Here is a 72,089-nt window from a genome sequence, read left to right as displayed (position 1 = left end):
TCGAGTAGAAATCAAACAAAGTATACAAATATCGCATGGTAATACATAAATAAATCCAGTCATCTTTAAAAGTAGTGGCCCGTTCGTTCAGGTTGACAACTAGTTAGAAAACTTTATTTAATATTACCCATATTCAATGACGAATATAAGTTTTAAACATGGCACCCAACATTTTGTTAACAAACTGCATATGCCAATTTCTGCTTACAACTCTCATTTTGATTGATATAAAACGTGCGCGTTTTTGCCATTCTATGCACATTTTAAAAGTCTGTTATCAGTTAGCACAAGAGATGCATAGAATAAACAATACAGTTATGTCAATAGAGTAGGCAAGGTGTTGGATTAATTATTGTCAAATCAAATTCTGCATAGGTATGTCTCTAAGAAATGCCTTTTGGTTTAGTGTACTTATTTTGACTCAACGGCCCTCAATATCTAATATTACATGTAATATGTAATAAATAATGCAGGAGTTTTCACATTTTCTTTTCTGTACCCTATCTATTTACTGCGTGTACTACCAGCTACCACGCCGACGCTTGCCAGGCTAGAAACGGACTACATTCGCTCGAGGAAGCTGATACTTTGAAGAAAGACCAGTTAATATTGAAAATCCATCATTTTGAAGTACGCCAAGGACAATCGAAATGCAGCTTTCAATAGTGACACCGTTTGTATATTTTAAATGAGCCCCACAAAATTACGCTACTTTTTTGGACAGATTTCAGCTGAAACGTTTTATTTCTGTTCAACCTGGGACATTGCTTTGGGACTCATTACTGAAAATAATGTATGTATTTAAAATCGAAAAATAGTTTTCTGTTCTGTTAGTACAATTATGTAGGTACAATCGGTAAAACACATTTTGTAAACCGAGCGTTACAATCTGGACCTGCTCAACGAGTATTATTCATCAACTTTGCATATTTATTGCAAATGTAATTTGGAGGGGGGCTCCTGAATCTAGATCAATTGATTATTAGTAAATTTATTTTGGAGTTATTTTTATTCATATGTGTGTGATAGTTGATTTGTTATGATCATGTATCATTACAAACGGAAAGTCCACGGCATGGATTACAGTGTACGACAATAGGGTGGTTCTCGTCACGCGTACACCGCAACCAAAAGATTACTTTTTATCACAGATCTTTAGTCCATAGAACGGCCGCTTTAGATATTGATGTTCAACAACGCTGCCGGCCTGTAGGAGGAGGTGTGAAATACTAATTTTATCAAAAAAAAACGGATGTGCTTACAGCTCACTTGTCATGTTCATACTTAGCTATTTTATTTATTTTATCTTTGTATCGAATTTTGTAACACCTCCAAAGTATCCGCCGAACTGAAACAAATTTCCATTCCTACCATCTCCCGGCACCACAGTATATTGTGTATGTTCGATCCTAGCGTTCAATGATCTGTAGAAAACATTTGCACGACTCTCCAATAGCCCTGTGCACGTTACCACTGAGTAAGATTCTTGTCCACAGGGGCCAAATTGAAAAAAAAGATCTGCACATGCATCAGCCAATTACTTGATTTAAACATCAACATAATGTTAGCTGTCACCACTAAACACAAAAGACAGTGTATTGGCTCAAAATATGTTTTAGATCGTTTTATAACACAAATCCCCCTTCGAAGTGTTGTAAGCAGAAATGTTCATATATGTTATTCACAAATGCGACTCGCGAGGTTTGCAATTCGGGAAACCCGACCATACAATGTCTTTCAAACATTGATGTTCCGGTTGGACCAGCACATGTCAATCAATTGATATGGTTAAATAACAAAGAAATGTGTACCAAAGTATGCTTGTTTTTAGTTACATTGTATTAGTAAGCCCTATCCCGGTTTTTATAACATGTAGCTTTAATAAATTGTTTTAGTATATGTATAATGAATATATACTATAACATAATGAAACACGTTATTGCACAACTAAAAATATCATAAAATGTAGCCCATGTATAACTATTATTATAATAAAAACAAACTCCCAATTGAACATTGAAGTTACACTATAATAAAATAATGAAAACTCTAATCAAATTGTACAAGTTACACCAAAATTCAATGAATACTCGCCATTGTATAATGAAGTTCTGTCGTTATGCAATAAACATTCGCCATTGTATAATGACGTTACTTCATAATTTAATGCACATTTTCGCTGGAATATCCTGTATATTCTCTATATTAAGTCACTCCATACGCTATTGTGAAGTTAGTGAAGTTACGTCATAATGTAATGAAATCAACACAGAATAATTTTCCCAAAACCAAAAACTGTTTTTGAAAGATGACAAAAATTACACATATTTTCCAAATACTGTCTTGAATTTCAATTTATTTCAGAGGATTTCTTACTGGGCAGCATCAGTACTGTCATTTGCTCAACCATGGTTACCGCCATTGCGCTGGACATGCATTTCCAGGGCCCCTCGTGTAAACCAGTACCGCCTTGGCTACATTACCTAGCTTTCAAAATACTCGCTCGGATTGCTTGTGTGCGTCTTTCGACTAAGAAGAAACGTAGCCGCCGTATCCAACGTTACATACACGAAAGGTCTGAACAGGGAGATGATTTGAGTTGCCAAGGATCTCTCCACAATTCTAACATGAACTACCAGGCGGCAAAGCGACCAGATGTCATGCAGGTCGCTCGAAGAAGCACGTTGCGCCGATTAACAGAAGAAGAAAATGGGAATGTCAATGTTCATAAGATCTTGGCAGAAGAGGCGACAAAGTTACAAGAATGGCGTGAAGTCGCAAGAATAATTGATCGTTGTTTTCTTCTTATTTACCTCGTAGTCATCTCCAGCTTATGCACCCTGTTCATGACAACGCTGATAACTAGTAGTTCAATTGACACGAATCACCTGACTACCAATGAAAGCACCCAGGCAAGTGATTAGGAGTTATTTATATTATATTGCCTTATGCCACTCAAAATAAGACCCCGGTTGAGGCTGGTTTCATTCTAACCCCCAAACGCACAATGTCGCATTTTGCAAAACCTGGGAAAATGGGAATTTGCATAGATTTTCGTTTGAACAGTTAATATATGGATGAGTGGGTTGTCGGCAATCACTGCCCTTAATTCCGGCGTTCAAATAGCTACTAAAGATTGTGTGGAAAATAAAAATGCTGACAATCACCTATGGTATGGTTAATGTACCGCTTGAAGCACTCCGGAATTTTAAGTATTTAGTCCCCCCCCCAAAAAAAAGAAAACACATAGGTCCATAAGTTCTCACAATATTTGTACAACTTTACACATTGTGCAGAGATTGTATTGACGCAGCTACACGACAACTCAATATGTGAAATGATGCACCCATTAGAGGGTGACTTTGGACTTACATTGACTCAGCCACACCCCAACAAAATATAATTTTAATGCTGTTTTGTACTGTGTTGTGCAATGGTCGGTAGCAATCTCATTCATTTTACTCCAACTCATAGAGTATGGTTTATTAACATTGCAATGTCAGATGATAGTAGTATGTCTATATATGAGTTTAAATGAATGTTATATCATGTAGAATACTGGTAGTATGAATATGTGGAAATTGTGATAAATATGTGCATTGACTTTTCTATAAATAGAAATTTACATATTTGTTGTGTTATTTTTTTCTCCCTGCATATACATCAAGCAGATGTATTCTATACATTGTGTCTCGTATTGTATGTGTGACTGATTGGAGTGTGAAAGGTTTAGACAGTATCTTGTAATTTGTTATTTGTTATTTAAGTGATATTTTTGTTAAATGATTGAGATTCAGAATTTGGTGGAAAAACTCATATTAGATTTGTTATATAGTTAAATAAATAAATGTATGTATGTAACGTATGTATGTAATTTTTTGCCCAAGATTGACTTGGCGTTATCATTATTTATTTCTTTAGAAGACTATAACAGCCAGATTATGGACTTTTATGGTAGATAGAACATGACCTTGCCCATGAAATTAATTCCTTTACGTTCAATCATGATCATTTGGCGAAATCCTAGATTTGTTTTAACCTAATCCTCCGTTCATACACACACTTCTATCATATAACAAAGCAGCTCAATATTGGTATCCCGTGGTTCCCATGTGTTATAATAAAATGTATTATGTATGTCATACTAGTAAAAAAACATATTTTCAGGCGTTATAAGAAAAGTTCTTCTGATTTTGTCGAGATTTAATCGTGCAAATAGTTTCTTTTTGTACTTGCAAGTTTGGATGTAATTTTATCATTTAATAAATATTACAATAAAACACAGCAATTATAGCCTGTTTTAAATATGAAAAGAAAAAGTTGAATAGTTTGAAGAATGTCGAACTCCGCACAATCGATAATGTCCAGATATGTCACGATTGTTATATGTTGACGACGGATAAATATTATTATTAAACATCTGTCACCCTAATTCTGTTCTAAACAGCATTTAGACATTCTTATGATGGAAGAACAAAATGTATTACAATAAGGTTATAAGTTACCAGGATACCTCGAAGTATGCACTCATACTGCGCGTCGGTCGATACTGTCGCTGCACTGTCTTCGTGCATACTTTGAGAAATTATTATTTGAGGAGTATTGAACCCCGTATATTTATTACGGAAAGATAAAACAGGGCTATCGAGTAGAAATCAAACAAAGTATACAAATATCGCATGGTAATACATAAATAAATCCAGTCATCTTTAAAAGTAGTGGCCCGTTCGTTCAGGTTGACAACTAGTTAGAAAACTTTATTTAATATTACCCATATTCAATGACGAATATAAGTTTTAAACATGGCACCCAACATTTTGTTAACAAACTGCATATGCCAATTTCTGCTTACAACTCTCATTTTGATTGATATAAAACGTGCGCGTTTTTGCCATTCTATGCACATTTTAAAAGTCTGTTATCAGTTAGCACAAGAGATGCATAGAATAAACAATACAGTTATGTCAATAGAGTAGGCAAGGTGTTGGATTAATTATTGTCAAATCAAATTCTGCATAGGTATGTCTCTAAGAAATGCCTTTTGGTTTAGTGTACTTATTTTGACTCAACGGCCCTCAATATCTAATATTACATGTAATATGTAATAAATAATGCAGGAGTTTTCACATTTTCTTTTCTGTACCCTATCTATTTACTGCGTGTACTACCAGCTACCACGCCGACGCTTGCCAGGCTAGAAACGGACTACATTCGCTCGAGGAAGCTGATACTTTGAAGAAAGACCAGTTAATATTGAAAATCCATCATTTTGAAGTACGCCAAGGACAATCGAAATGCAGCTTTCAATAGTGACACCGTTTGTATATTTTAAATGAGCCCCACAAAATTACGCTACTTTTTTGGACAGATTTCAGCTGAAACGTTTTATTTCTGTTCAACCTGGGACATTGCTTTGGGACTCATTACTGAAAATAATGTATGTATTTAAAATCGAAAAATAGTTTTCTGTTCTGTTAGTACAATTATGTAGGTACAATCGGTAAAACACATTTTGTAAACCGAGCGTTACAATCTGGACCTGCTCAACGAGTATTATTCATCAACTTTGCATATTTATTGCAAATGTAATTTGGAGGGGGGCTCCTGAATCTAGATCAATTGATTATTAGTAAATTTATTTTGGAGTTATTTTTATTCATATGTGTGTGATAGTTGATTTGTTATGATCATGTATCATTACAAACGGAAAGTCCACGGCATGGATTACAGTGTACGACAATAGGGTGGTTCTCGTCACGCGTACACCGCAACCAAAAGATTACTTTTTATCACAGATCTTTAGTCCATAGAACGGCCGCTTTAGATATTGATGTTCAACAACGCTGCCGGCCTGTAGGAGGAGGTGTGAAATACTAATTTTATCAAAAAAAAACGGATGTGCTTACAGCTCACTTGTCATGTTCATACTTAGCTATTTTATTTATTTTATCTTTGTATCGAATTTTGTAACACCTCCAAAGTATCCGCCGAACTGAAACAAATTTCCATTCCTACCATCTCCCGGCACCACAGTATATTGTGTATGTTCGATCCTAGCGTTCAATGATCTGTAGAAAACATTTGCACGACTCTCCAATAGCCCTGTGCACGTTACCACTGAGTAAGATTCTTGTCCACAGGGGCCAAATTGAAAAAAAAGATCTGCACATGCATCAGCCAATTACTTGATTTAAACATCAACATAATGTTAGCTGTCACCACTAAACACAAAAGACAGTGTATTGGCTCAAAATATGTTTTAGATCGTTTTATAACACAAATCCCCCTTCGAAGTGTTGTAAGCAGAAATGTTCATATATGTTATTCACAAATGCGACTCGCGAGGTTTGCAATTCGGGAAACCCGACCATACAATGTCTTTCAAACATTGATGTTCCGGTTGGACCAGCACATGTCAATCAATTGATATGGTTAAATAACAAAGAAATGTGTACCAAAGTATGCTTGTTTTTAGTTACATTGTATTAGTAAGCCCTATCCCGGTTTTTATAACATGTAGCTTTAATAAATTGTTTTAGTATATGTATAATGAATATATACTATAACATAATGAAACACGTTATTGCACAACTAAAAATATCATAAAATGTAGCCCATGTATAACTATTATTATAATAAAAACAAACTCCCAATTGAACATTGAAGTTACACTATAATAAAATAATGAAAACTCTAATCAAATTGTACAAGTTACACCAAAATTCAATGAATACTCGCCATTGTATAATGAAGTTCTGTCGTTATGCAATAAACATTCGCCATTGTATAATGACGTTACTTCATAATTTAATGCACATTTTCGCTGGAATATCCTGTATATTCTCTATATTAAGTCACTCCATACGCTATTGTGAAGTTAGTGAAGTTACGTCATAATGTAATGAAATCAACACAGAATAATTTTCCCAAAACCAAAAACTGTTTTTGAAAGATGACAAAAATTACACATATTTTCCAAATACTGTCTTGAATTTCAATTTATTTCAGAGGATTTCTTACTGGGCAGCATCAGTACTGTCATTTGCTCAACCATGGTTACCGCCATTGCGCTGGACATGCATTTCCAGGGCCCCTCGTGTAAACCAGTACCGCCTTGGCTACATTACCTAGCTTTCAAAATACTCGCTCGGATTGCTTGTGTGCGTCTTTCGACTAAGAAGAAACGTAGCCGCCGTATCCAACGTTACATACACGAAAGGTCTGAACAGGGAGATGATTTGAGTTGCCAAGGATCTCTCCACAATTCTAACATGAACTACCAGGCGGCAAAGCGACCAGATGTCATGCAGGTCGCTCGAAGAAGCACGTTGCGCCGATTAACAGAAGAAGAAAATGGGAATGTCAATGTTCATAAGATCTTGGCAGAAGAGGCGACAAAGTTACAAGAATGGCGTGAAGTCGCAAGAATAATTGATCGTTGTTTTCTTCTTATTTACCTCGTAGTCATCTCCAGCTTATGCACCCTGTTCATGACAACGCTGATAACTAGTAGTTCAATTGACACGAATCACCTGACTACCAATGAAAGCACCCAGGCAAGTGATTAGGAGTTATTTATATTATATTGCCTTATGCCACTCAAAATAAGACCCCGGTTGAGGCTGGTTTCATTCTAACCCCCAAACGCACAATGTCGCATTTTGCAAAACCTGGGAAAATGGGAATTTGCATAGATTTTCGTTTGAACAGTTAATATATGGATGAGTGGGTTGTCGGCAATCACTGCCCTTAATTCCGGCGTTCAAATAGCTACTAAAGATTGTGTGGAAAATAAAAATGCTGACAATCACCTATGGTATGGTTAATGTACCGCTTGAAGCACTCCGGAATTTTAAGTATTTAGTCCCCCCCCCAAAAAAAAGAAAACACATAGGTCCATAAGTTCTCACAATATTTGTACAACTTTACACATTGTGCAGAGATTGTATTGACGCAGCTACACGACAACTCAATATGTGAAATGATGCACCCATTAGAGGGTGACTTTGGACTTACATTGACTCAGCCACACCCCAACAAAATATAATTTTAATGCTGTTTTGTACTGTGTTGTGCAATGGTCGGTAGCAATCTCATTCATTTTACTCCAACTCATAGAGTATGGTTTATTAACATTGCAATGTCAGATGATAGTAGTATGTCTATATATGAGTTTAAATGAATGTTATATCATGTAGAATACTGGTAGTATGAATATGTGGAAATTGTGATAAATATGTGCATTGACTTTTCTATAAATAGAAATTTACATATTTGTTGTGTTATTTTTTTCTCCCTGCATATACATCAAGCAGATGTATTCTATACATTGTGTCTCGTATTGTATGTGTGACTGATTGGAGTGTGAAAGGTTTAGACAGTATCTTGTAATTTGTTATTTGTTATTTAAGTGATATTTTTGTTAAATGATTGAGATTCAGAATTTGGTGGAAAAACTCATATTAGATTTGTTATATAGTTAAATAAATAAATGTATGTATGTAACGTATGTATGTAATTTTTTGCCCAAGATTGACTTGGCGTTATCATTATTTATTTCTTTAGAAGACTATAACAGCCAGATTATGGACTTTTATGGTAGATAGAACATGACCTTGCCCATGAAATTAATTCCTTTACGTTCAATCATGATCATTTGGCGAAATCCTAGATTTGTTTTAACCTAATCCTCCGTTCATACACACACTTCTATCATATAACAAAGCAGCTCAATATTGGTATCCCGTGGTTCCCATGTGTTATAATAAAATGTATTATGTATGTCATACTAGTAAAAAAACATATTTTCAGGCGTTATAAGAAAAGTTCTTCTGATTTTGTCGAGATTTAATCGTGCAAATAGTTTCTTTTTGTACTTGCAAGTTTGGATGTAATTTTATCATTTAATAAATATTACAATAAAACACAGCAATTATAGCCTGTTTTAAATATGAAAAGAAAAAGTTGAATGTCTAGTATATGTGAAATATGTGTTATATGTATCTTCTATGTGATATAGGTGAAATATTGCTTACGATAGTTTTTTCTTAGGGTTAGAATAATTGTACATTTTAAATCGTATCGATCACAACAAATTGGCTATCAAATTGTACTGTGACTAACAGTGTTTTTTAATCATAATGACAGCATATAGTCATTGTGTGTCCTCATCGTCATTATCAGTGACTTTGCTAGAAGATTTTGTTGGTCGCATCAAACTCTACAAGACGCTTGTCGTGACTTACCTGGAATTTAATGATGCTGCAAGTATCAGCAAATTACGAGCAGACAAACATTTTGCATTAATGTATATTTAACTAGACCACAATATAGCTACCTTGCGTGGATTTGTTCATTTCGTAATGAAATTCCTAATTCTTTAATTAGGGCAAATATTTGTCATTTTTGTTCATGAAAGCTATTAGCGTGATTACCATGATAGTTATGTATTTATAGTTCGGTGGAACGCGATGGCTTGTTTACATGATTACGATGACATCAATGTATTGTTTTGAGCAACCACTATTTTGGGGACAAGTGCAAAAATACGAAAGGTCAAACTCATTATTTTAATTTTTGTAATATTTTTCTGTGATTCTTATAAATTTCATATTTCAAACAGAAGACCATTAACAGGCTACTTATTTAAAAGAAAAGTGTATATTAAATTAGAAATTGAAATAGAAATGACGAGAATGGTAATATCACCATACTGAATAAATCATTTGCTGATATTTATGCCTGAGCTGTCACAGTAACACAATTATGTAGAGCAGGAATGCATAAATGCAAACAAATACATTTTACGCTCGTTGTATGTGTCACATGAGATTGTTACAAGAAACAACATCAACTGGGCAGAGTTCAAATCAGTTAATAAATTATTCTCGACTGTATTGAGACTGTCATACTCACACGTAAGGCGCAATTCGATCGGTCCCTGCTCAGTATTCAATACAGAATTTACTGATCAACCACTGCGCTACTAGCGATCACGTTGATGTCCCTTTTTCATGATTCTGAGCGTTGGTGATCAAATAACAATATATCATTAATAAATGCATTAATTATCACAGGCAAGTGTTAGTTTGATCACTAAGTTTAAACAGGGATGTCTAGCTTGGCAAAATGTTATGCTGTGTAAGTATCTTCATTCCGAGAAAATTAATAAGAATATTCATCATCATCATTGTGTCGTTGCGTACTATCGATTTACTCAATGTACAGTGAAAATGTTGTAAATCAATCAATTTCATGTGCGTGTTCTGATCTTTTGTGTCGCCAATGCGCACTCTTTATTGCCTGTATAAATGATTTTTGTCGACACGTGCAGCCCTTATTCGGGTGACCACACTCAAGTAGCTACTAAAATTTGTGTTATTCCCTTTTTAATTAAACTGGAAAACAAAAATGCACATATGGACATATAAACACAAAGTGAATTTCATTTTCTACCATGCTAAATTCGAACGTATCACTGCAAAAACTAAAAAAATATTGATCTAACTGTATCTTTTTGTGGCCAAAACAGCGTAAACTCGTCAGTATATATTTTAGTCTATAATTGCTTGCCAATAAATCTCACAGGTTATAATACTACTTTGATTTTTCCAAAAGTACACAGCTTGGATGATTGTGAAATCGAGGCATGCCACTTTTTTTTTATTCTTTGAGTAAATATACCTAAGAAATTTGCAGTATCTCCAACTTGTTTTTCAAACCAGACAATGCCGAAACCATATTTGAACAGAAGATGTGGGTTTCCCAAGCAAGTCTGCCGGTCTTGTCTAATCGTTTAAGCATGATATAACATGTTTTGGGGTTTCAGTAATTTTAACCAATATGAGATACAACGCTTGAAATAACCACAGCACAATGGCAGCCTTCCACATTCGTCTAACATCGCAACATTGTTTGTACAACTATTAATGCTAAGTACCGGGTAGATATCTGCAAAATGTTATCTGTACCATCTCGATTTCCGAATTTACGTACCCCCATATCGCTACCATAAGAAATAGTTGGCACAATGCTTGCATCAAACAAATTAAATGCACTAACCAAGCAATGGCATACTACCAAGTTTCTTACAGTATGTAAATATATTTGGTTCACTGTAAATCTGATTTTAGAGGGCGGTAATATAATATGCATACAGTGGCAGTTTAGCAGGGGTGTCAATAGACTTCAATGACTACAACTCCTTTTATGAACCCATTAAAAATATAGTAAATTTTCTGAGACATAAAAAAAACGTGTAAAAAAAATATGTTTGCAATTTATGATTCATCGCATAGTTTCGGTGCTGAAGCAAAACTGTAGAGTAAATTGTTGGCTACAAGAAGCTCTTCGACCTATACAACTCGTGATGATAAATCTTCGGCATTCTTTTAATGATATGTCCAACCCGTAGCTGTACACTATTGTCCAATAACAGAGGCTACACATACTAATACAATAAGTTGAATACATTTGGCTGATACACTAGGAACAAAACAGTATATATGCCATCATTAACTTGAAGAATACAAAACTAATGAACCAAACTAGGAAAGTACAGTGTCGTGTTGTCGTGTCAATCCCGTTCGATCCCCACATTGTACTAACTGAGCAAACATTAGCACAAGACAAACTGCCCTATTCAGGACCACCACATCATTCAGATAGTGACTACCATTACATTATTGTTTCAATGTTGTTTTAATATTTAACATCAGGTGCTTGAACGCGATCTTCATTACACCATCGCGGAAAACCGAAAAAAGATGCCTATTTATAACAACCTGTTTTGGTTGGCTGCTGTTGAGCTGAGACAGCATAACTTCAAGATTGACATTTAAAGCTCGTTGCCACCTAAATGTTCATTACTATGCATTACTCATTACATTACTCTGATAGTTACATCACGGAGTCAAGTGATTTAAACAACGATAATCATTTTAATTAATACTGTTTGTTTTATTATGTTCTAATCTACGATCATAAATCTATTCACTTCCAAAATTTAGGGGAACCCCCCCCCCCAAACTACGGGCCTGCTTATATAGTGTTGCGTTTTAATTCAAGTTTAATTAAATTCCATTACAATGCAATATAACACAATCGGGTGAACGCGGTGCTTTTCAGCGCTCCCCGATTTTCTGCCTGTTTTGCGTTTTTGCGTTCGTTGTGCGCCCGTGTTTCTGCACAGTTGTATATATAGTGTGTCTACCTTTTACGTGAGTAATTTATAGTTGTTGTTTTTGTTATTATTGTGTTTGTTTTTTTTTGGAGTGTTTTTGCCTTTGCCTTGGCAAGGTGGTCGGCAACCAAGATGGCTGCCGCTCACACAAGGCCACTGTCAACACCAACAGGTCACCTTACTAGAAACCATGCGGTACGGTGTGAAAACATTGATGGCATTCCTGTTGAAACTTATGTGGAGTCGGTTGCAGATTTAGTCGGGGCCAGTAATATTGTGGCTGCATCTAGTATGAACCGATCGGTGATTGTCTTTTTAAATAAGGTTACATGGGTCGACATGGTTTCTGCCGCTGGCCTTGACTTTGGAGACCTCCATGTTTCTGTTGAACCTCTTGTCCGCGCCTCTACAGAAATTGTGCTATCAAATGTTCCCCCTTTTTTACCTGACAATTTTATTACAGATGCCTCAGTAAAATACGGGCGTGTCATAAGCGCGGTGCGAGCTATCCCACTCGGGTGCAAAGGACCAGCACTGAAACACGTAAAGTCTTTTCGCCGCCAAGTTTATGTATATTTAAAAGATCTCAATATCAACGGTTTATTACCTATTACTTTTCGAGATCAGACATATAATATTTACGTTTCGTCTGACGAATTGACTTGCTTTTCATGTAACATGAAGGGACATACACGTAAAACTTGCCTAAACTCTCAAACAACGAATATGCAAATGATGAATGATGAAAACAATAGTGTACAAAATAGCACTCCAACAGACTCTCAACAGGTGAATGTAGTAACTAATTTAAATTCCCCTGACACATTGCACGACAAAGACGATGACGTAACTGATATAATTAACACCCAAGCACCAGATACTGAGATAAACAATCATGAGACCGATGGTACAACAGATAACATTGAAATTGAAACTGAAATGGATACAAATTCATCCAAATATATGAGCAAAAAGCGCACGCGCTCTAAATCACCAGTTCATAGAGAAGAACAAAACAATGACCAGTTGAATAACGAAAATAAATGTGAACCAAGTTCTAAAAAGCGTAATGATGAAAAGGTAATCGAAATTGTTAAACAAAATTGTCCGATTGATGAAGAGAGGGTACGAACCCCTCCTTCCCCTTCCATTGCATCGCCATCGCCTCCCCTACCCCCTACCCCCTCCACCCCACAAACCCTTTCCCCAGGTCTATGCCAATGTAACAGTGTGCACTCCAAAGCCACAGCCCGAGCTTACGGAGTCGGCATCATTTCCATCATCTCCGTCACTTGATTTCACAGTTGAATCCCCGCGATATTCGCCGCTATCCGAACTCCCCATTGATTTAAGTGGTTTAACTGATCAATCACAAGACCTTTTCAGCACACCTATGTCACAAAATAAAACCGCTGATGATATGGAGGAAACTGCCAGCGAATGTAGTGAGAATGAGGGGTCTATCATTTTAAATGTTTCAACATGTACTGATAACAGCGAATCAACAATATCAAACGCTAATATCAAAACCTTTTTAGTGTCTACACTTCACTCACGTAGATTTATAGACAAGTGTTTTGAATTTTGCCCCAATCTTAAAATATTGGTCTGATAAACTACCGTAATACCACGCAGTTGAACACATCTGATAAATCGCGCATACACAGACTCATTAAAAAAATTAAACAGCAAATCAAAACGAGTAACTTTATCGCTGATTTTTAATTTCCTTTTTTATGATGGCAAACACATTAACATGCGCAACATACAATGTCAAGGGTTGCCGGGACGCCCTCAAACGGTACAGTGTTTTCAATTATCTCAAGCGTGACCATCCCTGTAATATTTATATGCTACAAGAAACACACTGTCTTGTCTCCGATGAAAATATTTGGAAACTTGTGTGGCGTGGCCTTGGTATTTTTTCTCATGGCACTCTTAATAGTGCGGGTGTGGCTATTTTGTTTTCGCCAGGAGCAGCTGTGAATATTTTATCACAACCTGAGATCATGCCTGGATACGTGTTGCACGCTCATGTTCAAATTAATGAAAATCTTGTTCACATAATTAATGTCTATGCACCTATTAATGGCGCTGAGCGTGTGGAATGCTTCACTAAAATTAAACAATTCATCAGTTCTCTAAATAATTACCTAGTAATCATGGGAGGCGATTTTAATTGTACTACTGAACCCGACATTGACCGTAATAGAGGGACTGAACCGGACATGCGCACTGCAAAGCTCCTCAAATCTGTCCTGAATCATCACAAACTGTTTGATGCATGGCACCAATACCACGGGAACACATTAAACTTTACTTTGGGCGTGGTGGTACGCTTGTGCGCCTTAATAGGTTTTATGTCAGCAAATGTATGCGTGGGAAAATTAAGAATATTGAAATAAGCAATGGCGCATTAGCTTTTTCTGACCATTCCCTTGTCCACATCAACATCGCCATTGGTGACAGTAAAAACAAAAGTTCAGTGTGATGTATGAATACAGAAATTCTGCGCGATGAAGTGTATGTGACACTCTTAACTGATTTTTGGGCGAAGTGGCAAACACTTCGAAATAATTATGTAAATATACTGACATGGTGGGATATTGGCAAAATATAATAAAGTTACTCACACAACAGTATTGCACACTCAAACAAAATAAATACAAAACCGAAAAACAAGCATTGGAAATGGAAATTAAAACCATCGAACGTTGTACTGCACACGATGCACCGCTCTTAAACAGTTACACTGAAAGGAAAAAAAAACTTCTCGCACGCCTTGTTCAACGTGAACACAAAGGCAGTGCTACTCGTGCGCGACATCAGTTTTTAAATGAAAGTGATGTTTGCAATTCCTTTTTCTTCCAGTTAGAGAAAAAGAAGGGGGCCAAAAAAGCGATCTTTCAGTTGCGGCACCAGGATAACACTCTTACTGAACATCAAACTGAAATACGGAAAATCATACACGCCTTTTACAATAACGTGTATACACCTGATAGCATTGACATTGAAGCACAAAATGAAACAGATCGTGATGACCTTGACAAACCAATCACGTTTGACGAACTGAATGCCACGGTCAAACTACTTCCCCATGGGCGTACTCCCGGTATCGACGGAATACCAAACGAATTTTACCAAATTTGTTGGCATATCATTGGTAGTGATCTGTGCGATGTATTTACTGCTGCCACACAGGAAAATGTGCTCCCCCTATCCCGCACAAGGGCCGTGGTCACTCTTCTCCCTAAAAAAGTTGACGTTACCAACGTAAAACACTGGCGACTTGTGAGTCTGTTATGTAGCGATTACAAAATGTTCACTAAATCGCTGGCTTTGCGTTTGCGCGGTGTTTTAGGCAGCATTATTCATCCAGACCAAATTTGCAGCATACCAAACAAGCATATTCACGACAATATAAATCTACTTCGTGACAGTATTGACTATGCTAACTTAATTAACTCACCCCTAGCTATTGTTGCCATTGACCAGGAAAAGGCATTTGATAGGATACATCATGGATACCTCTTTAATATGCTTCGTGCCTTTGGTTTTGGTGACCGTTTCCCTTCTTACAGTCCAGTCCCTGGTCCGCGTTAACTGCGCCCTTACTACACCCATCAACATTATAAACCCACCGCTTACGCTGACGACGTGGAATTTTTCATAACTCGCAAGCAGGATTTCAACTTACTAAGTCGCTGGTTACATGTCTATGAGCTTGCGTCAAACTCTAAAATCAATCTCCAAAAATCAGAAGGGTTATGGGTGGGTAGCTGGCGCAACATCACCTACTCCCCTCTCAATATCAATTGGAACAGCGATGGGTTGAAACTGTTGGGTGTTTATCTTGGGAATAATCTAACATATACGAATCAGAACCGGGCTGAACTTGTTGCAAAAGTAAATAATAAGATCAACTTCTGTAATCACTTTGTTCACAGCATGTCTTACAGAGCGCGTGCACTTATTATTAATAATCATATTTCATCGCAGTTAATGTATCGCTTTAATAGCCTTGTGCCGCCATCGGACGTAGTTCTGAAGGTACAGAAAATGCTGCTCGACTTCTTTTGGCAAGGGCGACATTGGGTATCTGCCGCAACACTATACCTCCCCTTGGAAAGAGGTGGACAAAACGTTACACACATTCCAACACGCATAAGTACCATGCGACTTTCCGATATTCAAAGATATCTATATAATAATCATGACCACCCCTGTTTTAAGTTCACAGACTACTTTTTGTATGCAAGCGAGCAATATGTCATATGCAAGTCAACTTCTATGCACCACTGTCAAAGCTCCTTTACATAGATTGCCATTATTTTATTGTGAGCTCCTCCAGTGTTGGAAATCTGTAGATAAAGTGCGTAAGTTCAATGATAATAACGTAACTGATATTCTTAATGAGCCACTGTTTAACAACCCACTCATCATACATCCCATAAGAATTGAGCCTTTTGCGCTCAGACACTTTGTTGACGCGGGAATAACTGAAGTATGTGATTTGGTATCAGAAACGAATAAAACTTGGTTGGAGGCCGCTGATATGTCGGATAAAATTAAAATCCATTCGGAGTATCAAGGTCATTCACGATTCTATTCCTACCAAATGGAAAGATACTATCAACACCTACTTCAAAGGGAACGGGAAGTGTAATCAGCCTCTTTCACATCATAGCTTTGAACTGCACTTTTCTGATGAACTAAATTTGCCACTATATAAGTTTGAAAAAGGCGCAATCTATAAATATCTAATACGTGTCCAGTCAATAACACAACACTTACAAAAACTTTACACTGTTTGGCGTGTCATCCTTAGTCTGCCTGAAAGTGCTAAACCCAACTTCAAGGATTGCTATGAAACACCAGTCATTAACAAATATGGGGATCTGCAGTGGCGTGTTGTCCATGGTGCCTTTCCAACGGGGAGATTTCTGTTCAAAGCTCGTTTGAACAATTCTAATAAATGTCCGTTTTGTGATGATGTTGACACACTTCAACACATTTTTTATGATTGTCCATCAAATAGCGCCTTACTCCATTATTTTAATAACATCACGTCGCGACTGCTTCAACCAGACTTTCGCATGCCTATTTGGTGGTGCACCATTTTACCACCCCATCGCTCAAAACACTTTATGTCTAGCAAAGCACAAGGTTTATTTTGTTTCTTAGCGTGCATTGCTAAGGTTGTAATTCATGTCAGCCGTCGTAATAAAAGGCAAAACAAAGACTCGAGTGAGCCTCTGGAAATTTGTATTCAAAGCATTAAGTCGAGGCTTGAAACAGAATATGAATGTTCCCGGATCACGAACCAACTGCCTGAATTTGAAATTATGTGGACGGCAGAGGATGCACTATGTAAAATCGAGGATAACACACTTCGCATTCTACTGTAATTGTGGCAGGCACGATCTATTTAAAACAGGAAGTTGCCTTGTCTTGTTGTTAAACATCGATACAAACGAACATCATTGTATTAGCAAACTTAGCACACGCACAGGAGCCAAGAGTTTTGTCCTCCTGCAACAGCGCATATATGTTTTATGTTACTTGCTCAGTTTTTTAAATGTTTTGATTTTCCCTTGGAATTTGCCAGGGTGGTTGGAACCCCCTTAAGTGCGAACCGGTGTCACCGGCCTGCCTACGGGGTTCCAAGGTGTTTTTGTAGTGTTACGTGATCGTCTTTTATTTTATTTTACCCGCGAACCAAAAAGCAATTCAACACAATTGCGTTTTAATTAAAGTTAATTTAAATAAAAGTTCTTAGATTCAGTAAACGGGGTCTATATGGGACAATTATATCAATTTACTCCAAGAAACGTAAACTACGATTAACTATTAATATAAATGTGTAGGTCTGTCGTCACTTACTTGATATGATTATGTTACAAAACAGGCATATCTTGAACAAAAGAAATCCAAGGTTTCTCGAATATAGGAAATGATAAACAACATGAATTTCTCAAAAAACAGCGGAATGATTTGTCAAAAAAATAAAGCAAATTACGTAAAAATATAACTGAAAAAAACTAAACTGAGAAAACAATAAAAAAAAATGCTTCTAATTTAAAATAAAAATATTTGTGGTGAATTTAAAACAATCATTGTTGTTATAAAGTAACTCACACGTAATGTGAAAACGAATAAAGTATTACCACACACCATTAACACGAATTGAACTACATTTCCTGTTAATTTTCATAGTTTTATTAAGTAACTCAGATCATGTCTGGGGATGTCGACAAAGAAGTTATGCAGTACAGAATTCACATGTCCTGTAAACAGTATAATTGCTCCATAAATTTAAGCAGTAGTTACTATATAAAAAGATTACATTTCACATGTTCCGAACACTTCCCAAAGTTATGATTTGAACTTGCATAAATTGGTCTGAGTTGTCTACGCATGTCTCCAGCATCATCTCCAGAGGCTGACACCATGTATTCAAGGTATTTTATATCACCAACAAATTGTAATGGTTTGTTATACAATTATAAAGAAGGAACTCTGGCTTGTTTCCAATATTTTGGGGAAAAGGCTATACATTTTGTTTTTGTTGGATGAAATATAATATAATGGCGTAAACCATACTTATCACATATTTCATCCAATTTACGAAGTGCCTTCACCGACGGAGACATTAACATCAAGTCATCGGCGTAAAGTAAATGATTTATAGGCACGCCTGCTAAATGAAATCCTACTTTTGCCAAACGAAGCTTATCACTTAGCTCGTCTACACACAATGCAAATAATTTTGGTGACAGTATACTTCCCTGGCGGACACCGTTAGTCACATTAAACCTACTCGTAATCAACTTAGGCCAGCGTACACAGAAAAGCTGGCTGCTATTATATCAAACCATTAGAAAACGCATAATAAACAATGGAACACCTCTATTAATTAACTTACTAAGCAATGCCCAGTGATTCACCCGATCGGCGACTAGTGGCACTTATAAAATTCTATAATTTAAGTACAAAAGTACACATATCTGTCGAGTGCCTGTCTTGAAGCCAAATTTTCATTGGTATAAATATACTTGTCATGGCGCGTAAGTAAACACGATTCTAAAACAACACAATTGCCACTGGTCTATAATTTTCTTTTGAGGATAGATCTTTGTCTTTGACGATAGGAATAAGTGCATTCTTCAAACTACCAGGCAGTTTCCCGTGAACAAGCAATGCAGTAAAATAAAGGCTTAAACTGGCATATATCACGTGTTCAGAGACCAGATTCTCCATACCCATGGTTATACCTGTTCCCTCACCTGTTCACCGCTTGCGCGATTTCTTATGACGTGACTATCATGTTCTTGTCAAATTCAATGTCTTGTAATAATGCACAATCTTTTACACAGTTGAGCAGGCATGAATAGTGCCGTTTCCTCATGTACTATATGCACAAATCGCCATTACATCCGTCTACAGTGGTAGGTAATGGGCAGAATTCCCAGCATTTACGTGTGTCATGATATAATTTTCTAGACATTCTGTTTGCTTTAATTTGATCATCATTCCTCCTACACATCCTAAATGCTTATTTAAACTGCGCACGTGTTTTACGCATGAGTTCATAAATTACACCAGTGCGTGGTTTGCCATTCGACGCAATGTGGTTGCAATCGCGAACTTGGTTATTCCACTCAGGAACTACTTTAACCTTCCTAGTTTAGATTTTAGTATACTGTGAGGGGGAAATTCTCGTCTGGTCTCTATGTCACGTCTGCTTGAGGTATCGGACCGGGAAAGTCACTTAAGCTTCACAATCAAATAGAGCACACAACGAAATACGTGTCAATACTAGTCTTCAGCCACATCGAGAACGCCTCAAGGTAAACTGCCTTGTCGGAGACTCTGCCCAGGACTGACCAAGACTCTCTCGCCTCGTGGAGCGCTCGCTCTGGGACCAAGGACTTAGACCGTTAATTACGTATCAAAACTTAACCAAGTTTAAAGACATAAAGCGTAACACTAAGTACTGGACATGTCATATCTTTTGATTAATCGTTCACTATATTAATAACTGCAAAATTAATACAGTTTGGCGACGGTTATATCGTAATTATATCAAATTACTGAGTCAAGTTCCGTCCAGGACCTCGCATGAGCCTACATAATGACAGATATAACACATCCATTCACTAGTAACCAGTTAAATAAGTCGGTCAACAGATACGCGAAAACTAATTCATGACAATACAATGTTGGGCCGATTGCTCCAACGATGTCAGTATATTATTATATAATTTACACAACTTCTCAGTATGGTTGTCATTAATACAGTTCGGATTACAACAGCTTAGTGCATCTTCAGGGAAGTCGAGATTACTCAATAGATACCTAATTTTAAACGATATTCGTTCAGACCCTTTGTAGTTTCTTTTTTTCACGTATTCACTGATAACGCTCATCGGAAAATGGTCAGAAGACAAAATATTGTGCGTAATATTAATACTTGATATAGCATTGTGCTATATAGCATTATGTGCTAACACAATGGTCTTTGCCAAGCAAACTAAAATTTGAAATAAATGAGCTGTTTTCAGTGGGAAATCGCTCAAGCTCCAGTCCAAATTATGTTACTATTCCAGCATTGAAATCTCCCAGAACAATGAAATTCGCCGAATCAATTTCTTGAATGATTCAATCATTTTTTCTAAATATATAAGGAAGCTGTCATAATTGTCATTCGCACACGTAGGCAAGTAAAAACATACAATAATAAGCTTTGTTGCACCATTGCAAAGCTCCACTGGAATTAGTCTACAGTCATTTAAATATCAGATTCTAACCATATTACCCAAAGATGTTCGCCACATTATTGCTACTCAAGCATATGGCCTCCCCATACAGATACCTAATTCGTTGTTCATTGCGGAAACTCCACATGTATTTTTGACATTAATGGGAGTTCATTTTTACACAACAAATGCTCCTGGATTAAAACAATGTCATGGGAGTCACACAGTGTTCGAATATCATTAATAGATGATTTTACAGTTATATGTGACCAGGCTGACTGCCATGTTCATAATTAGTACTATCTTTGAATTAATACCCTACTGAGCCACGTAGCAAGACTTAATAGTCGATGAGACACTTCCCGATTAGATTCGAGGAATATGTATCAAACTTCGATTTAAGTTATTCACATTTTACTTCCAGATTGAATATACGAATAATTTGAAGGAAGGATTAGAGCAAACCGCGGTGTTACATTCCTACTTACATCTTCGCGACTTCACTTTTGTTGCATAAGTGGTCCTATTGCTCATCAGAGAGTGTTTTTCCACAGACCCAGTATAAGTGTCTCAATACTGATTATCGCCCTTGTCCTGCTTCCGTCTTCCAATACCGTCTCACGCAATCCTCACAATCCTCAGACTGTACACTTCCAGGCCCGGCCCGTATATCCTGATTTTCGAAACAACTTCTCATGAAATTCATTTCCTTGCGTGGGTTTTTAACTTTTTGAGTCAATTCGTCATTTACCTTTGATTGAAGTTGTATAAATGATTCCTTCAGCTGAAATACTACAGTTCTAACTGATTTCATTTCCCTAGTCATTACGGAGACATCCACATGAGTAAGAACAATTGGTGGTAATTTACCCAAATCCTTGGCAACAAAATACGGCAGATTTTCGTCATCCGTTTCGTGAATCAATTTCAACATATCCTGTATATTATTGGATCGCTTCTGTTGGCTCTGTCGACGTTCAATGTATCGCGATGTAGAATCATTACAGCATAAATCAAACAATAATTTCTTGGGACCTTCAACATCCTCATCATCGAAGTGGTCAGTGAACAGCTTGACGATAATATCGATCTTATTGACCGAGAAACACAACAATTCATTAATTACTGCGCCATCTGCGGATAGACATTTAGGACCGCCTCCTGTCGTGTGAAAACCATCACTTTTAGAATCACCGGATCCAAAGCGTTTTTTATTACAGTTAGGGCAAAGATGAATATTACCCTGGGAGCAAACTACCCGTTGAGACACCTCTCCACAGTCACATCGAAGAGAACTCATCGCAATCCACAGCCACTTACTTGACACAACGTACGTGCACCTTTCAGCAACTTTAAATTCACAATCATTGAATAATATTTCCAACACCAACTCTTTCTAAGATGTTCATATTACATTCATAAAACCATATACTCACTTCTACATACGATGACTCGCGAATTTTAAAGAAATATTCATCTTTTTTTTCCACAGCGACACGTAGAAGGTAGAAGTCTGTATAAGCGTACATACAATTAATTCTTCCACAACGTGGTGCTTGACATAACATTATTTTCTGAAGATAATGTCATGACTCATCTCATTGTGCGTTGAATTACGTCACTTTCGGTGATTGTCTAGTTGATATATATACCATGATCTTTACTTACGAGTCCCCAGACTTTTCACTCAATTTTGTTAATACTGCTTGCATAATGTTGGATGCATGAGCCCATACATTTCATATCAATAAACACTTCAATGACACATTTACGCCCCTTAAAAAACTAAGTGTTTTATTTCGAAATGGGGTATTTTTGTGTGTTTACAATGTGATTATTTGTCAGCAAACAATGTTTTAATAACTCCCAAAAACACTTTTTCTAAAAATACTAAAATACTATTGTGATTTATTATGTAATACACATGTTTTTCATTACAATAGTGTGCTTTCACTTTAAACGGTGTGTTTTAATGAAAAACATGAAAGTGCTTTCAAAGTTTACAGTGTACTCCTATTAACGTATAAGCAATTTAACCACGAAACGTTGCAGAAAGGCCGTATATCTAATACCAGCTACCTTGTGTGGCTCTATTTAAGATTTGTTCATTTAGTAATGATATTCCTAATTCTTCATTTTTAGCAAATATTTTTGTAATTTTTGTTCGTGAAAACTCTTAGCGTGAATATTATGATAATTATGTATTTATGGTTCGTAACAAAAATACGGATAAATTAGGGAGCAAATTACAGGTCAAATTTATTCTTTTAGTTTTCGTAATAATTTTCGGCGAGTCCTATAAATTTCATACATACATCATCAAAAAAGGTTAATATTCAATTGGAATTTTAAATATTCATTATTTTATATATCACCCCAATACTTATTATTACAAAATAGGCTGTTAACTGGTCTATAATGTGGATGTATGTAGATTTTGTGCACTTAAGTATATCCAGTCGATATAGTACTCAATGTTGAAAATCGAAAATAATAGCTTTTATGACATTTGGTGATTATTAAAACATATTCTGACTAGGTTAGCTTGACCTGTGCCAATTGTCAACAATTGTGATTTATGTTCGACGATTTTATCCGCAAAATACTACAAAGTTTAGAAAAACACGATGAAAAATGACAAATCACGCAATGAAGATAATGATAAAGATTACCATACTGATTAAACCATCAGCTGATATTTGTACTTGAGCTGTCAGAGTGATTAAATTATGGAGAGCGAAACTCATAAGACTCGCTGTATCTGCCTAATTGGCATGACAAGCAGCCTTTTTGATTTCCATAAATGCAAACGCTATATTATACATGCGTTATATGTATCGCATGAGATCCTTACAAGGACATAAATATCAGTTAACAAGTTCATATCAGTTAGCAAATTATGCTCGACTATTTTGAGACTGTCACACTTTCGCGTATGGTAAACTTCGATCGGTAACTGCTCAGTATTCTACACGGAATTTACTGACTAACCACTACGTCTCTCGTCGTTAATGATTCTGACAGTTAGTAATATACCGCTGATAAATGCATCAATTATCTCAGACAAATGATGTATGACTGATTGGTTTGATCACTATCAGTTTAATCGGGGTATGCTGTGTAAGTATCTTCATTCCGATAAAATTTATAAAAATATTCATCCTCATTTTGTCCTTGCGAACGATCGATTTACTCAGTGAACAGTGACGATGATGTAAATCAATCATTGTCATGTGCGTGTTCTGTTTTTTTTGTGTGTCACCAATCCACTTTCTGTTTTACCTATCAAATCATTTTTGTGTAGGAGAAAATGTATCGCGCACATGAGTTTACGCTTCATGCATACACGTCGCAATGCTTCTCTGTAAACATTACGTGTGTTAAAGAGTATGGCAACCAATCCAGCTAACAGTTCTGTACGATTGTATTACTTTTCGGATGGATGGAATTTACATCACAGTATATTATTTATATCAGTTGATGTGTTCACTAGCCAATACTGTATGATAAACAGTTTAACATTTGCTGGTGTTGGTAATTTATCGGCGGCCATTATTCATCCTGACCTATTCCCTTTTAGAGAGGATGTTTAAACAGAGGTTTAGAATTTGAATTTTGAATTTATTAAAAAGATTATATTGGTGATTTTGTGCAATATGCGTGCCGACAATATAGTCAATAAATGTAATGTGAACTTTGTTCATCGTCCGTGAAAAAACTGACAGCAGTAATAATGAGTAAAACCTACTACCATTATTATGTGAGTACATACACAATGTCTCTACAATGTACCTCGACTTCTCCAGTTTTTGGGTGTGTCACACAGCAATCCGTTAACTTCTAATCGTATGAAAATAATTTCATATGTGGTGGGTTGACGTTGTACGATAAAATTGTCTATGTGTTTAATGGATTACGTAATACAGTTTCATTGTTTGAGTGTGGAATGTGGGAACTACTTCTCAGCTCCATAATATCATATACAACATATAGCTAGTTCTTGCTGTCCCATTTAATGCTAAATATAATACTCACAAAACACAACCAAAAAGCCAAATGCGTTAACATGTTACAGTCATGCATAGTGTATATTTTAGATTTAGTAAAAATAGCACGTGTAGTGTTTCCACACACTTACGCCATCTAGTGGTGGAAAACTATGCTGTACTTGATCATGTTTACATTTATTAGATCAATTATTAGAAATAACATTGACACTCCATATTTGCAAATAACGTGGCTGGAGCACTGCTTCAGAAGTCGACACATAGAGGGCGATAGTAATGTTATTAGACGGGACGACAACGCAGTAATGACGTCTCTGCTCAATGTCATGTATGCTAACAACAGTTAGCGTTTTTGGAACAGAATAGACGGTTATATTTGTTAGGGATTTTATTAGCATCATGGAATATAGTGATGATAGATTGGTTAATTGAAATTTTGCAATGAGCATTACGTTTGTGATATTATTTCCCGTTCATAAAATTATATTAGTTAATTAATCACATTTGTTTTAATAAATGAATGCTGACAGAAATTTTCGCGGTAGGTCAAATAATGTCAGACATTGAGGTGCCAGCAAATTAGTTGTTGTGAAAATTACACTAATACATAGGCCAGGCCTAATTTGAATGAAAACGAATTACGACGGTTCAATACACCGTGCATAAATTACACTGTAAACCATACAGCCAGTATTAATAGGTTGTCCTAAAATAACCTTGTTGTCACAAGGTTCGTTATGATATATGTGTTAAATGTATCATCTAGTAAAATATACAGTCACATGATACAGCAGCCAGCAGCCAGCAATTGACACACTTATACACGTTGGCACACGCATGCTAGATTAGCAATATTGCACAATACCAGGCTCATTTATACAAAATGCATACATAGAGAAGAACAGGTATGAACCACGTTATTTGCGTAAATTAATATTCCCAAGTGTCTTCACTGAAATTCAACTATGCTCGGTTGTCATGGAAACGATGCCATGAGTGAGGTTGTAAATAGTAGACAGAGATGCACCCTGGGGGATGACACTTGTTTTAATATTATTTTTGGTAATTATTTGTGTAATTAATTGGCGAAATTATTGTACTCATTAAACTATTTTTGAGGCTCTGAAATTGTAATTGAATTATTTTCTTTGTATGTAATAAAAGCCTGTTGAAGGTTTTGCCCACCTGTCGGCGCAGTTTGTTGGCCGCCACTGTTTGCGCCACTGCTTTATTCTGCGCTGACATGTGTGGTTTATTTTTACACGGTACGATGAATTCATCATCTGTCTGTGTAGTATATATATTGTAAAACATGTGTACAATTACATGTGTATTCCATTGTGGGCAATCGTGTCCTAACTTGCCACCAAATCAACAGATGTGTGCTGAATAACCCATAATACGAGGCAAATAATATGTGCCACTTATCACGACTGTGATCGTACGCTAGTCTACCTCGTGACATGTGTATCAAATACTGTTAATGCTGATTATATCAGTGTTGATGTTATCAATAAAAATCGTATATATTTATCTATGTCACATCACATGAAATGAATGACTAATAATGCGGGAGTAAAATAATTACTAATTCATAAATCCAACATCTGTGCTATTTACAACATCAGTATCGTTAGTGTTACAACATTCGATTGACATAAGTGACTTAGGGGAGCAACATCGAGACGAGTTTGAAGTCTTGCATCCATCTTGCATTTTATTCGATTTATAGATAGATGTTGTAAAACGCCATATCATCTTACGTTTATAATTGCACAATGTTAAGTACCAAATGCAAATCCATCTTTCATATCTAGAAGTAGTATAGTATTGCATAAGTCGGTAATTTATTTATTGTTTTGGCGATTGTATTTAAGTTTTTTCACATACAATTAAATAGGCAGGACACTTTATCAACAGTACAGTACAGTACACGTTTATCAACATTGTGCATTTATGTTATTACAGACCAAATATGTTACCCGACCTTCTAATTCATTGTTTTATTGGTCGAAAAAATAATCAAAATCCAGCTTAGAAAATATTGACAAACCAAACAAACGTTAAGCCAGGAGTGAAGTTTTGTCTGATTGTGCATGTTAAATGAATTATGTACTAAGCAATTCGGTTACTCAAAATGCCCACAAATGTTTCCCGTCTTTATCACAAACTAATTTTCATTGGGTAATCTGTAATTAAAAAAGATGATGTGTCATAAATAAGGTTTGAACAATGAGATGCAAATAACAATTTATTGAAGAGGCGAGATAAAACGAGTCTACTAATTTAGTTCATATTCTCAAAACCTTTTGAAAGTCGCACGTGGTGTAACTCGTGGTGGTAACTTAATGGCGGCCAGAGCGGTAAACATGTTCCATGCTTTGACCTATGGCTGAAGTTCATTACAAACACATCATAGAAATATCATGATTTACATGTAAATAACAGGGATACACTTAACCAAAAACATGTTGGTTTCGAACTAGTGTTATCAGACCAAACATTGACAGTGTTGTCCATGGGAATTGTATTATGTTTTTTTCTAGTGATATTTCATCACTAGTGTAGTGTAATCTGTATGTATCAATCCCACTGCACACTGCGACATATATTACAGGAAAACACGTTGTGATTTACAAAGTAATCAACAAACCAAATGTTACACAACAATAAATCACACTACTGGGAGTTCACGGCATTATGTAATGCATAAATCACATGGCTGCTATATCGTATTGCATTACAATTCATTGCCGTCGCCAATCACACAAAACTGTTCATCAAACTGGCTTTAATCAACGCCAAACAAATTCGTACAACAATGGTTTAAGTCTAGAGTGGAAGCTACTGTACCCCGATTAGCTTTTTCTATTGTGTTAACTAATTTAACTCATTTTTGTCAATCTGTATTGTTTTAATTTGCAAATTCAAACACATGGAAGTGTGTTGGTTCAGGTGGTATTCAGCAATATTTCTCGAGCACACTAATGTGAGTATATTGCATTATTTAAAACTTAAATTATATTATTATACACCTGTCACCGTAACGTCATAAGATACAGCGTGCGTAATTGTGCGGTATTTTAAGGGGTATTTTCATCCTACCATATAAGGATATGCGATTTCCGAATATGGAATGATTACGCGCGTAAACGTCCTCTAATACTAAAAACAAACATCGCTGCCACCAGCGTTTCACCGGACCCCACACAAGGAAGTTCGCTGATACTGTTATAAACTTTTTGGATTTCGGCATTCCCATGATGTATCCTTGGAAGACAAAAATGGATAATAATAAGGTTAGTACGAGGATACCTCAAAGTATGCACTCAAACAGTATGCTTTCGCACCTCATATCATTACAATCATGGCAATCGCTGATCACACACAATAATTTATCTCAAACAGGCACGTAAACAAACATATACATGCAAACTGGCAACTCAACAAATGCACCTCGTCAGTGTAAGCAGTCGTGCTTCCCGTTACTTCACAACGCAATGTGGACACAAGAGCTTGAAATAGCAGTCGCTGATCACACAAACATATATAAACGAACATATTAATGAAATATTCACCAAACAAACAGTGAGAGTTAACATCCGCACAGATAACAGAGGTACTGTACTCTGATGAGAATATTTTGGATACATGAACTCTGTTTCTACTATCACAATAACTATTATCAGTCAATCTAACTCTTTGTTATAGATTGACAATAGTCCAATATCGTCCACTAACAAACAGTCTTACAAAATTACATAATATGGAATCGAACAACATAGAAAATCTAGTTAGATATTCAAATGCCTAGGACAACTTCATCTATATCAGTATCCAACAATTCACCAATTTGTTATATTGCTCGTACGGACACCTATCATGAGAGATGTCAGACTTTCCACGAGTGACCCTTGTATTAAAACAATATCAAGCGTATCATCACACTGCAATCAACAAGCATGGTTTCTAAAATATTAGTATCGCTTTTAGCAAGTATGTGGTATATAGGCAGCTGACAGTGTATGGCACCACGTGTGCTAATCAGCCTGGTTAGGTGGGGTGTTAAAATTGTTTATATTGTTATTCAATGTATTTTTGGGAAACCTATGCGGGTGCATTGAATCACTGTCCTATCATCAAAGGTGTTTTGAGAAATGTGATGGATCACTTGATTTACCTTATAAAAGGACATGTAACTTTATACTCAGTTACACATATAGACCTGAATTCACTTGTTTGCTCTCTTGCCTTGGCCGTTTGGCCAACGCCCATGGACAACCATTGTGCTATATCTATGCTTCGTCTTCCCGATGTCACTATACGAATAAAGATCACCACTCATAGAATTCTCCGTCTACAGTCTACATCCTTCACTGACAACGCCCATTATAGGTGTCCGTACGAGCGATATGACACATTCTGGAGATCAGTAGATCTGCGTCCTTTTGCTCAGAAGTATAACTCACTGTATCCCTAATATTTTGGTTTACAGACTCCTATACCATGACCTCAAGGTGCGCTACAGTGCTGCTCCGGTAGGCAATGTTATTATATACACGCCAGCTCCTCTGTTTCAATTTTCCCCAATTTGAAAGTACTTTGATTTTTCCCTTCTGCTTTATTGATGCTCTTGCTAAGATCATTCGCTGCTGCTTCACAATAGGCTGATGATTAGCTTCCTGATCCATGGTTTTCCAGTTTTCTTGATTATTACGTGATCTACCATGTAGGTCCAAACTGTCGTCAGACTTGGAAGGCTGGCGGTACTCTAGCTGACACGGATTATTTGTATAACGAATAATGTCACATACTCTCTCGTAAGGCATTACATCCAATGCTTTTTTGCTGGTTGAACCTTTAACCAAGCAGCACAAATTACACTCTAAAACTCTATGCATTTCAATGTTAGTAGTAGTTTGTTCCGTTTTCAGCACAGGATATAATCAAAAAGACAAAAATACGATTTTTTTACCTCTTATATTTCACGAAAAAGCCTGATATCTAGGGTGGCGTAAGTTATATTTATATTGCATTCATCTCATGTGCCTGTTCCATAAAAACAATTAATGGCTAGAGTATTCCTGGCTCATCAACAGAATTGATGGAAATAAACCAATATATTTCACAGTTAACACTCAGAAATCGATCACACTGTATTACTGAATATATTCTCAGCAACCTAAGCCGTAACGAAAAGTGTGTTCACGTGTATTCAATTGCGCTTTATTGTATGTAATAGCAATATTGTTCGGATTTTTTTTAAAAAAGTGATGCTTTCTCAGCGACGTAAATGTATGCGTTTACATTTGACAGTGTCACCGTAGACTCATTAATGTGCTCATTTCGTCTATCTGATATACAAAAGTTCTACAACAAAGACAAATAAATGTGTAACCGTGTAATGCACGGATAATGATGGATCTTGTTGTCTTCAGTGAGCTAAATATTTCATTCAACGTTAAAGATTTAAGATAAAATGTATTATCATTAATTATCATTAGCATAGATGAAACTCGTAAGACTGATTTACGATTCTAACATCGTAAGATACATCTTAATGTTTGTGAGTGGTAGAAAGCTGACGACACGCACTTGCGTGTTTAATAAAGCACGTTTATTTTGAAAATAATTGTTATTGTTCATACCATCATCCGCTGGTACAAGTATGATACTTCTCTGGTATCAAATCTCACTGTTGGACAACAATGAAAAGCGAACACCTCCAATATATGCAATAAGTTATTTTTGTATTTATGTTTTTTTGCTTGTACTATATGACGTGTCTCATAATGAATCTGGTTGAAAGATCATGTTAAACTTCGTTTTCGTTCTGTTGGTTCTGTTTATATTAGCAAGTGATTTTGCACCTAATGTGTATAGCTACGAATCACATGGCATTCTGCCAAATGGCATTAGTACCCTCAATTTGAGAATGTTGCATTATTTATAACCATTCCTTCCATGATTAATGTACTTGTTTACGCATTCACATTTTCTAATAATATTCAGTTTACATTGTGAAAAAACTTATGTTAACATTTCATTGTGCTGTAGCATTTACTAACAAGGATAAACAAATTTTGAAAACTAAATATTTGATCTGGAAAAAATATTCAAGAATAAAATCTAGTGTCTAGTGAGGCCCGAAGTTGAAATGTTGTTTTATCTATTGCCATTACTTCCTTGATTAATTGGTTTTCTAAGTATAAGTAATGTTCATTCGGTAATTTGATTAGGATTTTTCATTAAATAAATGGACATCATGTTCGATGGTGTTTTAGAACTTGATAATAAAAATAGCCTGGTTTTAAGAGTATAATATTTGATCTTTAAGAGAATATCCAAGAAAAATAAAAAGTTTATTTGGAATTTATAAATTCATGAATCGAGTTTATTGGTTTATGTTTGGTAATATATTTTATCGTTTTTTTTATTATGATGAAAACTCAGAAGCAACGCATAAAACAACTGGTACTGAGATACTGAAACAGGACTCATTATGATATGACAGACAGAATCATTATCATACTGACGGAGCTTGCGCATTGGTAATCGGGTTAGCTGTCATTCAGATTCGCATTGTCGAATTTGCATACGTAATAGCTTATAAAGTAATCCGCATCTCTGTGCCGTGTTAAGCAAAGTGCGAGGCAACTTTGTCTCATTTGATTTTGCTCATTTTTCTGGCAACGAACGTGACGCCATCCTTTTATCTGTCTATCTTGATAAATATTTATTCGTACATATTAGTTCCTACTGTCCGACGTAACAGGCTATTGCATGACGCGTATACGTATGTAGAGGATAGTCAAGCTGGCTAACTGTCCAAGAAGCAGGATCGACCACACGCCCGTGCATGATATATATATCAAAATATGTGAGTATATTAACGTGTTATTATCTGCAATTTTATGAATCGCAAACTCCGTGGGTCATATAAACGAGATGAACAAAGTGTCACATTGAAGGCGTATGGAATATATGCATTACGTTGCTTCTTCTCATGTATAGACATAGCTGAATGTATTGCTAGTACATGTACAAAGTGTGTGTACTTTTCTATCTTGTCTTCTAATGCTCCCGCTTAATACGGGTCAAATAACAGGCAGTATCCTGGACTAGTCAAGTGGTTGTGCATGCATATTTAGTGTCCCCTGTTGAATAATATCTATTAGCATTATCTTGTCATCGCTTTGATCTCCCGATGGAGTTGATTATATTTTATTAAGCAATGTGTATATATATAAATTCTATGCATTTACAATATGACTTCCATATATAGTGTTATTAAAGATATTTAAATTGTGTGTACTTTCGGATACTGGGCGCACTTCTCAACAAATAATGTGTATGTCTGTAAATATTATGTTAGAAACGTCGTCATCGATAGTAAAATGTCATACCAATTAAATGTATACTATCATTTCTATGTATCTCGTGGTAATTGATTACATTCGTGAAACGTTCACATATTACTCATTTAGGAAATTGGTGATTGGATTTACTATAATCATGTTTTACCGCCAGGTTGTTATCAGAGTTGTATAACATTATAGCGTGGATCAAATCAACACCATAGTAAACACATTCAACGCTATGATTTGCAAATCATCGGTGCGGAAATTGAGTTATTAAAAAACGGTATATCACACCATATATTGTGGATTGGATTTTTAAATGTGGTCAGTGGTTGCGGCGTATTCTTAGATATAGTACATTAAGTACATGTGGCTAAGATCAGCGGTTTGATATTTTTTGTTAATCCTTTTTTTTTAATATTGTATACATTCACATTTCAAACGATATGTTATACTCGACGAGTTCATCATTTTCAAAGTCATATTAATGCTACATATAAAATAATTGAATATTGTTTTATTGTTATTAGTCACTTGAATAATTAATTAGTCATTATTTAACAACACTAGTCATATTTTATAAACACAGTGTTGTGTCCAGGTAACTTTGACTCGCTTGGTTGATAGAAATACACATTAATTCGGTGCAGATAGTCAAACTTTATTCATCCAAACCGTCAGCTGAGGTCTTTCCTCGCTGTCCACTTCTCTTTTTCTTCTCTTATGACAATCTTAGAAACTCAATCATAAAACTCTAAGGAGTGGTTGAGTAAACATGCGATAAGCAGATCTCTGCAGTCGATCACGCAATTGCCAGAATGTGTCTCACGGTTAAAGCGAAGTTGCCACTACTAAATACAAATAGTACACAATCTATTTATAAAAGTTCTGTAATATATTTTTTATAATGACTACTTTAAACATGTAAGCTGTTGATTCTAAACAATATTGTAACCTCTTGTGAACCAAATATGCGTACGTGATGTTTTTTATAACACATTTATTACATATATTAAAAAAGCTACATTGTGCTCAAACATTTAAAATAATTAAAAGAAAATATTTAGATGACTTGCATGAGAGATTAATTAGAGTAAAATATGAAATGCTTATTTATTTTTGTTGCATTTTTATTTATATAGGAATAGCGTTTGAACACGTCTGAAAAAAAACATAAATGGATGTGTTGACCGGTAAATTCACTTCATGGACATCAAGATGAGCACCAAGATTATCAATATATAATATATGGAAGACAAATTATGCCAAAATTTAGATTTACGGCGGTCTTTTGACCTCCAACTCCATTTTTTTTAATTTTCTCAAAAATGCTATCAATACTTCAGAAAAACCATAAATTTTGGTTCAGTATAAACTCAGGGTTTGACAACTGGACGAATATGAAGTCTGCTCTTTAACGAGTAAGACGACCACCATCTTGGAATATTTATGCAAACCCATAATATCATAGTAGCTTTAGGGTGGACAACATGTGTCACATATTAATTAATATCAAATATTATTTTTAATTTTAAGATAAACTTAAAAGAGGTGTAGAACTTAACCACATGTTATTTTCAATGGACAGGTGCTGCCTTTTTGTGCGAAATTAGCACATATCGGAAAGATCAATGTATTTTACACTTTAGCAAAGTATAAAATTCAAGTCAAATCATAATTTATGGGGCCAGCAATCTGACTATTTATTTAATGTTGTACTATTTCTGTTTTAAATGTATGTGCTGGTTCTCGAATTACAGCAATCTATAACCTAAAAGTTATGCGACTTGTTAAAGACCATTCCACTGACATCTACATACAGTGATTGTATATTCCATTCTGAAGCCTAGATTCTATGTGACGCTTCACTACGAAATACGTCACTACAGCAATACCTAGTTACGATGTTAACAACTTTTATGTGTTGCTTTTAATTAACAACGTTTAGCATGTCAGTAGCCTGAACGAACACATCTTTCAATACTAAAGTGCATGTAAGTGTACCCTGAAACTTCTCATCCTCGGATTTTCTACAAACTTCATTGAGTTATGCTCTCTTGTTATTGAAATGGAGTTGCCTAAACATGAACATAAGTCTTTAAATACATCCAAATTATAACTTTTCTCATTTAAATTCTCAATAAAAATTACTCAATTCGTATTTTGATTATACTCTATTATAAATATTTGTATATATTCACATATCCGTGCAAATAAACACTTACTACAAGATTAACAAAAACAATGCTGAATCGTGCGGTATGTGAGTTGTTTGGATGCTAACCAAATATTAACAACATTTGTAGAAAACAGAATAACTTAATCAATGTTTCTGGTTTTTCTGTCAGTTTCCGAACGCATGCTAGTCATGTTCGCTCAGATGTTTTGACGGTTTGTCACGTAACTGTACAGGGAATACAGTAATATGAAAATAAAAGATAACGCTATAAACTCACTGAATGTTTTGATAGATTGTGACATGAATAGTTTAGCAATTACGCGATGAAACACGGAGTAATCTAACAGATACCTCACGTTGTGTGTACAACGATAGCGTGGAATATAATTTTGAGATCTACGGAGAATCTATGTCGTGGTACGACTAACAAAAACACCATTGACGGAGCAGTCAAACGTAAAGCAGTGAATTACAATGACACTCGTTATAACATGGCGTACCTGTCAAATCTTTGCTTATTATTTTTCAAGTGAATATTATTTGTAGAAACTTGATACCTACTGCAATTTAAAACTCCTTTTAATTGTACTTAAAATGGATATGATAATAGGTATAAAATAATTATATTAAAAGACAATTACCGTTGCATGTGTCTTGTTGATGAAAATTTTTCAAATAAAACGACGGGTTGATACTGTAGTGTGTAGAAATATCATCACACGATTCAAGTTTGGTACGGAGACTTTAGATAACACATGGTGTTTTGGTGAAGCGTTAGTAGCATGCTACGTGAGAATACGGCGAATACATCCATTGATATAGATTGTAAGACTGAATAATTGTTCGTGTGATGTGATCGAAGCTGGTGTGTTAGGTTGAGTAGAGTTGTGTAATACTGCGTTATACGGGCTCTCAAATCACGAGTTATGATAGGGTACGGTTATACAAAAGATTGGAGTTCTGGTGTTCGGGTATACCAGCTATCTGGACATGCAACGAAACAATATTTCTGTGTGGAATTCGAGTAACCGTGGTTTTAATTGAGCACGGGGATTGAGTAGAGGAAATAGCATCAACCAAACATCATCATGTTTTTCTCATCAATTCATCATGAACAGATAATTACAAAATATGACTTGTCTGTCAAGCAATTTATGCGTGACAAAATTCCTAATTACGACTGCATATAGATCACTTATGATGTATTGGATTCATGTGATTGTTTACAATACGAGACAAATCATGATGCGTGTGGCTAGTCAGCATGGGATGCTTACTCATTCGAGACACCTGGTACTACCGCTGAGACGTCAGTGGTTCATGATGGCCAGTCCTCTGTTTTGTTAACAGTACTCTACGTCTCTTGGACCTAGCAGTCTTGTGTTATTTTGTGAGGCATCAAACACTCCTCCTGTTGTGACATTAAAAAGTCACAATATCAAAAATAATAATACATTGTTATTTATTATTATTATTATTATACATCTGTCACGGTAACGCCATAAGTTACAGCGTGCCATAAGTTTGCGTTATATAAGGTAATGCGAATTCCAAATATGGAATACGCGCGTCCTCTAACAATAATAAAAACAACCAGATTCAACACAAAGAAGATCGCGGATTCTGTTCTAATTTTTTTGGATTTCGGCATTCCCATGATGTATCTTTAAAAGGAAAAGATGTGTAATAAGGTTATTACGAGGATGCATTACAAGTATGCACTCAGACAGTACGCTGTACTGTCTTCGTACATACTTCGAGGTATTCTCGTATCAACCTCATTTTATTATTATTGCGACTGCCTCCATTCAAGTGACTGTTTGAAACGCACTTGCCAATACGTGTATAGAACGCTTCATTTAATATATTGAACTATTTATATAGCTGGCTAGTTTTGATATGATTATTTAATTTTCATCGTTCATATACGATTTTTTTTACAGTATAACCGTCCAACGTTAATTATGTTTATAATAAACTTGGCAAAACAAACCAACGTATACAACATGAAAGCATGATTCATTTTTGTTAAATGCCTTTGTAATGGACTATTTAAAAAACAGTCGCGTTGTTTTGCATGCAGCACGTGGTTGGTGAACTGTAGTTACCGCTCTACAGAGGGACGATTACTACATTAATCACCACAGGAGTTTTGTAAGATACACACACTGTTCTATAATGTGTGACCCCGGTATTCCAACAACATTTCGTGTGATATTTATTTGTGTATCAGTTGAAACGCACTCATATTGTCTTAAAACATCCCGCGTTGATTACCTGTCTGCTCTAAGTTTTCAAAAGCATACCCTAAGGAATACTTGTTACAGACGAAACACTTGGCATCAATAATTCGATGGTATGCATGATTAATAGTGTGCTACCGTAACAATTAAACCATCCTGATCCCAACACGGATTCCAATGACGTCATCTAATTTGTATGCTAATATGCACAAATGCAGTCAGTCGAAGCTATTTTGGCTCAGTGTTATAAATGCGAGTGCGCCTACACATTACAATGTTTCAGGGGTTTTTTTTGCAGGTATGGAGTAATGCTATTTTGAAATGGTTGCCACGCCGTGCAGGTTATATGAAGTTGATGATGGAGTCGCAAAGCTGGAACTACCACGGCACATTGTCAGCACTTGTGTATGCTGATCTTTCCGTGTGATGTGTCGACGGCAAACGTTATAATCTGCTGTGATATCCACTTGTAGTGCTCGTCCCCTTCAAAACGTAACTCGTGCAAAACCAGTTTGCAGCTTACACCGCCGGGAAACATAGCTGCAAGTATAACTCAAGCATGATGCGTGTATTCGTATTCAGAAAACTTCTTATATTTCTACATGTGTCACATTTCTTGTTAGGTAAGTACAGTTTTTGACAAATATTACTTAATATAAATACGATGCGTACTGTTCTTAGTAAATAATTCGCCTCGTAGTTCAGTATATTAATTGCGTGAAAAACTGAACATCGCGTCAATATGACACCGTGTGGACAGCCCACTGTATACAGTGTATAGATACAGATAACACGGTGCAGATAACATTTATCTGAGGTGAATTCCCCATCGTATATGTAATACTTAGTAAGTCAATTAATCATGGTTCTAGTAATATTTTTAACAATTAATTTAAATTATGTTGACTAGGGTATCTTATGCGTGTTTATCGATGTGCAGTGGCTGCGGTTTGGTCACGGTGAAAAGTCGAACTATAATCGTGAAGAGTGCTTACCTGATATGAACGCTGACGATACAGCGATTTATACACGATGGCCAATCTAATACGGCATGTTATTAGAACAAAACTAGACAAAGGAAACAATACATTAAATAATATATAGATGAATAAATGAATAAAACAATGATAAATCGATATAATTATTTAATAATATACTAGTAGTATATGGATCTGAAAAACCTTATTTAAAAATATAAAAAAAAATTATCTTTAAATTAATAAATTTCAATGAATTTATATATTTAACATATTTAAAACCCCTGCAAATGATGTTATACCTCTTGTAAACTTGCTGACTATTTTTAAATACAAGATTTAATCTTGTGCACTGACTCCTGGTATTTGTGAACCGGTGAATGGCTGAGATAAATGTCAAACTAAAAAACTCACAATTATTGTTCTTAAAATTCCACGTGAAAATTAACCAAATAGCATTAGATACCATTGAACATTTTTCAGAGACATGTCCGGCGTAATCGCAGTCTCACGAGAAAGTAATTTTAAAAGGAAAATTAGAATCACACTGAAACAAAAAAACAAACACTGAAAAGTTGAATGTTATGACCTAATAACGTTATAAATTTATCAAAATAAGCTTTAAACCAATGTACGATTATTTGATTTTTCCACAGTTCTTTGCACGCATGTCGGATGGGTCCATAAAACAGACTGTAGCAGTATGATGATGGACAATTCTCCGGGGTAGATATCCCGACATTTTCAACGCCTGGCAACCATCACGGTGAAAACAAAAGCCGAAACTGTACTTTGGATTAGTTTTTGAGACTCCCCTGGATATCATAAAATTAATCCCTATACGTGCAACATCATTTTGGTTACTCAGCTTTACTTCAAAGTTGAGTTTGTGCTGTTTCCTTGACAGCTAATTTTACCGGCTCTTCGAACAGCAGCTTGCGCGGGGCCCACTGAAATAAATGGTACAGTGGCGCGCGTCTCAGCAACATGGAACGCTCTGTGACGTAGCCCCTCCCCCCTGCCGACAATATTACGAAGATTTCATTCCCTGCGCGCTCTGCTACTTACTAGTATTGTAATCATATACCATTAAAAATATTGATCACCTAACCAGTCAGTCAGCAGTATTTTGGGTAGCAGCCTAAATTTTAAAACATTTATGTCCGTGTGACTGTTACTAATGCAGGATTTGACGAGTAATTTATGGAAAGGAAAATACAAATATCATAGAAGCAATGCCATTGTTATTGGGATGTCGACCACACGTTTGTTTTTATAATATGCATAATTCGTTTTTTTTTTATTAATTAAAACTTTTGAAAGACAGTTTGCTATGACACAGGTCATATGTAGCATATAACGCCTACAAGCGATTATCCGGTGGCCGTGAAAAACCCCAGGTTGAGTTGATTCGTATATACATCAGTTCTGTGATCAACTTTTCTGAGGTTGCTTCCAGCAGGTTTTAAACTGGGGTATGGTTTTAGATGTACGGTCATGGCTTAACTTTACAATTAGTATAGGCAATAGCACAAGTTTAAGTGTGTTTATGACTACAAACGCCGAAATTGTGGTCAGCGTCTTGTAAGCTCACAATGCAAAACAAAATACACGGTAACGAATTACCGACTTATACCAGGACAAAAACGGTAAAATTAAGATATTCACGAAACAGAATGTCAGCCGATACCGTGCTTGTCAACAGTATAAAATATAGAATTCCGTCATCTGTTTCCCATTCTATATGCGTACTCAAGGTCACCTTTTGTGTATAAAGAATTATGTGTGTACGTATATCAGTGAATAATGCTCTGTAGAACTAATAGTCTGTTGAACCTATTATTCCCAAAGTGGCATAGCTTTATAACGAGTTAAACGTGTTCAACAAATCTAAATTGTACATAACCCAACGGGACCACGTAATGACCGCTCACGACACGACACGAAATCTGAATATGTTCTGTTTAAAGCCAGTTTGGACTTTATAGACGAAAAATTCAATTTAATGATTTTCCTCAAATTTATAAAATATATAAAGAAAATCTATATTATTGCTAGTAACACACAAATCATTACTAGATTTCACCACCATTTTATAAACAAATAACACATTGACTTGAATTTGTGTGTTATTGACACATAATTATATTTACCAGATCAAAAACCTGTTCGACTTCACTCACTTACTTACTACGTTATTATTTCTTATTATAGATTTTTCGATCGCTTCTAACTCCTCTGCAAGGTTGATGTCGGACCTCTTGACCGCGTATCCGAAGTTTATTCGACCAGTAGAAAATGACACTACAATCACCATTGTCAAACACAGAATGACGCCGGTGCAGATGATCGAAGTGGTATGTATATATGTTTCGGGATGTGCCAGAAACTGCGCTTCGCGAGAATTGTTTTTTTTTTTTTTTTTTTGTCATTTGTTATTCTGCCGTCATTGAGTTAACTCTCTCGACATTCGTGATTACATGGACCCAGGGAACAGTAGGCGCGACAACGGAGGACAAAGGAACACTAATTGAGCAGCCGACACTTGCAAAACAAATTAGAACGATTCGCACCTAAGCTTATTTTGTGATCACATGACCATGGTATTATATCTTCTCCATAACAAAACTCACAGTGTCAAATCATTTAACTGGCAGACAGATTAACAACATAAGAAAGGACATTAATATCAGTGTATAGATAGCACATAATAACAAATACCAGTCGAGTGATGACTGAATTATTATTATTTACTTGCTGAAATTACAACCTGTACTAACTGGGTTGCATGTTAACGGGTTGCACTTCTTGATTGACAGTATGTGGGGTGCGAATGGCAGCACATACTAGTCAAATGACATCATATACGAATGAGCGACATCATATATTAACAAATTACATCATGTGCTAATATAACGAATGCGTCATGTATAAACAAATGGTAACACAGCATTTGTTACAAAGTGACAGTAAGTCATGGTCGAATGACAGTATGTAATGACGAAATGAAAGCATATAATAACGAATGGAAATACAGTGATCTTTTTATCTACATTTTATTTATTAATTGTTGCATGGCATCTACCGTAGAAATACTTGACAACGACCTGTCTCTCACTGGACATCAGCTAAATATATCAATAATATAGTTTGTTGTAAATGACGTCATATATCATCACGCATTGTTAATTAGTACTTATGATTGTTAGTTATTCCACTTTTTAAAGGGCTACAAATACTAAACTAAATGACTCTTTTTATACGATATTACATGTTGACTTGCTAAGTGAAAAATAAGTATTGCAAGTATCCCAGGGGCATGCAGTCGACACTACGATGAACGTGCAGGGATTGTTAATTAGTGAGTCACAGTGACACTGCTTTAAAACTCCGCCCCATAATCGATATTAATCGGAAAGAGATGCTGCTTGTATGCAAATTATCTGTTTTTTTTCTAACTTTCTATCATACCGATCATTTGAGTAACGTCGGGAAGGGGATGGGGCGAAACAAAAATAAATCATATTGTAAATACATAATAACTGATACAAGTGGAAAAATGACAGTACAGTATATGGAAGTATACAGGAAGACTGTTACCATTTTTTTATGCAAATGTTCATGCAAAATATTAGTTAATCAAAATGTTAATTAAAATTAACATACAGTGTGCTATTTATCGTCGAATTGGTAATTGTGATTCATTTTAGTATATTGCTGCGAAGAAATCAAGAAATTGAAAAAATCATGCAAACATTTTTAATTGAACAACATTAATTAAAATCAAATGCAGAAGTGTTGAAATGTTATGGGTGAACAATTAAGCAGTCATATACCTATATTGAGGGATTTGTGATTGGCTTCACTATTATTATAACTTCTTCTTCAATTGATCATGCATATAGATTGACTGGCATGAATAATAATATTATACAGTGCAAATGAATTATCATTTTAAGTGTCTGTGTGCTGGCTTGATTTGACTGATACTGAATCATTATAATAATTCAAGTGGAATGATGGGTATTTGAGGTAAAATACATTTGAATTAACATCACGATTCATAATATATTAGACTATAGCGGACGTCTGTGCATTGATGATGATACAATGAACAAAAGTGGTTCTGTAAATGAGAATTAGTAAGAGTGCATTCTCGCCCCAACTTGATTCCAGCGAATTACGATCAAGATAAAAATGTAAATTTCTAGTATTACAAACGCAATTGAAAGAGTCTGTGAATAAACTTGATGGGGTCCGTTGGTTAGATGTACATTTGACTGACGCGCACATAAAACTCGCACGAAATGGGAACTTCTTCGCTTATACAGTCAGACTGATACGTAAGTTTGTAAGATCGTCTTACGATCACTTAATAAGTCAATTTCTTGAAAACTGATAGGCAACTATTTGGGGAAGAGCTAAATATTGAATGGTGTTAATTGGAAATTTTCTTGCACGTACGGTCTACGATTTCAGAGTAACCTAGAATAACAAGACATTGGCATAAAAACAGTTTATATAAATTACCCATATCCGCCTGGAATGTTTGATTGCCTAAACAGAAGTAAGTGAAGTTATTGCCATATTTACAAACCCAAAACGCACGTAATACATGTTTCGGAATTAATATGAAAATGAACTTATGCCAAAATAAAAATGTTTAATTTGTATATTTTATTTCAGAATTTTTGCTTTTATAAAGTAAAGCTCTTTTAATTTGGAATAACATTTATACATGCAGTCGCATTGTTTAAAATTTAAAAATATGCAAAGCACATATGGCGATTCATTGTCACCTTCAATAAGTTATTGCTTATATTCATTTCAAAATTATGCACTGAAATAACTGTCCCAATAAAACACAGCTGCACAAATGTATTCCCAAAATAAAATCTATATATAACACAACATTTATTTATACACTACGGCTTTAATAGTTGTAAATACGTCAATACAATGTAATCCAATTGGTCATCAACTAACAATCTTCCAATCCTCTAAGTAGACTGTTTGTTGATTTGACAATATATTATTTGATTAGTTAAATACAAATCTGGTAGTTTCTGGTAGTTTTAGATTAGCCGAAGGACATATTTACTTATTTACATATATCATTATTTCTAATTCTCGTAACAGTGACTATGTGTAGTGTAGTGTAGTGTTGTGCAGCGTGGTGTGGTGTGGTGTAGTGTAGTAAATGATAGTTTTCCTATCTTTATCCTCATGGTGACTTCTCTCGAGGAGTGCAAGTCCCATGAAGTGCATTTCTCGAACATTAATGAAATGTGTGTGAACTCATACATATATTAATATACGCAATAATAGCAAGAGGGCAAAATCTCGGTTAACTGTGATCAAATGAAGCGCTAACATACTCGGATACACGCCTCGAAATTACGAAATTGATGACTGTTTCAACATTCGACAAAAAACGAAATGAATACATGAGTTAATGTGTAATAAATCAAAATTTAATCTAAAAACATTTGAACAGATATTTAATGGATATTAACACATTATCAAATGTTAAAACATCAGTGTTATTTTATATAAAGAGGCACGAATTAGAACGACATTAGAAATCAGAATTGATAGTTTATGATGACAATGACGATGAATGCATGCTATTTTACATATTTCTGTCATAAATCTCGCTGATTTATTATTGTTTCAACCATACTGTGTGTTCGTGCCGGGCTCTACGCTATATTGACTATAACAGACTATAGGAAAAAGCGAAGCATATTTAAAGCTGAAAATAAAGTATACTTTATTTACTAATTTACATATGCAGTTATATTAGGGTAATTTTTAAACCAGTAACACTTTTCTGTGTGTTAAACCCGTTACAACAATATAGTGACCACCCACCCCCGACTTTTCCAAAAGTAATATTGAATTGAATTTCTGATATATGTATACATCCCAGATATATTCATTTTTATTAGGCTACCTACTTGAAGAAGATCCAGGATATAAAATCAATCACTGAATGAACAATATACGCGAATTAAATCATGCAAGACCGATACGATACCCGAATATAAATCACAGAGTATCATCATCATTAACTCGGTATATTCATCATGTGGGAAATACAAGAGAAATACTTTAGGCTACTAGTCCCTTTGCTCTCGTAGAATATTGCGATGTCGCAAATTGTGCTGTATATTACTAGGTGATAGTGTAGTGATTTTGTTAGACGATGTCGAGTAACTCACTCGTTGGGTTCGCCGTTGAAGCATAGGGCGATCTAAAATCTAATTAGTCCAGTGTTTTCATTAATATTCTATTTAGGTGAATTATGATTGATTGATATGATTAGATCTCGGGGATGCAATTGTATGAACCAGTGCATAAGTAATATGTTTATTATCGGTGAGGACACACCCACAGTTATTATATTAACTGTGTATAGAATGGATATTTTTACTTAATAGGTTAATGTAATAAGTTACTGCAATACATATGAAATATCCAAAATAAACACATTATTAAATTGTTTTCAGCAATTCATCACCAGCTCTCTACGCATTTGTAATTCACTAAAATTGCGTTGTTTTTACGCTTATATATTGAAAACGGCACTTAACATTGCATATTACAATTCACAAATGAATTATATTTGAAGTGAGCTGCTTCACAGTTTGAACGACAAATATATACGTGAATATATTGTTGACTCAAAAGGGAGGGGCTTCAGTGACACTACTTCGTCAACAATATCGTAGATCTTACATGCAAGAAAACAAATGTGGCAAGTGATTGCATCCAAGGTCTTTTTCATATATCATCAACTTGCCATAAAACAGTGGGGAATAAGATGAAAAGGTCTGCTGAATGCTAAAGACTGAGTGCGGATCGCGTCTATTACACCTCATGCAATGGACATACACCCATTAAAATGTGAAAACATTATACAATGATTCTAAAAATCGTACAGCATAAACTGGCGCATTTCGTAATTAATAATTGTACTTACAACTCCAGCAATACAGCTGTGTTGACATGATTATTAAATTACAGATAATACAGATAAACCCATTAACATTCTAGATGTATTCATCACGTTTCTGGGGTAGACAAAAGCATGATAGTATGTGCGTTCATTATCAATAATATCGAGTTGGGAAATGTCTATTGTAGCTTAGAATGGTTAGATTGCAATACTGGATTATAAAACATATGTCCGGTAGATCAGTTTTGCACTAATATCAAGAAATTAATCCAAAACCTGTCAGTATTCCATGTACATCATTATGACTTTATAAAAGAATAGTAATAAGTAATTCTTAATTCATACTTTCATCAAATTTATTATGAATTACGCACCATACGAAAATGTATGACGACTGAATGTTGATTCTTAATAAACAAGTACTGGGCACAGGTGTTACGATATACACAATATCTGAGCACATATTGTAATAATATAAGGTTATTACGAGAATACCTCAAAGTATGCACGAAAGCAGTACAGCTGAAATATCGACTGACGCGTAGCAGAGGTCGATGCGTGGGTACTGTCTGAGTGAAAGATGCAAAATGTAGTAATTATAACTACAGTAAGACGTCTTAATCACGGACTTTAGAGAGTGTGAAATACTAAATCCATACAAGGCTATTATGTTGATTTTTTTATCTAAGCCCCACAATCGTCGTGTGGCGCGTTCCAAATGACCAATGTTTTTTTTTTACGCACGGAGGATGACAAATTTTACTACTTCATTTTTGATGTTGCCAACCTTAATTATGCATTATTTCTGCGTGTATTCTTGTCTTCTTCAACGCACAATAGTTCTTTTTTTAGATTAAGTTGTACTGTTTCAACTGAACTCATACGCTATTATTTGTAAAGGTGTTCACTATTAAGTAGCTTCTTGTTACACATTAGTGAGTTTTAAAATTATACAATAATAAAAATATGTTATCGTATAATTTAAGATGGTCAGTAAAATTAATTATACCCGAGGGATTTTCGTTTAAATACCGTAGTCAAACATCATATCCGATATTAGTTGTTACGCTCCATGTATTATGTATATGTAATATCTGCCTTGGTTTTGTGTGTTTAATAGTAGACATCTTGACAACGATATGTGGATGGTGTTAAGGATTTCCTGCAAATATTGTGTTTTTCCTCGAAGGAAATTGTCTGTAAAAGGGTCACCGATATCACATAAATAAAACAAAATTCAATTTGTGTGAGATGCATTTTTCATTTTCACTGATTAGGTAATTTTGTTGCACATTTTCAGTGTCGACATTATACGGATTTACAAGCCTGCAAGTCAATTCTGATGCACTCAAAAATATATTTCATAATATGCTACCATTGAATTCCTGTGTTATTACCACAAATTAAGGTATATTATCGGTATAAATCATACAATACTTGTTTGTATGATGCAATATCAGTGTGTATGATATAATACACATTGCTTGAATGGACACGCTCCGATCTCATCTCATCTTAACACGTTTAGTCCTGGTGAGTCGTAACAGAGTTGTGGGGCTCCACGACTACAGTTATCTGTTCAAAATATAAAAAACTGCAATTGCCTATTATATACTTATATTATTTGTTATTACTATTTATGTATGATTGTTTTGTCGTCCAAATGAATTCCCTAAGGTTAAATGTTATCTTGTTTTTTAATGAATAATACAAATAAAATTTATAAAAAAATGTTCACAGAAAATCAGACTCTAAGCTATTATCTGATTTCCTTTTCGTCCATTCATCACACCTTCAAAATTTATTTATCATTATTAATATTTTTTATAATTTTCGTGATGTTATCAAAGTAATATAAAAAAATAAATGTATACAGTGTTTAAAAAATCTTCACAGAAAATCAGACTCTAAGCTATTATCTGATTTCCTTTTCGCCCAATCATCACACCTTCAAAATTTATTTATCATTATTAATATTTTTGTAATTTTCGTTATGTTATCAATGCCATATAAAAAAATAAATGTATACAGTGTTTAGTAAAGACAATGTTAAAATAAATGGTTTGAATAGATTACTCAGGTTATTAAAGTTGGTACATGAATTACACTCGGTGTCGACTGCGAATCGCAAGACTGTTTGGTGATGATATAAATAAATGACTACTCTTTTGATTTATTACAGGACGAACGAAACCAAATAATCACTATAAAGTGTTGGTTAAGTCAGGTACAGAAGCATGAACTATTGAGTATAGTAACATAGTTTCACACTAACAAAATCACTGATTCAATTCATTATACACGATTGTAATTTGTATAAGCTTATATCGTATCGTAGTTAACAGTTTCATTCCTCAACAATTAATTACACAAAATCATTATCATTTTATTGTATAGATTTGGACAGATGACTATCTTCGTTGGGACCCATCACTGTATGGCAATACAACAGAAATCAGAGTTCCAATACATCTCATATGGCAGCCAGACATCACATTAGTGGAAAGGTGTGTACATACGTAATTTCAATAATAATAATTGCATATTCAAATAATTTGACAAAAGTTACACTTCGACAGTGTTACACCATTTCTTCTAATCGCGCCATCTAGCGACGAAGCACTTATATGACGCAACTGAGTGACACAAATGTCGTTCAAAGCGTCGATATCTTTTCGATCTGTATACAAAATTGGGTTTTTGGGCGTTTTTTTTACTATGCTCTAGATAATGATAGACATCAAAGCCAAGCACAATGGTCGATTATAGCTCAGCGACATCGCTTTCACCTATATAGTCAGTTTGACTGTCGCAGAAGTACTCAGGGGGCGATTGTATGACAATCTTATTGGCTGTCGTTAAAAGGCATTTATTTGTTGAATCACCCAGGCACGTCTGTCTCGGTCTTATCACCCTGGTGTAGTATAAACCAATAATCTGGTCATAAAATAACAAGTCATAAAAGACAAGATTGCTATCGGATGTAGTATCTGTTTCGCGATAGCATTATAGTTTATTGGTGTCGAATTATTGCGAATCATTGGGTCTACTATCACAGCAGTAAATGAATAATATAAAATAATGTAAGCTTATTTTTACTCTGCTGACCAGTTTTCTCAGTCTTTTCTGTAAGCGTCGATAATATAAATGTAATGGCAAATAATTGGTTAACATTTTTGTTTAGTATGTTACCTTATGATTTGCCGGTATCTTATATTCTCCGCAGCTTAGTGTAGTAAAATCGACTAATTAGTGAGGTTAAAAATTTGCCTTCACTGCAAAACCTATTGACCTTTTAAAACGAAAGTCTATATATCAATACGGTCCAAAACATAAGGTATAACATTAAAATAGTTAAAAAAAATAAAGTAGATACAGTATAATCTACTAACTATCTGTCTATATATTTAGCTTGCCTAAATGACAATAATATCTATGGTTTCATATACTTACATTTATTTATTTCTGATAGTCAAGAGAAATTTGTAAAAACTGTTTTTGGCGAGTTTACAATTATAAACCACGCTACTTTGTACATTAAACCATCACGAAACGATGTGGATCATAATCGTAAACATGCTCCAAAGCATGCAATATTTATATATTGAATCGTCACGAAGCGCTTCAGATACATAAAATGGTAAAAGAAAGGCCGAAAACAGTTCATCAATATAAAACAGGGTATGTGAGGTTTAATTCAAATAGCAAACGCCTACACAAACATATGCGTTATTGTGCCGTCACACAAGTGCTCTCTCTCTAGAGGGCGCGACGAATAAGAATATTGCATTGGAGGTTTGTTACTAATAAGGTCATTCAATTGTAGAATAATTTCTTTCTCATTAACATAATACTGATTTATCGTGCTTTTTACAATATAGATCTATAATCTATTCATGCAATATATTTTAGTATGTTATGTGAACCAAAAAGCCTATCGAATACAGTATCTGTTTTACGGAAGCAATATACTTTTAAAGCATATCGATAATAATAAACTATTATTATCGATAATAATAAACTATTATTATCGATCTGCAGCCAACCAAAAGATCTTACTGTTACCGTAACGAATAATTAAAAATATTTGTAATAATTCACATTGCTATTCTGGCAAGCGTTCTCGATCTGGCTTATAAGCGTTGCCAATATAAACACAAACCATTAGTTAAAAGTTTAGTGCAGTATGTCTCCTCGTGATTTGCTTGTATCTTAAGTTTTATACACACATTTGGAATAATAGTTACGGCAAAAGATGGGTGTCCTTCGTTGAAAATTAGCTGGCGTAACTCCGCTGGATATATGTTGGCGTTCGTTCAGACAGTTCACAAGCCATTGTCTTATTGGCACAGAAAGCCGTATATAAATGCGTTCAAAATCGTGAGATGTATTAAACTATTACAATACCTGTAAAATGAACTACAGTATGGGCAATTGAATCTATAGTTAAATAATAGTATAACAGGCCTTGTCACTATGTCCACATTGTAATCCAACAAAGAAACTCGATAAAGCACTTCAGTTTTGTATATGTTCGTTAAAATGTTATTGTCTTTGTTGCATCACCCATACACGCATGCATGCCTCGGTCCCATTAACGTAACATTGTGTTTGTCGCGTTCCTATAAACCTTAAGTGCCCTGAATCAAGAGCCCAGTCGGGTGTAGTATATGCTTGACGGAAGCATTATAGTGTAACGAATTATTAAACCTACTTGTAATAAATAATTTAAATAAAAATTTGGACAGAGCCCTTTTCACTTCTACAGATGAGATGTACAAGTTTAACTTATCTGTTTGTTATTGTATATTCATTATTTCAGTGTAAGTCGTACATTTCAACGCCATTTTGACACTGACGTCATCGTGAACTTCGAAGGTCGGGTCACTGCGTTACAGCCTTACGTCATGGACGCCACGTGCAAAATCGACTCCCTCTACTTTCCCTTCGACGAACAGGTATGTTCCTTGACATTCAACTCCTGGATCAATCCGATCAGTCTGATAGACCTTGAACCTGACCCAGCTAGCAACACGGACAATTTTGTGAGCAACGGCGAATGGGAGCTTGTCGCCATGGAAATACTCAAGCGTTATGCAGATCAGGTCTACTACGTCAACGAACCGTTCGCCGAAGTAAAGTATCGGATTCACCTGAAAAGGCGCTCTTTGTTCTATATCCTCAACATCATGTTTCCGTTTTTCCTGACATGCGCACTAGTCGCGGTCTCGTTCTACCTGCCGTCAGAGTCTGGTGAGCGGATTACTCTGTGTGTCACTAGCATACTTGCACAGTTTGTATTTTTGGAGATAATAACGCAGCATATGCCGCCGAATTCAGAGAACGTTGCATTATTACGTAAGTTCATACATTTAGCTATGTGATATATTCAATGTTAAACGGTAATGCCACTATTTGTTTGACTGACATATAGTAAAGCCTTTTTCACTGTTTTCACAAAATATATCAGACTGAGGAATACTCAGGGTACTCATAATGTTAATATATTGATCATGGGTAGGGAATTTTTCGAAAAAATTAAAAATATAATGCTGACTAAAAATTGATATAATCATTTAGAAATTAAATATTCGTACGTATTACATATTCGTGGGGGCATTATATACCTGTATTTTGCAGACGAATGCAACAATAGAAGTGACCGAATGTTGGACTTTATAACATTACAATAAGACTCTCACAAACAGGTCGTTTGTTCTTGTAAAGTTGTATCTATACCTTGAATTCAATTAAATAAAATAATACTATATAAAGTAAACATCTGGTATAATAAGTAAATTCGGAAAACTAATTATTTAATGCTCAATTTGCTTCATTTTTCAGAAAAGTATTTCTTTGCTTCAATCAGCGGTGTTGCAGTGTCAGCTCTTGTTACCGCGTGGACCCTCAACATGCATTTCCAATCATGTGAATGTAAGCCCGTACCAAATTGGTTGAAGAAAGTGGCGTTCTATTACTTTGCGCCAATCATCTGCCTTGATATGCACCACAGACGGAGAAAGGGGAAACAAATACAACATATGTCTTCTTCTAAGAGGCTTAGTAAGAAATTAGCTAGTAGCCCCACGGCTCCTGTGAGTTGTAAAAATTGTAATCACGCCAACAATTCGACTGAGTTGTGCTTCCAATACGACGAGGTACATGCAACAGACGTACAGGAGGAAAATAGCACCGACGATAGAGTGCAGTATACGAAGTCACGACATCAACACAACGATAACATTATGAGAGAGTGGCAGGAAGTGGCTAAAATCATGGATAGAATGTATTTTCTTATTTATATGTGCGCGGTTATTGGCATGGTAGTCGGATTCACGATGGCATTATCTTGGCATGCTAGGAACCAAAATCATGATGAATGAGTATTCTTTGAATAACGTTTCGGTGTGTTGCCTTTCGGGGATTATGAAAGCTGAGCAGTAGGTTTTAATCACGACAACTTCATGCTATTTTTAGTTGGACCTGACTGGGTTTAGAAAACAAATTATTCGCAGCGCTAAACATGGAAGCATATATTCGCAAAGAAAAATGTGTACTAATCGTTAACATTTTCAATTGAAATCCTGTCAACCCATTAACCACGTTGTTGCATCTGTGGGACGTGTATGTAGCTATAACCGTTTTACGCCAGTCATTGCAATATTACAAAAGACAATGCGTGACAAATCTTTCCAGAAATGTATTTCCTTCTCATGCACTGATTTCAACTATAGGTGGATAGGTGGCGATATATACGCCGTGTTTGGTCAGCTGGGGTTGCTAACGTAATGCAGATTTTACTCTTAATATACGGCATCGCCAATGAGCTTTCTCATCTTTGAATCAATTATACAATATTTATTTAAATGAATGCACTTCTCTTATATTATATTATTTATATATTAATTGATTAAATACATATTTTTTTTTCATATCGTGTCAATCAAGCTCGGAATAGTTGTGATAGGTATTTTTGATGGTTAAAAACCTTTCACTTAGGTAACCGGGGTTCGGTCGTTTCCACGCTAGGCTAACAAAAGACACACACGAGCTTCGTTCATGTTTCCAAAACGATTCTCTGCCAAGTCCCTGGTTTTCACCCGAGACAGCATTGAATCCATCTTTATATACCACGTTCAACTGTTAAATTCTCGATCACGGGTCGCTTTGCAAAGGCCAAATGACTCGGAGACACGTACAGGGTCATAACATTTACCAAGACATAAAATTAACTTAGTACGGGGCAATTTAGGTGCACGATACATTATAGAGCGATTACGATAACACTTGCACAATCGAATAACCGCCAATATTAATAAGAATCCTGAACACATTAAAATCAGAATTAACGTTTCATTTCGAAGTTGGATCATGGAACTCTTCAAATCTCGCAAGGGATGGTCCGTAATTAACTCGTCTACTGGCAAATATAACGTTTTAGCCCGGACCCTGGGAAGGGATGCAATCAATATGCTCAAAGTTCTCACCTTACAAACTGTATATACTGACAAAATCAGTGACCCTGTGCTTATAATAGCCAGAATGGTTTCAATTATAGTAATAGTTTTGACTTCCAAAAACGGTAAGGCAGGGGTTCCATCCGTAATGTCGCTAAATAATTTGTCTACTTTAGAATAATAAATTGGTTTATTTTTCCTTAATAAATCTGCCGTTCTGTTCAAATCTACCACCAAACGTGCATCAGAACGTACAATTTCCTTGAAATTCCCTCTGTTAATGGTGATGTTAGGGAGTTGTACTCGCCACGGGTTTTCATACATCGATTCCCCCGTAATTTCTGTCAAATCATCTGGGTCATAAAAGGGTATTAAAAATGGCAAATTTACCGGATGCAGAAACGTGGGGCCTCGTCTTCTGTGCAACTGGTTAACAATGGCGATATATAGAGATTGTCGGAATTTATAGCGCATCCACAGGGCAATTTAATTATACACATTGTACAACCTTCAATAGGCTCAGGGCTTTTATCCCCGCATGCTATTAACCATTTTGTATCATTGCTATTCACCAAAATATTCCCCTGTCCGATTTCGAGAATCTTAGGGTCGTATACTGGGTTGAGTATTAAATCTATTTTACATGTGTTATGAATTTCCTCTTTATTATCATAGAACAAGGCCTTCGTACACGACGACTTACGCATATTTATCATGGTAATCACAGAGGGACAATCTGTTACTGTCAGACCAGTACAAGACGAAATTTGGTCTGCACTCATTTCAATGTAGTAAGTTTCATCTTCATTAACCCCAAAATACTCTGCAACTGACGTTACCTTCGTGCGCCCGTTCTTTGCTGTATTATTGTCGAAATGCTGAGGTTTATCACCTAAATCATAAGGGAGGGGCATAGGCATGACTATCACGTTATGCACTTCGAATATGTCGTTTTTTATAGTAATGGGGATTCCAACCTTTATGTACACATTATTGTCTGTACGCCGAAATGTCACTCTCGCATTATGGTAATAATAATTCAAATTCGTGTATGCTATATCAAAATTAGGATATTTCTTTCGTAGTTTCTTTCGCACTGCCCTTAAAGCATCCCCTAACACTCTCGGTCCTATCAACTGCAAAGGTAACCTTTCTTGTAATAACACGTCAATCGAACTCACCCTACGTTGTGTCTCCCTTTCAAGTAACTGTAACGCTTGTAGGCGTTGAATAGCATATCGAAACATTAAATGTGTGGATCGCCGTTCATAATTTAATTCTTTTTCTAACGCCTCTTGATTTAGTTCCATTCTGTTCAAGCGCTTTCTCCATTGCGATAAATCAGATACGATCGAATAAATGGCCTCATGATTTTCCTTAATCCCATTCAGAGCATTCTCTATTCTTTTATTCGATGTGAAAACATATGAATTTAAATCATCTTCGTACGCAACAATTTGATCTGTCATAACCTTGGTGGAACTTTCCAATGCCGCTACATGTCGTCTCAAAATATTTACGTCGTTCGACGTGGCCGTTCCGAATAAAGATTTCGATACCTTCCCTACAAAGTCTAATAATCCCCTTTTCTGCCGTTCATTTCCCAAATTCTTTTTCTCTATCTTTGGAAATAACACACGAATCGCTCGTTCATCTCTCGAAATATGATACATATAGAACTTATTCTGTTGTTCGACTAACTTCAAAGTTTCCCCGTATTCCTCACAAAACTTCGGAATGAGGTGAACTGTTTCGTTCGAACATAATGACTCATTCACACTCATCATAGGAATATCTAAATAAGGTATTGCGAACGTATGATGCCAGTACGCTAGGCTGTTATCGATGTTTGCTACCCGTTCAAACAATACTCCATAATTGGGGCGCAGAACATAATCTCTCATCTGCACAGACGGTTTCCATCGTACGACCAGTAATACACTAATAAATATCAACGCTATTCTCATCTTGACATCAATTTCTCGGGAGACGCACTATAAATTAGTAATGAAATGAAAAGAAAGGGGTATGACACATGATAAATGAAAAATTCGTGGCCAATTCTCAATTTGCGTGGTCGAATGGTAGAATTAAGTACCCACCTAAAGCGTTTCCTATGTTCTCATCAAATTGTCCATGGCGTCACCGCCCGGCGTCTTCATGAAAGTGTGACCCCCAACACCAAACCCGTACGTAGCTATAGTGCGGACATAACACCTCCATGTAATTTAAACTTAGGCTTTATCATGGATTCTTTCCACGCTCCTTGAGAAATGATCTCGTATGAATGAATTCGTTAAGTATTATCGTTAGTAATGAATGATGTGCGTCCCAGGGCCTAAATAACACTCGTCTTGTCACACACTAATCTCTTTTTAATATACTTCTAAACCATTAATCAACTTTTCCCGCCTTCTTTTGTTTGCTTTCGTCGATCCCATAAGGGATATCGGATGGTCTTCTAAAAATAATCTCGCCTGTTCGTTTAAATTCTCATAACATTCCCAAGAATTTTGATCTTTTGGGTACCCCACCCATTTAATAAGATACTCTTTTCTACCGTTCCTTAGCCTACCCTTAATAATCTTTTCGATACCAAAATATCCGCTATTCTTACTATTCATCTCTGTGTCTCTGGGCATACATACAATTCAATACCACAAAAAAAAACGGTAAAAAAAAGATAGAAAAGCAAGCAATACATTACATTAGCAATAGGGTTAGGGTTCTGGAAAAGAGTTCAACGTCCTTATTGAGTTACACAGTGTCAGTTACAGTGTCCAGCGAGCAGTTCTCCAAGCAATACACAGATAGCTAAAGTTCTAATTCAAAGTCTATATAGCGTCTTCTTCTCTTGTCGTCGCGTTAGTCCAGGTCGTTCTTTGTCATCTTCTTGTCTTTAATGTCGCTCAATTCTTAATTATACAGTCCTATCCGGTACTGGTCCTTCCGAAGGGGTTCTGAAATCTTCATCTCTTCAGCGTTGTACATCGGTGCCATACTGGTAACGGTGTTAGTCGTCGAGCGCGGTTTCTGAGTCGTCTCTGCCATGGAGCTGTTAGTTCGGTTCACAAGAAAGACACCTCTTCGTCATTTCACTTTTCTTCACAGGATGATTTTTGTGTTGAACACAATGCCCAAGGGTTATCCACCACGTGTGATAGGTATTTTTGATGGTTAAAAACCTTTCACTTAGGTAACCGGGGTTCGGTCGTTTCCACGCTAGGCTAACAAAAGACACACACAAGCTTCGTTCATGTTCCCAAAACGATTCTCTGCCAAGTCCCTGGTTTTCACCCGAGACAGCATTGAATCCATCTTTATTTCTTGTCACCCCTTAACCAATTACAATCAGTATAAGAGACTCCAAGGCCTTGCCTTCCAACAAACAACCAATCACATGAAAGTTTTACACATCATAATCAATTAATTACTCGTCAAGCTGTCTAGAGAAAACATTTCTATACATTGTCAACGCTAACTAACATTGATGGGGTAATAATCTCGCACTAACATTCCACAAAGATACTACCTTAGTTTAAAATCGCAAACAACATTGGTTTAGAATTACAGCTACTGTCTTGTATCTTAAAAACTGCAGAGTCATAAGATGTTTTTGGTTGATTTCGACCAGCTCGCCATCTGGTCTTGTCATTAACCTTTATCAGTATATGTCATGGCAACCACTGTCAAACTGACTGAAATATAAATCATGATATAGTTGATAAAATCATTCATCATATCTCTATGCATGAGGAGTGGCACTATCATTGACTTTACCTTTAATCATATTGACATTGATTTTTGGTGCACACAATATAAACTGGCGGCCAAACAAATCAAGAAACCGTTTTTGTATATTTTAATTTAACCGACATGCTTATTTGGTTTATTTAAGCAATAACCCCGTCGAAGGCGGGTATACCACGAGATATTGCACAATTCACGACATATATGCACGAGCCGCAGGCGAACACCAACAAAGGGTTGGCTGAGTTTCGGGCTGTATTTTATTCACTAACGATGTCGATTCGCTTGTTCTCGACCGTATTTATGCGCGTACAAAACATCAGAAGAAACAGCTAGGATACGCATGCATTTAAAATCGTATTTGTAACTTTATTGTGAAATACAACAATATAAATTAAAATATAAGTTGTATGTTTCTACACTCAGTGCAATCTGATTGGCTGAAAATGTTTCTATTTCACCTGTGGTGGCGCTATTTTGAGGCAACTCGTTAAGATCAGGATTGTCCCAATCGCTAAAATTAGTAAAACTCAAAGCGTCTGCGTTCCTCTTAGGGGAAGCTAATAATACAGAAAATATATAAAATAAAACTGACAAATTACCCACAGATCAAAGGTAGAGAATATGTACTCCTAACGGTAGACCAGAAAAGACCAGATACATCCTGACTTACAAGTAACGGTCTTTCACAGGGTAAGGCCTGCTTATGCTATTGAGAGGGGCACTCACAGAGCTCATACTGAACATGGAGTTTTTTCACTGCTAGAATTGGGTAGACAAGACAATAGTACTGGAAATGAAATACACATACACCAAAATATCGAGTTAAAGTCCCTGGCTTTAATACCTCTCAAAATAATTAGAAGAAATAAAGCACAGAAAAATACAATGAAAAATTCACTAAAATGGGGGATTGCCTAGAGAAGTGTGCATTGGTGATAACTCGCAGTTCCAGGGTGTGGAAAAAGATGACAGTCAATGGCTTCTGCAACACAACGACGAAGGAATACGGGAGTGTTGATTGTAGAGGAACGCTGTTATTCTTAAAGGCACCGCTGATAGCAGGGGGTCGCAGAGCAGTTTGTACAAGTCTCACAGAATAAGGATTGAAGTCTGTATCACTTGTCTCACAATATCGCAGCAGCAACACACAGGGTACTCAGTTGAAATGGTGGACCACAACTGTCCTCAGTCTAGCCTATTTATAGGCATAAATGGCCCAGAGTCAGGTACATCACCTGGGTTTCTACGTGAGCCAATTGAAATGTGGTCTAGCTAGCAGCCGTGGGCAAGTAAGTAGATCGTAAACATCCTTTGTCATGTAAATCACAAGCACACCTGGTAGATTCAAATTGTCATTCCAGAGTTACAAACAAGTATCTCACGGCAATTTTAAACCGTGTGTTTTGTCAACAGATACTCCGATATTACGTACAGGAGCAGCAGGTACAACAAAACTAGGGAAAATTGTGACATTGTCAAGTGGATCGGGGAACCTGGTAAATTTGAACCCGGTGAGCAATACTTCGGTTTGAACTTGTTTTATGTCATCCATTCCTTGATCATAGACTCAGGTCTTAATTGAGTTAAATGCTAACGTAGATTCCTTATGATGAAACATAGGATATAGCTGATTGTTGTTTGCATAGTGATGAAGCTGCAGCTTGTGTTGACGAACGAGATTTTTATCATCATAAACGCTTTGATCATCGTGCACGGCGCTATTACAAGCGTGATTGTGGATAACCAGCATGGTTAGAAAGTATGTTTATTTCAGAGATTATATAACAAAATAAACGATAAAAAAAATCGTCAGTTTTTCTTGAAAGAGAAATGTTTTTTTTTGTAAGTGATTCGGTAACGTTTAAATTACAGGTGCTTAGACTATGGCTCTGCATAACATTGCATATGAAATATCGTCGATATAACAAGTGATATGAAATTGAATAATATGGCTACATTGGTGATATATAAACATTTAAAATATGATAATTCAACTGCATTGAACGAAAAGTTAATTCGTTATTACTAAAATGGTACGTGATATTGTACCTAAAAATTATGATTAATAAGTTTAGTTTGTGTATGGTCCACTGTAGTGGGGGTTCTTCGACATATTCAAAGTTTATAACCTCGCTTTACCGAAAACAATTTTTTGAAATTCTCCTTTATTCAATGGCGAGTAAGTCTTCTTAGTAAAATCCTTGAAGTATAATTTGTCTGATGTCTTGCCTGGATCAAAACCATCGCGCATCAGATCTTTTTTCTTGTATTTGTATGTACCGGTGGTTTCGAGCGTCTGTGTTATCCGGAGAAACATAGGGCATGCGTACAATGGTAGAGCTTTTGTCACGTGGTTGTATAACTGTTGCATGTCACATTCTTGTTCGTCGTTAAATACTATGGCGGCCATACCAGCTCGGCCATCCTGACCTAGAATCAAAACAGTTAGGCACCGTACTGTAAATGTATATTCCAAAAGAGTGTATAATATTATTATTTTGGGAAGACAAATGTGCATAGTACTACACAAAGTAAATCGCACAAGTAGCCGTGTTTGTGATAATCAGACGAACACGCAGAATAAATTGACACACTTCGTCTCGTTGCTATCAGCTGAACAGTACATTTGCATAAATAAAAGAATGATTCACATCTAAAATTCCAAACAGGGACAGGCTCTAAGTTCAGAAATGTCAGACACTAACAAGTATGCGAATTACGAAACTGTGCAAATGTAGTTATTACTAATCTGCATATGAAAAACAGACAAAGTGGGGAGTTGAAAAAATAAACACACGACCAGAGAATTGGTCACATGGCCAAGAGTGGTATAAATATTTATAGTATAATATTAATACACATCATAAATCATACAGTGTGTGCTTACCGAAAAACCTAATACGAGTTAACAGAGCTGACATCCAATACTAATTATTCAAAAACGAATTGTACGTACTATTTCTGGTTCACCTCCTTTTTCACATACTCTCCCATTGTTTAGCAGCTGTAATATACTTGATATATACAAACAACACCAGTTCCAATTAGCCCTTTTCGTTTTTGATAGTATTCATGGACATTTTCCTAATTCTATATCCCAACTCTTTCAGCATGTACCCAAAACTTATCATACTAGGTTTCAAACCAAAGGAAATTTAATAATTCCAAAGTACCGTATTAATGTTGGTCAACGTTCTATTAAAAATACTGGCCCAAAGCTATGGAACCAGCTACCACAGAATATATATGACATTACCTCAAGGAAATTATTTAAGTTAAAAATGAAAGAAAAATTAATTGAATAATAATAATAATTATCATTATTATCATTATCATTGTTATTATTATTATTATTATTATTATTAGCTTCACTTACAGGTTCAGGTTATTATAAATCACCCTCAAAGATAGTGTAATTCATTTTGTTTTTTGAGGAATCAGACTAAATTAGCCAACGGCTATTTCTGGTTCCTATTTTACCTATTTATAATTGATTCTTGTTTTGTAAACTACAAGTGTACATTATTAGGTAAAATAAAATATTTGATTGATTGATTGAATGTAAAATACAACAGTTCATCTAATGGGATGGCGTAGAATGTATAGAATCGACTATAGGTTTAGTGTAAAACGTCCTGTATGTTCTACATATTTATTGTATAGAATGATGAGGGTTGTTTAGGTTGATAGCACAACAAAAACAAAAACATTAGTGACATACCGGGAACTTGCACGCCGTACACATTGGCTTCATTAATGCCGGGAAACATGGTCAAGACGCTGGCCACTTCGGTAGTAGAGACATTTTCACCTTTCCATCTGGGGGAAATAAAGAATGAATTAAATCACAAATAATGAGGTGATGAAGTTCGTGCGTTCAGCATTTGTGTTCACAAAATAGAAAAACAGCCATACTATGCATTTATATGAAGTCATTTCCAAAAACTAGTCAAAATACATAAAACAGCAATTCACCTAAAATTTAATTAATTAGACTCGTGGATGTCTCGGAAAATAATTAATTCATTGGTCAGAACAGAATACTGAATATATATTCATATTTATCGTAGCACGTTTAGCACGGTCAGTGCTTGAAATGCACGATTGACTGTCATGGTTATTAGAACATACTACTATACGGCTACTAGTAGTATAGCTGTTAAAATTAATGACTGTGATATGTGAATAATTGTAATTGTAGTCTCATTATTCACTCATATTCTGGTGGGTAAACTGGCCTAAACGTGTATATATTGTTAATGATTACAAATTACCATTTTCTATACTTAAAAACATGCTTACCTGAAAGTGTCTCCGAGTCTATCCACAAAATACAAATAATAGTTCTTGTCTAAAATCATTACATCACCAGAATTTAAATAAGCGTCGCCGTCTTTGAATACATTTCTACTTATTTTCTCTTCAGTTAACTTTTTATTTCCATGGTAACCTTCGAATGCTATACGGTCACTGATTTCGGTTATGAGAAGACCAGGTTCTCCTGCATTGTAGATACCAATAAATCAGTAATACCGAGAACGAAGTTATATGCCTGTCATGTCTCATGCAATACTATTTGTACATTGCCTACATAAATAATATTCGATTTTGTTTACGACTAGGTTTATTCGGTATAAGTAGGCGTGTAATACAACTTCAGATAACGATATCGAACATGATGTGTACTGTTTCACAGTTTACATTTAGAAACACCACTCACCCTGATTAACTTTTCTAATTTGTGCAATAACAGTATAGTTGGGGAGATTTTATTCCGGTACTTTCAATACTGCGGCGATGCCGTTTACTTTTTGGTAATATAAAATATAGACAAATTACACCTATTAATTTTGTGAAATTTGGGTATTTAACTCTCAATGCGTTTAATTGCCCAGTTTGTTTTCACTATCGTCTAAGGGGGATTAAATTGAGTACGATATCAAATGGACTATGCAGTGACCCGCATTGGTTGATTATTGATTGCAGTTTTACAAGCTTCAAATATTTACAAATGTTATGAATCAAAGCAAATTTATTAAAAACAATACAGAATACATTTAATTTTGTCTTCTTATCAATTATAATTATTTCTTACCGAATTTTACAGGTATACATCTACCATTAGGACCTCGAATGACTTCCGCTGTTTCGTTGTCAAACTTGATCAAATGAAATCCCATTAGAAACTGAAACAATTGAATTAGTGCTAATCAGGAAGACGATATGTTTTTTTCTCACATTATAAAGAAGTAGTCGATGTTTACTATTTAGTTTATAGCGCGGCTCCACAAAACCTGTTCCATACGTATTTAAAGTATGTACCCGTGCATTTATTAGTTATTATCGTGAACAGAAATATTGGATGATATGGAATTATGTTGAACCTAATAAGGTCCAATCAAAAGTCGCATTGAGATGCTTCAGCATACCTTGAGCAGGGGTGTAGAACGTGCGACGGCGCCGACAGTGTTGTCGAAATTCAGTCCGAGGAAGTTACCTTCAGTTGCTCCATAAAACTCGTAAATAATTGGTATGTTAAACCTATTCTTAAACTGACTCCATATGTCTGCTTTAAGTCCATTCCCTACTGCCATTCTCACCGAGTGTTTCCTGTCGTCGGGATGCTATTAATCAGACAATGAGTACATCTTAATGTTTGTATGGCTAAAGCTAATCGCATGATTAGTTGTGCTGTTTCAGCCTATGCGCAGCGTCTTGTGAATACCACCAAGACCGAATGTCATTTGCGAGGTGCCGATTAAAAGTGTCGCTGTTATTAACGACTTACACCGTGACGAAAACAGAAACAAATGAACACACTATTTTGTTCCGATGCAGTCGTCAGTGGAACGGTATCACTTGCACAACCAACAATGGCTCAATTCAGTGCATTATTCTGAATATAACTTGACGGGGAATACATTTTTTCAAACGTCCCCGTTCATATAGCTATCAAAACCAATAACATGATTTGAACCCAACCTGACCACCTTGCGAAACACTAATCTACATATACGTGATCCTAAACAGTAGTTGCTACTAATGTGCAAACTATGGTGATTACAAAATTATAAAATAAAGTGGTCTTACCTCGGGTAAAGTCAGTAGATATCGGCATACCTCTCCAATGTATTGAATAACAGTTACACTATGACGACGACAGTCATCCCAGAATTTATGGCTTGAAAATTTTCTGGTAAGAACCATACTTGATCCTGACAGTGTTTAAAATGTCCAAAGGTAGGTTTGAAGTGAGTACAAAACAAGGTTTTTTAACATCCGTCGATTTAGAGAAAAACAACATATTTAAAATTTGAAGCTGTGTTGAATTCTGACACAACTACGCTTACGACTCGTATGGTATTTTCTGCTGATAAATTATGGTTCTTAAAGCCTGCGCGTGCGTCAGACGGCCATAGCGTGTCATTGTAACAAACAAGCGTCTACCCTTGAGCCTTTGCGTTTTTAGCGTGTGTTCGTCATCATTGCTTGGGACTCAATTCCCGTGCGTGCGAAGGTGACGACCCCCCCCCCCGCGCTTTAAACGCAGCAGTAAACACGTATTTGCATTTACAACCGCCGATGGCTATCGATAATTGAACGAAACTTTACATTTTTATCGATATATTTTAAATTAATAAATTTCAATGTGAGTTAGTGTCATTGCACGATTTTAGTATGTGTGCAATATTCAGTCTGAAATTCTCGCATCGGAACTTTATTTCTCCCCATACTGTTCGAACATGTTCAAAATGACGTGATAATAATGATAACGCTTACAATATCGTCTAATGATATTTCAGAGTAAACGTCACAAAACTGTGAATAATATGCACCATAGACATGTAATTTATGGAAAGTAACATTAAGGTTGTTATAAGATTATTCTGTGCTATTTAATATATATTACCAGTAATTTGCTAGTTCCATGTGTATACGAAAAGGTAGTTTTTTGACATTTACATACAAATAATATGTTTATTTCACATATAATGACAATTTTCCAGACACAAAATAGAAATACGCATGACAACAACATTCCTATGCAATTACAAGAATGGAGGAAATCTAATGAGTCATCCATGAGATCAGATTATATAATTTTGAGTGTATTATTTTTATGAGTTTATTAAATATGACGTGATTAGACACGTATATTGATATATGCATTTCACAGCTTTTGTGTCAGCGGAAACTAATAACTTGAAGTATGTGTGCGCGTGTGTGTGCGTGAGTGAACACTCCTCGTCTGCATACAGGGACGTCGTTTATTGGATGTACCCTGTGACCAGTTTAACATCATTTAACAAATAAGTATCTTTCAATTTATTAATATATTGGCAATGTGTTTTAGTAAATTGTGAAGTGATTCTATCACCAGACAAGTTCTGAACAGTAAAACAAAAAGCAGTTGCTATTAAAGTAAATGCGTTGCCAATATAATGTTGGAAGAATTTGAAACTGTAAAAAACAATATATGTGACTTTAAAACAAAACTGCAATTATCAAGAACATTCAGTTTGATCATATTCTAATTGTTAATTTGTTTGTTTACTTGCACTATATTCAACTTACCGTAATTAACTGCTGTTGCGAATCCCAGGTAAAATCCTGACGAATGATAGAGTGGTAATGATACATATATTCGGTCTTTGGACGTGAGACCATGACCGGATGATGTCAACGTAAATGCAGCTCTCACGTGACGGGTATGCGATGCCACTGATGCTTTGGGGAGACCTACGAAAAAAAAAGCTCTGGGTCATAGTATGTACAATTCCACATAAATGGTTTAGGTACAGTTAAACAAAGGTACACCTTTGATCCTTTTTACGTACATTGAATACAAACTGCATTTATTTTTTCATATGTGTATTTGAAGACCATCACACTATTTCAGGGGTATGTTGCAAGTAATCGCCATTTGTATGCACATTGCTGAGCAAATACTTTCATAACAAACATTATAAACATGATTAAAATACACACATCAGTCTATACCTGTAGTACCGGAAGTAAATATATATACAGATGTATCTGTTTTCTGAAGCTGACCCCTGATTTCTCTTGGTACAGGCTGATTGGATGTGTTAGACAAATCTCTATCAATATGCCAGAATATTCCTCGATCTTTTCCACCAGTTGTCCATATGTCAGTCTTTTGTTGGTGTAATTGACTGGATATTTCTTCCACGTACGATATTAGATGATTGTCTAAGTTTATTAAAATACAATGTAAATGTGAGAATAAAAATATGTAGCTCAATAGTTATTAATCATTATGTATTTATTTTCTTTAAATAAACGACACAGCCTTATTCAATAAGGGAGCCATCCAGCACGAATAAAATACAAGTTTAACATGTCGTTTGAACGTGCACTGTGAAACAACGCTGTTGCTTTACGGTCCCAAGATTTGAGGTAGAAGATAGTTTTAAGGTATTAGCCTAACAATTAATGTCAACATAACTTTGCCCATGCTGTATATTTAAGCCTTGGCTACATATGCCTTGATGTTCTTTTGTAGGACAGCAATTCAGTAGTTCAAGCTTTAAATTCACAGGTTTAGCAAATTTTTCAACCATTAAATTCATGAAACAAATAGATGGACTGTGCTGTAAATGTACAGCATTAGACAGGTATTTTTTAAACAAACAAAACTTAATGCTAGGTTTTTAACTTCATAGCGTATGCCGAGTTATCATTTATACAAAAAACACATAGAAGGCCAGTGCTCTAAATTTACAGCGTGATCCAGGTTATATTATGCAAAATAATATCACTGTTATTCAATGTAATGCAGTTATGGCAGTAGTAATTAAGGTGGTTTGTTACCGATAAAAAAAATCCAGTAAGAGGATTTGGGTTAATCTATTCAACATTCTGAAATAAAAATATATGGTCACCTAACTAAGTTTTTCCAAAAGAATTGATCAAAATTGCATATTATGATTAGTTTACAAATGGTTTCTATGGCAGAAACATTCCATCATATGTCAACATTTTGTTCGGTGACCTAAAGTAACCGCTTTTTAGATTTAGAAGATTTTGCATATGTTTTTTTCGTGGAAACACATCCTTCTTTCTCCCGTAAAATCATTTAATGTGAATGATGTGCCTGTATTTGAATCATCACACAATTTACAAGGTTTGACTGATTTACTGTGATCCATGTTTTTATGTTTTAATGCTAGTTGTAGAAAACTACCTTAATTTGCTTTACAGCGAGCGCAAGATATTTACATACACCTAACTCCCGCACACGGTAGGTAATTACCGAGGGACTTTGCAACATCCCATGAAACTTTCCTAGACATTTCAGTGACGTGACAGTTAATCAAAACAACGGTCCAGGGTTTCAGATGGGTTCAAGCGTTCAGTCAAACATTCATCAAACAATCATGTTTTACTCATTGTTGATATCGGACACTTTATTATTTCATGAATACATATGCTCGTTCAATTATGGCTATTATGTCAAAGTGTTTAGACAAAGACACTGAGATAGAGATTATTCGCCCATTGCGAACGATCGACGACGGAGGGAATTGGACTAGCGAGAGCGACGGTTCAACGGAATATATATTACAATGAATTGCGATCTCTATATCGAAGATGTCCACGTTTACTTTGTTCGTTGGATGACTAGCAACAAAGGCCAATTAAACAATACTCACCATGTCCAACTAATAAAACACGTGCACCGGTGATCTCAATACAGTTCAGAAGCGACCTGGCTCTCATGTTATAGTTGATTAGTGCACACTTGATTCCCAACTTAGCAAACCCTAAATAACTCCAAATGAATGACGGCTCATTGTACATCATTATTGCAGCACAGTCACCAAGTCTCAACCCCTGATTGTGCACGAAGTTAGCGAATTTGTTGGCCATTGAGTCGATGTCGCCATAAGTATAAATAGCATCTTCAAAGATTATGAATGTCCTATATGGGTCTTGGGTAGCGGTCTTCTCGAACATGTCCACGAAGTACTTGTTGTTTTCTAGGTAAGCATTAGTACCTGTCAGGAGTGCGTTTACTCCTCGAAGCATCCGTAGGTCGTGGCGAGCATACGGATACAAATATTTCATTAGACCGGCGGCTGCTGCAGCCCCCGCCGCAATTTTATAGCCTTTTCTAATAGCTGGTGGTGACGGCATTGCACTAATAGTTTGCTTAGTCTGCAACTTGCACGACACATAGCGAAATGTTTGTGAATCCAAAGTTCGTTTATACAAGGTCATTCATGTCAGTGCGACGCGGCAAAATGTTTGTGAACCCAAAGTTCGTCTCTGGAAGGTCATCATGATTCACGACAGTGCGCCCCTCTAACACATATACCGCAATCTGTGAGATCACGCGTGACCACGATTCACGCATCCAGTTGAGTCACGTGGCGCAGGTCAAGCTTTCAGTTCAATATGATGGCAACCACATTACAATGCGAGTTGTAAACCTGAACACGAAACAATATATGTTATACTTGAAGCTACAATGGGGTTTAAACGAGCGTTTACGACGAATATAAGCGTGATTCTCGCTTTTAGCACAAATTTTATTCAAATTCCGTATAGTCGAATCTCGGAAAATAAGGTCCTCGCTGAACCAAGTGACCTATCGCATATATTGTTATTACAATGTTAGCTTAATAAACATAAAAATACATTTTGATATTAAAAAAAATCGAACATTTGTGTCTATGTTGGTTGGTATTTCAAATGTCAACACATCGTACTTTGGAAAATATTGCAATCATAATTCAATGAAAATCATTGAAAAAAATGTATGTTTTCAATGCAAACAACAAATAAGTAGTTCGGTTAGAAACTGAGCATATAATCATCAAAGACACTGATGCTTGCCGATCATCGTTGAAACTTCGGGTGTGTGTTTATATTTTTTTTTAGAAAACTTGTTTTAACTTGACTTACTGTTATTTTAATCAAAGTGTGTTACATTACGCTGTCGGCCAACGAAGTTATCTCTCTGTTTACAGTTTGGTTGATTTTACATTTGTGTCCCTACTATAAAATTACGTTAACTGTTTTATAATTTAACACCTAAAGTGTTTTTCTTAAAATTGCAAATCAATTATTTTACAACACTATTGTTTAAAAATAAAATATTTTTGTGTAGAACATTCAAAGTGTTTATAAGCTTCTCTCCACTTTAAAACACTTAAAGTGTTTATAAGGTTGTCTCCACTTTAAAACACTTAAAGTGTTTATAATCTGCATTATTACGAAAAGTGTATATGATGAAGACACTTGCATTCAGTGTTTTTGTTTCAACATTTCAGGAATGTTTTTGCACATAACACATTATTATGTTTCAATGGAAACACGTACTGAAAAGTGTTTCCACCAGGAATATGTATAAAAAAGTGCTTATTATCACTCTTAGAACAGTGATTTCACAAGACACACATTTTGAAAAGTGTTTCCACCAGAAATATGTATTGAAATGTGTTCATCATCGTAACGTTTTGAAAAGTGCTTTCACGCAAAACACAAACTGAATATTGGCAAGTGCTTGTGACAGAATCACCTTTAAAATGTATTCCCACTGATAACATGGTAAAATATTATTATCATGTTTTTGCACACGTCTACGTGACAACAAACCCACTATGAATATTTCACGTTACATAATCCTGACCATTGCTGTCACCACGAAGTGCGCTCGCGTGTCCCGTCTCGAGTCTGCCCGTTTTCGTTTAACCCTGACTGATATGTGTCGTCACAACTGGAGCGTCTCGGAGCAGTTTTCACCGTCATGGCTGCTGTCCTCGGAAAACTTTGGAAAAGATTGTCTCCGACAAAATATTAAGGTACAATATTGATTCGGCATGTTTCTCAGCCATGAAGGGTGTCTGTGGTTTCGCGTGCTGAGTAACAGACCAATATATTTACGTGATACCAATTTTCCAAGAGTACATTCGCGTGCGCAACTCCGTCCTGGAGACATACATTGGCATTACTGCCACGGGCTCCCCAATGTGCACGTGAACGCACTCCCAACCGCCACAGCATATTCCATTCTCCAAGCCTCGACTGATTTCTGTCGTTGGTGGCGTGGTTGAGGGTCAAAAATCAAAGCGTTAGTCGATGCTCGGAGAATGCAGGTCTAAAGTCGTTCGCTCGTGGATGGATGTTCTACGCGTATTGAATACAAGCATATACGACGCGCAATCTGATTAAAATCTGATGTAGTGTACGGGCTTTAATTATTTTGGCTATAAACTTATTTTAATTTTATTTTTATTACTTTTGTTATTAATGCCTTTTTATTTATTATTATTTTACTTTGATTTTGATTTCGGTTTTTTTTTTTAATTCCGCCCTATATACATCTGACGCGATGCCTATGTAACGAGATTTCAACGAGACCCACTATCGACGATTTTAGTCAACGAATCACATACCTCCAATAGCGCACATGATGACGTCACCGGGCACAGTCAGGTGGCAAACACACTCAAATATAATGGCGGAATGTACCGACGTTAGCGACCGAGAAAAAAAGTTTATCATTGTCAAATGCAACGAAAGTCATTTTTATGTTAATATTGTGGCTCGAATGGTTCGAGTTTAGATCGTTATTTTGCGTAGTTATTCTGGGAGTGACGATTTTGTTTCCACCGGTTCGACCGAACACCGGTGTCTTTTTCCAGTCGCTTGCCCTGGAGACGGGTGATGTTTTGTTGACGATCAGGCCAACATCGTCTACGGTATTGAAGCCGTAGCTGTAAATATTCATTAAATTGTATCAACATTTTGTACATTATACAATAACTCTTTATTTAAATAATTGAGCTGACTGGAATAAAATATTTTTTATTTGGAACACATCGCAATTGATCAGGAAATATTTGTTTGCTCCAATTTTCTGCGTCGATGCCGTGGGCCGGTGCCCGTTATACAATTTAAAATCAGTTTGCATTGTTTACTATAGCTGTTTACAGTGTTCTAATCATTACGATTTACTTATTTTTTTGCTTCCATTCTAGATAATTATGTTCAGTGGTGTAAAATTGAAGCGATGATTGAATAAAACGAACCTTGGCTGGCGAAGATGTATCTGGAAGTGTACACATTTGTTGGAAGTGAAAAAAATATTCAATGTAATCACAACAATTGTAAAATGCTGTGAAATTTCTTTTGTAAATAAAAATATACTAGCAATTTTCTATTAATTGTTTATTCAAGTGGGCAAAATATAATGTACAGACAGATTGCCTGTATACACTGAAAAGAATGCAACCGACAGCCTGTATAAAAGGGGGGCTGTGATTGGCTGTTATTTACGCGAGATTTGAACGGGACTTACATAGGCGTCGGATCAGATGTAGGTAGGGCGGAATTAAAAAAAATCACAAAATCAAAATCAAAGTAAAATAATAAAATAAAAAGGCATTAATAACAAATATAATAAAAATTAAAATAAGTTTATAGCCAAAATAATTAAAGCCCGTACACTACATCAGATTTTAATCAGATTGATACGACGCGCTGACCACATGACCAGTTTCTTTATTTTCGAGTCTACCACTACGTTTTTGCATATATATTTCGCAATCAAAAGAAAGTATCCCGAGTGTCTTAAAGGATTTCTTGTTCCTAGTGAAGACTTTTATGCACATACTCGTGATCAAGGATTTGATCTGAAACGATATGAACTAGATGTTGCAGGGAATTATAAGGGAAACTATTCAACTCATTCATTTACGTATGACGCTCAGTCTATTATCAAGTCACATGATTCAAATGAAGTATGTACGTTTCTTTCGACACACGAATGTACATTGCAACTCACGTTTTCTGTGCCTTGAACATTCATTTTCTATACGCACGATACAAATGCTATTTTCGAAAATTCACTTATCAAATTGTGAATTTAGTCCAGTCAATTTATGGTTTGACCCATCACAAATTGCAACAGGAATAATTTCTTCACAATACATTTCGGGGTGGTGCCTAGATTGACATACCAAAAGTCTAGGAAAATCTAGCTTTCCGAAATATACCTAATTTGCATATATTCAAAATGACCATTTGGTGCATTTTTACAACATGGAAAATATAACTATTAGGACATATCTCTAATTCTAGATGACATTTTGTAGATATTCAAGTTGCTGCGACATGGTTTGATGTGTGTGAATGTATGTGATTGTGAAACATTTGATTGAATAACAACCATTTGCATACATCCAAAATAATATAATTTATATGTGCAACCTCTGAGTTTGTTCCTCGTAATGACTCCATGAGCCACGCCGTGGGGTGAGGGGGAAACCTCCTAGTGACCCGATGTTCAACCACCACCCACCCGCACCCGGAGCCAGCAGATTCTAGAGCCAAATATTGCGCCCTAATTGGATCATTCGGTTCTTCCCCTGACCCCGGTATCACAATTTTTTTTTTTTTTAGTGGGGCGGGCAAATAGTAGGGGGGCTGCGTTCATGGAATATTTCAACCAGTTAGTCAACAATCCACTCACTGAGAACAGAGTGGCGACAATCAACCTTCAAGTTGTGGCCAGCCCACTGGAACGAATTGTTTTGCGTCACCAGCACTCTGAAGTCCCAATGACAGAACACATCAGCCTCCTAGACCAGCAGACACAACCATTGGTGGGCCAGGAGGCAAGCATCCCGCCTCTTCCAGGGAAGGAAAGAGTGGCAACGCGCCACCAGGAAGAAGGGACCAGGTGGTGGCCCCCTCTTCCTTGGGGTCTCCTACCCAGCTCGCAGGGGAAGCAGGTTTGATGCTTTATGCTTGATGGTCTATTCCAGTTCGGAGGCAGTGCATGTAACAGATCACTGGACTCTCCAGGTGGGGATACACGGTTACAAGATCTCCACTCCCCTGGTACCAGCCCCTGTACGGGGCACTACCAGGGGACCCCCGCAAAGTGGGAGCAATCTGACAGGAGGTAGATAGTTTGCTTACAGCGCTAAGAGCGCTATACACAGGATAGGGGACTCAGTGTTAAGTCCGGGCTTCTACTCGCAAGTATTGGTGGTTTCAAAGACTACAACTGTGACTACAGGTGGCTATGCCCTGTTCTGGACTTGAACAGACTAAATCAGTATGAGCTTCCTAGAAACACAAAGCACCATATTATTTTCCATGCTCTGTTTCTACTGGTTAGCCTCGCTAGATTTTAGCGATACTTACCCGCACATATAGATACACCCAGTGAGTCCCTCGATTCGTCCAGTTGGGCCAAGTAGTTGAGTGCAGGGTGCCCCACTTCAGGTTTGCATGGCTCCATACGTATTCATCAGAGTGTGGAAACAGGTGGTGCTACTGCTGCGCCGGTACACATCACATTGGTACACATCAACGTGTACCTGGCTGGTAGATGGTAGATGGCTGGCTGCTACACAACCCAACAAGGGATGGTTAGACAAACAGTAAGGCTAATACTAGATTCTCTAGACCAGTTGTGCTTCCTAGTAAATCGAGCAAGTCCCACCCTCAGCCAACACAACAGTTGGTGTTACTGGCCAGGGAGTTTGACATGGAGATGGGCTTGGTAAGGTAGCCACAGGCTCATTGCCTAAACGACCTAGTCAGCATTCCCTCTGTGTCCCTCTGAGAACTAATGCGGATCAACGGAATGATGTTAGCGGTTTGCAGGGTAGTTCCTCCATGCCGCATTACGCAGCTGCCTGTTACAGTGCAATTGTGTTGCACTTGGCTCTTTTATGGGAATTGGGGAGGTGTAACACTCTCGGGCCAGGCGAAGGATGCCTTGTGCTGGTGGTCAGCAATTGCCAACCTCAGGCAGGGGGTTCTCTTGGACCCACTCGCCACGGTTATGACTCTGGAAACGGATGCCTCCCTTAGCACTACTTCACTTTCTGCCCATAGTTGCTTTGCACAGCGGCGGTATCCTATAGCTACAAGGAGGGGGACCAGAACCCCATCGTCATCAGTCCTAGCGGAGCAAATTCTCCTTTGGTACTTGGAATACAATGCTAGCCACACACCACCTTCCAGGGGCGAGAAACAGTCAAGCGAACACCCTCTCATGGCGACTCTGTCTCCAGAATGTGGAGTGGCGAATACCCCAATGGGTAACCTCCAGACTGTTTCAGCGGTGGGACGGTCAAAGGTTAGACCTATTCACCACACCCTGGAACGCCAAGCTCCCGATGTACACGACACACGAGGGCCAGGGACACTATGTCGACCCCTAT

The 72,089-nt window shown here is 36.1% G+C and overlaps 2 protein-coding genes across 2 annotated transcripts; one reads left to right on the top strand and one right to left on the bottom strand.

Moving 5' to 3' along the window:
- Positions 1 to 37,292: 37,292 nt before the first annotated feature.
- Positions 37,293 to 51,267, top strand: LOC102803637 (neuronal acetylcholine receptor subunit alpha-9-like). The gene is made up of 6 exons (XM_078005359.2): positions 37,293 to 37,353; positions 39,922 to 40,064; positions 46,851 to 46,895; positions 47,066 to 47,175; positions 49,491 to 50,026; positions 50,513 to 51,267. Exons 1-6 carry the CDS (start codon positions 37,293 to 37,295, stop codon positions 51,049 to 51,051), a joined length of 1,434 nt encoding a protein of 477 aa, XP_077861485.1. The 3' UTR covers positions 51,052 to 51,267.
- Positions 51,268 to 58,000: 6,733 nt separating this feature from the next.
- Positions 58,001 to 65,772, bottom strand: LOC100374144 (long-chain fatty acid transport protein 2-like). The gene is made up of 9 exons (XM_002740976.3): positions 65,556 to 65,772; positions 63,880 to 64,092; positions 63,454 to 63,618; positions 61,969 to 62,093; positions 61,308 to 61,502; positions 60,974 to 61,064; positions 60,181 to 60,379; positions 59,600 to 59,697; positions 58,001 to 58,308 (listed from the first exon to the last, which is right to left on the bottom strand). Exons 1-9 carry the CDS (start codon positions 65,770 to 65,772, stop codon positions 58,001 to 58,003), a joined length of 1,611 nt encoding a protein of 536 aa, XP_002741022.2.
- Positions 65,773 to 72,089: the final 6,317 nt, after the last annotated feature.

Source organism: Saccoglossus kowalevskii, chromosome 16 (assembly GCF_978046115.1).
Source record: "Saccoglossus kowalevskii chromosome 16, keSacKowa6.1, whole genome shotgun sequence".
Taxonomy (NCBI): domain Eukaryota; kingdom Metazoa; phylum Hemichordata; class Enteropneusta; family Harrimaniidae; genus Saccoglossus; species Saccoglossus kowalevskii.
This window is presented reverse-complemented; position numbering and strand designations above follow the sequence as displayed.

Coding starts and splice junctions, on each gene's coding strand:
- LOC102803637 (XM_078005359.2), top strand. CDS start 37,293: ATGCGTGTATTCGTATTCAGAAAACTTCTTATATTTCTACATGTGTCA. Junction 40,065..46,850: donor CGGTGCAGATGATCGAAGTG/GTATGTATATAT, acceptor GATTTATTACAG/GACGAACGAAACCAAATAAT. Junction 46,896..47,065: donor TAAAGTGTTGGTTAAGTCAG/GTACAGAAGCAT, acceptor TTTATTGTATAG/ATTTGGACAGATGACTATCT.
- LOC100374144 (XM_002740976.3), bottom strand. CDS start 65,772: ATGGCCAACAAATTCGCTAACTTCGTGCACAATCAGGGGTTGAGACTT. Junction 64,093..65,555: donor TGTTTTATTAGTTGGACATG/GTGAGTATTGTT, acceptor TAATAAACTTAG/ACAATCATCTAATATCGTAC. Junction 58,309..59,599: donor GTACGGCGTGCAAGTTCCCG/GTATGTCACTAA, acceptor TTTTGATTCTAG/GTCAGGATGGCCGAGCTGGT.